Source organism: Lonchura striata, chromosome 2 (genome assembly GCF_050655825.1).
Source record: "Lonchura striata isolate lonStrDom1 chromosome 2, ASM5065582v1, whole genome shotgun sequence".
Classification (NCBI taxonomy): domain Eukaryota; kingdom Metazoa; phylum Chordata; class Aves; order Passeriformes; family Estrildidae; genus Lonchura; species Lonchura striata.
This window is the reverse complement of record NC_140704.1, coordinates 148,155,496-148,227,584: the sequence shown is the minus strand read 5'-3', so window position 1 is coordinate 148,227,584 and position 72,089 is coordinate 148,155,496.

The following is a 72,089-nucleotide window of genomic DNA, read 5'->3' as shown; positions in this document are numbered from 1 at the left end:
GGGAGTAGTGAAGTAATTTTGGACATTCTTGAGAAAGAAAATATATTAATAATATATGGTTTTGGAGCTGACAGGATTTTTTTCTTGAGCAAACCCACTCTTTGTTTCCTTTTTGTGTCATAAAGTAAGATTGGTCAAAGAAAGAGATGATCTTTTGGTGGAGATGACACAATATTGCTCATCGGTGTTTTTATTTCTTAAAATGGCTTTTTGTTTCAAAAGTGAATAAGAACCTGAAAAGGCTAATTAATCCCAAATAAAAATTATACCTTTTCTTGTGATCAATCTATCCCCTCAGTTAGTGAATGGAGTCAGTCCTCAAAGCTGAATTGCTCAGTCATGAAAAAAAAAATCTTTATCAGAAAATGTTTCCAGGTTCTATTTGCAGTGTAATTATTCACAGCTTTAAGATTGCTTTGATTTATTACTTGTAAACTTCATTGTTTTTCTACAACCTCATTACAAAATTATTTGTGAAATCAGGAAATAAGTCTTATTACTTCCTAATCATTTTAGATACAAACTGTCTGGATGTTTTCCAGCTAATATATCAAATGATCTCCCTCTCTGAAAGGGTCCATCCAAAATCTGGGCACACATAATGGTAGATAATTAATTATATTAATCACAGCTAGTAATTTCAGATGGCTGTCTGAATGTGACACATACTAATGCATGAGTTTAAAAAGATGCCAAGATCCATTGCTGGGATCTAACAGGAGACAGGTCATCTACAATATCACTCACACTTCGGAGTATAAATTATGTAGGTTCATAATTTCGCAAAGACAGAATTGCAATTATGTTCCCTGTGCAGTAATATCCTTCTAGAATTACTTTGTCAGTCTCGGGTTTTTTAATTTGGTTTTTAGTATGCGTGTGTAAACTGCTGTCCAGGGAATTTGGCAAGGCAAACAAACTTCCAGGGACCTGCCAGGCCATGTGAGTTGGTGAAAACAGGTGAGAGGAGCAGGAGAGGTGACACACTGCTCACCTGTAAGCTGGCACAGCTCCTGCACAGTCACACTGTAGTGCCTCTCCCCCCTTGCATCAGGGAGGTGTGATATTGGATGGCATCTGATTTGCCCCTCTCACAAATGCCACTGCACTTTACATGAATTCATATCTCCAAGCAATTTTCTCTCCCAAACGCTCCATGCCTCTGATTCCAGTGCCTGGGAAAATGTCATTAAAGTGTTGTCCCACACAGAGTGAAGGAACAACAGCCCATGGAGTTTAATCTGCCACCTCTTTCTATACTCAAGGAAGTCAAGTCTGAAACCATGTAATCATTCCCCCAAGGCATATTATCTACTCATAGTCATTAGACTCTCCTGCATAAAAAAGACATGTAAAGAGGGCAGCAATTAGATCTGAAGAGAAGTGCACATGAATAATATGGTAATTTAGTGACTTATTTTCTGGGTTTGGAATACAGAAAGAAAGATTCTCACTTTCTCCAATCTGAACTTGCTACCATAGCTTAATTAATGACTATTTTACCTGATATTTAATTTTACAGACTGATTTGTGATATTCAAAGGCTGAGTTGTGCTGCTATTTCAGGTAACTCACATTTCTTTCTCCTGAATGGACACAATCATTACCAGCACAAATACTATCATGTAAAAACTGCATCTCTAAATTCACTTTCCATGGACAATAAAAAGCAATTACTTGCATATATTTGCAGAAAGGAGAATGAAACTTGCATAAGCACAGATGAAACAAGTTAATTTCAAATTCTTATGGGAAATTTGCTGATAATTTGCTCTGTTATTCACCAAGGCCTTCATGAAAAGCAGAGAGAAACAATGTGAATCATCTAGCATGTTTTGCTATTGCTTTTCATATATACATTTTAAATGAAGAGAGACCTGATTGTAAATAAACATCCTCAGAGTATTAACAGCTATCTGCAAGTGGTCTAACTATTTAGCAAGTCAAATAGTGGTTTCAGAGAATGTATTTTACACAGTAGGTGGGATAGCATATGAAAATAAATACTGCATTTACTGTGATTTGGCAGGTGACTGGGTGCTCATTCAATAGCTGTAACACAATTACTTGTGATCCCCTGGCCTTTCCTGAGTTTACAGCACAATGTTACTCCAGGAGCAATCAGTTTTTGAGCTCTGAGCCATGAAAAGTTGTGGAAGGATTTTGGCATATTTTGTATGTGTGCGAGTGCTTGCTTTCTTGTTTGATTGTTTGTTTATTTGTTTGGGTTTTTGTTTATTATAAACCTGCAAATTTTATACTCACTTGAGAATTCACAGGCATAATGAGATTAATAATGTGTGTTGAATGAATGTTCAGTTTAAGAGAAATCTGGGCTGTGGCGTATTCAGTGCCCCATGGATAAATGAAGAGAAGACCTCAGATGAGAAAGTTTCAGACAGATGAGGACAGGAAGGTGATGGTGGTGTGAACAGAAGAAGGAGTAGTGATGACAGGGACTCAGATGGAGGTAAATTTAGTGAAAAAATACATTTTTGACTTGCTATTTTCCCAAAAATCAAGGTAAAAACAATTGCATTTTTTGGTTTGGATGTCTAAGCTGTGCAAAATGCCAAATCAGTCTGCCTTCCTAGTGAAACAATTTCTTTTTTTCAGCAGTTTTTCCTCTATGGTTTTGGCTGCTTACTGCCTGGCCATTGACAGCCTCGGAAAGAAAAATTATGCCTGGAGAGCTCTGGATTGTGCTGAGGAGGCATGTGTCCTGTGTGTCCTGTGTGTCCTGTGTGTCCTGTGTGCCCTGTGTCCCCTGTGTGTCCTGTGTCCTGTGTGTCCTGTGTCCTGTCCCCAGTGCCACCATGCTTACCACACATTTGCCAGACAGTTCCATCACATTTACCATACACTTACACCATGTTCACTCCACATTTACCATGCACTGCTGACCCCGTGCAGGCAGCAGAACCCTCGGGCAGCTGCCAGGTGACACAGCAGGTGACACAGCAGGTGACAGTGGGCTTTGGCAATGGCTTATTGGCAATGGGAGAGGAGTGGCTGGAGCTGAGCAGAGGAAACACCCCTGAGGCAGGGTTGATTGTAGAGGCCTCTGACAGGGCTTGGTGCAGAGCTTTCACCACCATAACCTGCCTCTGGACCATATCATGGATGTGTTTTTCAACAATCACATCTTCATCCAGGTCACGGAAACAGTGGCAAAGGATCAAATGTCATGTATAGAGAGAGCAGGCCATTTTCTAAAGGTGTAATCTTCTAGTAGGTACTCATCTGCTTTGTCTGTGCTCAATTTTAATCAGCAAGACATTTTCCTTTCTCTTCTTTACATAAAGCAGCTCCTTTTTGTTTCCTGCCTCAGAACACTTTAACTTCTGCCTTGTCCCTTCCATAAAGTTTCATGGAAGAGCTTTGGACAGATAGTCTGAGCACTCCTCCGTATATGTAGCTGCTCTGTGCTAAAACACGTGGCTGTGACAGGCTGCCTTCCTATTCAACACTTACATTTTTTATCTACCTAATAAGGTTTTCTCCTTTCTCCTGTTTTCTCCATTTAATCACAGCCTGCTGAAATCCATGGAAAAATCTCCTGTTGCTTCAAGAGGCTGCAGATTGCAGTGTAAATTTTATTCTTGGCTTTATTTAGGCTGAGAAGTCACCCCTAGGGTCGGAACTAGTTTGGAGTCTGATGTTGCCATAAGGAGTTTCAGTTCTGAGATGAAAGTGGTGTTTTTTTACTTTATGGTTGTGTACCTCCAAAAAGGAGAGATCCTGTTAGTCAGGGCTATTGCAGAACGAGCAGTCAGGTGATGAGGAGCTGCTCCTTAGGGATGTTCTTCTCTGATCTTCACATAACAACACCTGGTGGGAGGAAAGTGTTCCAGAAAAGTGCATCCTGATCTGTCAGCTGATGTTGATTATGTTGGGAGAAATACTACAGTCTCTTTTGATTAGGGAAATCATTCTTTTCATCTGAATTAAAACACCTTTGAAAAGTTTCCATCTGAGATCTGCAACTGTCTTACTGCTGAGTTCGTGTGATAAGGTCTCACTTGGTGATTAAACCTTACCCAGCCCTTGAAAATTGTAACTTCAAATCATAAAACCATGGTGGATCTCTTGCCCAGTATATTTTATTATATTTATTGCTTTGGGCAAAAGTGAAGCTAAAGTAGTTAGTGTGAAGTGCTCTGAATCCCTCGTCCAGGACAGAAAAGTTTTGAAGCTGCTGCACTAGTCTTCAACAGAAAAGCAATTAATATTTTATAAAAGGCATAGCTGGGTCTGATGGGAATCTCGTAAGTAGATTTGAAGCTGTTTTTCAAATTGACCATTTGAGACCTGTCAGTATGACTGTCTATTCTTGGGCTACTTGAGAGCCACAAACTTACAGAACTTCAGAAGGTATGTGTCAAAAGTGGAATTTGATGCTTCTTTTTTTTTCCTAAAACCTGTCTTCCACAGCCTTTTACATTGTCTGTTTCCACACATCCTTCCAAAATATGTCACCAGCTTCCTCAAGGACCTGTCACGGATCTCAACACTGTTTTTGTTTTATGCCCTCCTAAGGAAATAAGGCAGGGTTTTATTGCATTCAGTCTGTGTCCTACTTCTTTAAATTCATATATATATATTAATTTGGGTTTTTTTTTTTTTTTGTTTTCTTTTTCAGTCTGAAGGGTCTTTTTCTCAATGGAGGCATGCTCTGTTTCAGGTGAAGGCATGCTAGAAAGTAGACCCAGCTTGCATTTCTTTTTGCTCTTTAAGAAGTTTAAAATAATTTCTTCATATGCAATCTGCCAGGAAATACATGGGCAGAGACTTTTTTCACGTTCTTAGGTAGGAGAAATTATGGGTGGAAAATTGGGAGGAGCCTTCTGTAGGTACATGAGAGTTAGAGATATTGGGTTTGATCCCAAGTGTTCTCTTGTACACATAGCCAGATCCACAGCTGGTTTATTTACTTCTATCTTCCTCATAGACGTAAAGCACAGGAAAAGTATTGTGTTACAAAAGAAGCAGCCTCTAAAGAAGTAACACTGTTAAAGCTCAGCATAAATATTTCAAGATTAACAAATTCCTTTAACAGGGAAGCAAATGTAGAGTGACCTCATTCTAGTCAAAGGCTCGAAACCAAAATAACTTTTGGCCACCAATGCATTTAATGAATGTGTTTCTAAACCTCAAGGGCCTCACTTTTAAAAGAAGCATCATTTCACACTCCTGTGCTGTCCAATTGGGGTTTTGTAACTGCTGACATACCCACATAGCCTTTAGCTGAGTCACACTTGCTTTTCCTCAATGCCATTCAAGTCCAGCAAGATGCCATACCCAATTAGCCACTTCTGCATCCCTGGTTCCTGGAGGCTGGGAGACAGAGAGGGAAGGATTGCTGTGTTTGATGTTTGTTTGTGCTTAAAGGCAGGGAAGTGACCTGAAAGAGAGGTGGATTAGGGCAGAGGTGAGCAGGAAGGGGCTCTGGTGAGGAGGGTGCTGCACCAGGAAGGGCAATCTGATAACAGATGGCAACTCAGAAGCTTCCAAGGAGACGCAAAGAGTCAGACACTGACTCTGAGGTGGAGCAGCATGCTCAGAGGGAAAACAGGCTGAAATGCTAGCTGAGATATACCTTCTCCAGGGGCTGTTAGTTGAAAGAAGATAAATATATCCCTATAAAAAGTTTACCGTTCCACCGGAAATCAATGTCAACTGTTTGTCAAACTTACACTAATGTCTGTGAAAACCTGTGTGCAAAAAAGTCTAAGTGAGCAAACTACTTCAGTCAATTATTCCTACTTACAGACAGAATGTACTCATGACATATTTTTCCGTGTGTTATAGGAAAAGCATCTGGGTAACAACTGAAGGGATGCTCCAAACACAAGCTAATCCAACCCCCCCTTGTTACTGCATTTCACGTAACGAGGCTGTCTCTGACAACCTCCACATTACCTCCCCTACGAACGGGGCAATAGGAGAGTTTTCAAATTATATGCTCTCTCCACACAGAACAAAGAGAATATATTTGGTGAACAGAGATGTAACTGCTGCATCCTTCAGTGACTGTTCAGACAATCTTGTTTAGATATTCTGATGCATTTGTCTGATGAATTTTTAGAGACATCCAGTGATCAAGACAGCAGCTTTGTCACTCCATGTCACTATTCTCATACATGCCATTCTGTAGCTAGTCATTCTTCCTACAAATTATTACTGATTTCCTCTTGTTCTTTCACAGAGAACACGAAATATGAGTTTTTTGCATATTTGAGGACTATTGTATACTTTCCCATAACCTCACTTCTTTCTGATTCTCTCATTCTTACCACATTCTTGCTACCCTGTTTTGGTGGGGGGGGGCTTGTCTCTCTTGCACTCTCCCAAATTTTTCAGAAATATTTGTAACATGGTGCTTAGAGCCAGTGACTGATTTCTAGCTCAGACTCCCCTATATTAATTATAGTGGAATAATTATGACTGATGTTTTCAATATGTTATACATGGAAGATAATTTCAAAATAGAAATTGCATTTTGTGGCAGGAATCAATGTTAGAATCACAGAATGATCTCAATTAAAAGAGACCTTCAAAAAGCACCAATCCTACTTGTCAGGGACATCAAGGTCCTCAAATCCCCATTCAACATGACCTTGAACCATTCCAATGGTGGAACATCCACAATTTTCCTGGACAACCTCTTCCAGTGTCTTGTCATCCTGATAATAAAAAAAGTTCTTCCTTATGTCCAATCTAAACCTGCCCTCTTTCAGTTTAAAACTGTTTCTTCTTGTCCTGTAACTAGAGGTCTTGGTAAAAGTCTCTCTTGACCTTTCTTACAAGCCCCTTTGGTGTACTGAAAAGTCAAAATAAGGCCACCAGTCTTCTCTCCTCCAGGCTGGGCAAACCCAGCTGTCTCAACCTGTCTTTTCCAGAGAGGTTGTCTACCCCTATGAGCATATTCATGGCTTCCTCTGAACTTTCTCCAACAGGATGTTGGGGGTCCTATATATAGCTGGACACATTACTCCAGGTGAGCTTTCCCAGAAGTTGAATAGAGAGGCAGAAGCACCTCTCTTGACCTGTTGTCCATGCTTTGTTTAATGCAGCCCAGGATGTGGTTGGTTTTCTGGTCAGTGAGTGCACCTTGCCAGTGCATCTCTAATTTTGCATCCAGCAGCATCCCCAAGTCCTCCTCTGCAGAGTTGGTCTCAGTTTCTTCAACCTCCAGTCTATTTCTGGATTGCTCCAACCCAGGTGCAGGACCTGGCACTTGGCCTTGTTGAACTTCATGAGGTTTGCATGGTGCCACTCCTCAGAGTTGTCCAGGTGCCTCTGGTGAATCCATTCCCTCAAGCAAGGATTGCTGCCCCTCTCAGCTTGGTGGTCTGTAAACTTGCTATGGTGCACTTGACCCCACTCACTATGTCACTGATCAATATATGAATGAGTACTGGTCCCAGTATGTACTTCTGAGGGATACCACTCTTTACTGGGTGCTGACTATACTGTTGTGTTGAACACACCTTTTTCCTGAAAAATTCCTTAGTTTATTTTTTTTTAATTCTATATTGGACTCCTATGCTCCTCTTAAAAACTAATAGCTTTAATAACCCAATGTTAAATTTTTTGTTCTTTTATAATTAGTTCTTTTCACATAAAAAATAGAAATGGACTTATATTTCCCTTTGCTTTTTTTTTTTTTTTTTTTTTTTATTCCTGATGTGTTTGTGCAATCCATTCTGAATGCCTTTCTTGATTCCATGAAAGCAGTATGTGGTTGTGCTGTTTAGCCTTTCTGTAGACTTTTCTGTGGAAAATTAGACTGTTATTTTCATGATTACTTCAGGGAGGAGAAGGGAAAATCAGACTGCAACTCAATAGATTAGATCTCTGTTGGCAGTTTTACTCTTCTAAAAGGATTATGCCTTTTCATCTTTTATATTCATAGCTATAATGTAAAGTTTTATCATTTGACTTTATCACCTCTGAGATTGTCTCATTTCTACAGTATCTTACCCTACCTCTAGGGACATGGCAATTTAACTGTTGCTGAACATTTTGCCAGGAGAATAAGAGAACAACTTTTGTGTCTTGATATCACAGATTTCAACTGTTACTGATATATCATACTTGGCTGCCTTGATGAAATACTGTAGCCAAGATTTAAGATATTTGTATAGCATATAGAGGGTAGCAATAATTCTGCACTGATTCATGCTTTTAACAACCACAATCAGTTATTCCTTCTGACATAGGAAAGCTATAAAGCAACAGCTGAAAATCTGATGAGTTATGAAACATACTGACTCATTAGATACAAGAACACTGCAGAAATTTTGGAACAAATTACCTTACTTGCAATGAAAGTTAATAATATTTATCTCTCTTTTTGAAGGCATTTCTTAGACTTTTGGTAGCCAACATAGAAATGTATTCCCTCAGGAGCAAACAAGGGAATCACAGGAAAACAGAGCAACAATATAGCTGACAATTAGCAGTTGTCACAGGAGCTATATACAAAAAAAATCACTATCCCAGCTCAGTTGCTAATGCTGTGCTTTACTCAAGGCAAGTTTTTCAACATATCTGCCCTAAAGTTCCTATTTACAAAATACCTAATATTGAAAGCCATGTAGAGACCCTGAAGGGCTGCCAGCACAACCAGAGCTTATGGCTCTCTTGCTGTCTCTGCGTAAACAGTATGTCTTCACCAGTATGGGTTAACACCCTATCGTTAAGGCACAGCTTGTTTGATATAATATTTCCTCAGCACTGTACAAACATGAACTCATTATCTTCATCTCTCGCAAATTGGGTGGCTGATTGTACAATCTCACTTTCACAAGTCAAGAAACCAAGGTAGGAGGCAAAGTGCACTAATTAAGCTACCATATGAGGCAATGTAAGGTGGCAGAAGCATATTTAAAAGTTGCCTTTGGGTTTCTAGATGATCAATGAAGAATAGGGTGTGATTTATGTCATCCTAAAGTCGATACCTATGTTTGGCTAAATGACTCACCCTATGCTTCACTGACTCTGTGGACTTGCTTCCTATTAACTATAATAGGAACACAAGAAACTTGCTCAGATGTCAATGTTTGCATTGCTGGATTGCTAATTTAGTTAGGTAAGTTTTGGGAAGCTAAGAAATACAAACCCTGCCCTAAAAGCCACAGTGAAATGCAAATAATACACTGAAATGTGTTATTTGTGAATAACAGTGTTATTTGTGAACACACAGTGAAATGCAAATAGGGGAAGCAGTAACAGCACCAAACCTGACAGAGTGCAAGGAGCATTGGGACAATGTTCTCAGGTACGTGATGTCATTTTGGGGTCTGTCCGGTGCAGGGCCAGGAGCTGTCCTTGATGACATTTGTGGGTGCCTTCCACCTCAGGGTATTCTATGATTTAGGATACTTTTTGAATCCCCATTAAGTTGATGAAAACCAGACTGCTCTAACCCTTTTGTTAGAATCAAATTACCAATAAAGCCTGCATAAAATGGCTTTTTGTCCTGCCATGACCAACTGTCTCTTCCCTCTAAGAGTTACCTATAGTCACAAACCCCAGAAACAATTCCTCTGCCATGAGTGTCACCTCTCTGCTTTGAGTACATGTGAGAGAAAACAGTGAGTGAGACCATGGGGCAAATCCGGAAACCTGCTACCTAAGGCTGCCAGATGAAAGCCGTCTGCATGAATGATGGAAAAGCACAACTAGGATGGCATGTTTAGGCATTTACTGTGGATTCCAGATTTCAGGGATGTGACTGGCTTCTTTTTATTGACTGCACAGAGAATCAGTATGTGCCACTCTGTGTGCTGCACTGCTTTCACAAACATCTAAGGAGTGTCAGGAGTCTTAGGAGACTGAACAATGAAAGTGAAGCTAACTGGTTATATTGATAATTATTCTAGTGTTAGGATTAAAGCCTTTAGAGACTGTGCAGCTTAGACACAGATGGCTCTTCATTAGAAAGCAGTTGGGGAAAAAACAGAAATAGAAACTCAGGAGAGAAAGTAGTTCAGTTTCTTTTCATACATTTCCTTTTTTGTAAAAAAAAGGGGTTATGTTTGAAAATGCTGTCCATTTTTAAGGTGCAATGCAGGTGTATTTTGGGGATCCACGTGAAATGCTTTCACGGTTTCCTAGGGAGCATATGGTTAATTGAAAAAAAAAAATAAACCTCAACAAACAATGACACAAAACAGAATACCAGTGACTAGCACTTATCCCATCCATCAGACACGTGCTGAAGCATAAACATGGGGGTATATTAGCAGTTATTGATGCCATCTGGTCTTTTTTCTATTGTGATTTTATAACAGTTTCTGCATTTTAACAGAGCCACGTTGGAGGGAATTGCTAGAGAGACGTAACAGCCGTCCAAGCACAGGAAATTTAAACAGTTAATGATGCAGAAAATGCATGAGAAATGAGGTTGGAAGTTTGGCATCCCAACTCATAAACAAAAGGTAACAGCAGCCACAAGAGCAACAAACAACACATCTGTTGATTTAAGCACTGAAGTTTTTCCATCTAGGAAAGGAAATTACCATCTAGAGATTAGAAACGATGTAAACCACCATGACCCAGGAGCACACTTAAGAGGAAAGGCAATTTATTCAATCTTTCAGCTCTTCTGAAGTTTCTTCAGGAGCAGGGAAGATGCAGAGACTGTGTTTGCTGAGGGCTGAGGGGTGAGAAGCTGTACACAGCAAGTAGACCTGCAAAACGGGCTGCCTGAAGTGAGCTGGAAGGACAAGGGGCAAAGGCTGGATATTGGGAAGAAATTCTTTACTCTGAGGGTGGTGAGGCACTGGCACAGGTTGCCCAGAGAAACTGTGGATATGCCATCCCTGGAGGTGGTCAAGGCGAGGTTGGATGGGGCTCTGAGCAACCTGGTCTAGTGGAAGGTGTCTCTGCCCATGGCAGGGGGGGTGGATTCGATGATCTTTAAGGTCCCTTCCAACCCAAACCATTCCACAATTCCATGATTCCATGACATTTTTACTGTGTTCTACAGGGCTTGATTGTAAGACACAGGAAGCTGAACTTGTAAATCCATGCACAGTTTTTGTGCCTAATGAAAGTATTTTCTAGTAGGATTTAAGAATATTGTTAAAACTAAACCTGGGAAGAAATGTAGGATACAGGTATCTGTGCCTGCAGAAATACTTTTAGAATTCAAAATACAACTGTTCTATTTTATTTCAGGATGACAGTATTTTTTTTGTTCTCATTTAAACAACAATATTAAGGCAAAGCCACAAAAAAATCCAACTAACTGATCAGCTACAGCAACCAACATGAACCCATCAAGTGGGTCTACAGCTGATGGCTGAATGCAAGAATCTGTGATATGAAAATCTACACTCACACCAAATACCATACGAGGCTGCCCTAGACTCTCCTATTACAGCTGTCTCATGCTAAACAGCAGTAGAATATTAACTGAATTAGCTATTTGGTCTGATTTTGCCATATCTGAAAACATTCTGAGACTCTGACTAGGATTTCTATCTTGCTTCTAAAGAATCTCTTTTGGCTAAAATTAATGAAAACTCTTGTAGTCATATGAAAAGTTGCAGCAAATTGTAATTTTACAATAATGAAAAATAGCACATTGCCAGAACATTTCCAAACAGGAAATGTGCAGTACCCTGCTTGGCTGCCTAACATTTCTGCTCTGATATGAACAGGATAGAGCTTGGGAACCTCACAGCATCTCTGTCAGATTTCCTGTGCAATCTTGCATGAGTCACTTAATCCATTGTGCTTTGCTTTTATCCCCTCTCTCATCTCGGATTTCTGCTATTCTTTCTCAGTTGTATGGCAAATGTAGAATCATTTTGGGAGGGTGTTGGATGATGATATTTACTGTAGTTAAAGACTATGAAAGAAAGCCCTTTGTCTTTTTAACTGCTCTATAAACTTTGATTGCTCTGAAAGTTTTGTTGCTTCCATTACTCTTCACCAGCTTATCACAAGATAGACTTGTCATGTCTAAAGAATTTATCTTTTCATTATTTTCTCATTATTTCTACACATATTTCTTCCTAAATTATACATCAGATGGAAGAAGAAAAATAAACACCTGCTGTTCCTGTCTATGTTCTGCAGCTAGAGAAAATTAGTCATTAGTTCAGTGGCAGCTCCCAGCCCACTTACAGAATCTGTGAAAGCTGACCTTACCCTACTGTGTTTTAGGAAAATGTCCAGCCACAGAGGGTAAGAAAAATAACATATATTTCACTAAAGGGAAAAACTTAGGTTCAATTCTGCTGTTAGTGAAGGTGGGAGTGTATGCAGATCATGCAAGAGTGTTTACAGATCATTACAGATCACTTGGTTTTCACTCATAAAACTACAGCAGTGTTTCAGTGCAGAGCTCCACATAAGGAAGTTGATCCAAATTACATAAATTTGATTTTATCAGTTATTTTATATGAACCCTGTGAAGGGATGCCATAGGCTGTTGTGTCCCCAGTTTATGGGGACCACACAATTGTGGTCACTGGTACCAAAGAGGATTGGTAGGAGCCTTTACCTTGTGAACACAAAGGGCTGTGGACAGAGGGGCTCCTGCACTTTTATCACCTCCTTGCTGGTCAAGCCAGAACAGCCCTGAGTGCAGCCATGTAACCCTGGGATTCCCCAATGCCCTATAGTCACACCTCATAGGGGTTATCAAGCACATCAGGGTAATCAGATGCTTGGTACCAATCTCTTTAGGAGCAGAAGTACTTTAGGATGTGTATTCTGAAATGTTTTACATCTCCAGTGGCTGAAGTGTTCTTTTTTGTAGGTGAGATATTGCTGTAATGGTGTTGCTCGCTGTTAACCAATCTCAGTACCTGATTTTTTTTTTTCTTTTTGCATATTTTCTTGTGAATTTTTATTTGTTTATTTTTGTTTGTGTTTTTGTTTTGATTATGGGGTTTTTTTTTTGAAGAATGACCAAGAATTACCTGGACACAAATTCCACCCTAGCTCTGGAGGCAGACACTGAGTAATACAACCAGTGCTGTACCTGACCTTATGTTAAAAGCCCAACCAAAGCCCATTAGGCCAAGAAAACCTTGCAGCAGTTTGCTTCAGACCTTAAGGAAAAAGTGGCCTACAGAAATAAAAATTGCATTTATTCAAAGCATGAAAATGGAGGAAGAGAAGCAAACATGCTAATTTCCATTTAATCATTTCACAGTATATCATTACACTGTGAGATCCAACACAGCAAAATGTCAGTACCAAAGAAATAAACTCTCTTTCCAAGCCATCTTCTCTCCTGAATTTTAAGAAGGGCTCAGCATACCTGTTTGCCTAGGAGAAAAGCTGCAATTAGTGCTAAATGACTGTTTCTGCAGCTGAGTGGATGAGGTAGACACCAGCACTTGCTCACCACAGTCAGTAAATGTCTGCACCATTCACAAACTGCACATTTCTTCACACTTAACATTCTTTTCATATCACTCCACTGAGAGTTTGACTGTAACAGCAAAAGTATTTTGCAATTTTAAGAGATGTCTCCCCACAGTGCTTCACAGTGCTCCACAGACACAAATTAATTCAGCTTCACAGAGCTCCTGGTGTAAGACTTTATTCCGTCAGTTAAATGGAGGGGAAAATGTTTTCTGCTATATATTAAAAAAAAAAAAAAAAAAAAAAGAACAGGTTTGGGACCATGGAGACTTAGTGACACAGGACTGATATGATACTTCAAACAGCAAAAATTGCAGAAGCCATCTGTAGCACAAAATGCAGATTCCTGCCCATGCTTATATTTGCTGGGAATCACTCAGCTCTGTACATGAATAAGATTCTTGCTTAACTTAAAATTGTGGGGGAAAATGACTATAAGTGTGCTTTTTCAATTGCTCCATCTGTTTCTCAGTTTTCTCTGCTTGTTTTCTGTTAGTATGAGAACTATACAGCCTGTTCAGATGTGGAATGGTTAGGGAGGTTTGATCCTTCTTTTATTCCAAAATGTTTTCATTGATCTTCAGAATTTTCATTTCAGTCCTTATTCCTACTGAGTGAAATGACTCAAGAAAAGAACCACTGGCCTGTTTTAGAAAAATGGTCTGGCAAAAGTCATTAACGAGACCTAAATCTGTCCTACAGCTGCAAGATTTTTTTTAAGGTCCAGGTGTGGTATCTTACTATTTATCATTTGCTGAGATGTGCATGCTGGGGATACTTACATTCCACAATAGTAGGTCAGAATTCCATTCTAAATCCCCCCTGTGAGGGATTGAGGCAAAGCCATATGAAACAATAATAACATAGCCCAGGTAGGGAGAGACCTTGAAAGATCACCTCATCCAATCAAAGGGAGCCTAGGTGAGATCATCTAGCACACCATACCACCTCATCTTGAAAACCCCCAGTGATATGAACTCAGCCACATTCCTGGGGAGGTTGTTCCAGTGATTCATTGTTCTCACTGCAAAATCTTCACTTCCTATGTTAAGATTAAACCTCTCTTTATGCAACTTGTCCTCGTTGCTCCTTCCCTTCTCCTTGTGACTCCCTGTGAACACAGAGCCTTCATCCTTTTTCTAGGTACCTTTCTAAGTACTGGAATACTGTGATGATGTCATCCCCGAGCCAGCTCTTCTCATCCATCAGTCTTTCCTCACAGAGGAGGCTCTCCAGCCCTCTGATCACCTTCATGGACTGCCTTTGGATTTTCTCAAGTCTGTCTGTGTCTTTTGTGAATTGTGGGGACAAGAGCTGGACACTTTACTCCAGGCCTAACAAGTAAATTTTTATCCCTGTGGATGTAGTCCAGGGTCCCACTTATCTTCATTAACTTCATTTACTTTAATTTATCTTCTTTTACCTTCAATTACCTTCATTTACCTCAATTTATCTTCTTTTACCTTCATTTACCTTCATTGCTGCAGCAGCTTCACTGCTGATGTGTTCATCCACTCATCCAGCCCGCCCCAGGGCCCCTTTCAGCACAGCTGCTCCCCATCCTCCCAGAGCCCAGCCTGTAAAGGGCTCTTTGGTTATGTCACCCCAGGGGCAGGAATCTGCCCTTGTCTTTGTTAACCTTCATACAGTTTTCACTAACTCACTGGGGTACAATCAGGAGCTCAGGAGGCAGCTGGGGTCTGCAGTGCTGTCGGAGTCCAGGACATCCCTCTGGCTGCCCTGGCTGTCTCGAGACCCTGGCAGGGGACTCAGAGACCCTGGCAAGAAGTGAAAAACACCTGTGGCTTTCATTTTAGCCTGTGGAAAAGGCTGTCAATTTTGTATGAGGAATTACAAGCCACAAGGGTTTGAGCAGTGGGATATTTGAACTAACACAAGGTAGAGAAGTAGAATTTTGGGATTTTTAGAATGGGGTTCAAGGGGAGACAAGATGGAGGAATTTGGGTGTGGCCTAGCCTTCTTCTCCTTTGTCTTGTCCTCCATATCTTGGTGTGATGGTGACACTTTTCTATTGGTTTAAGGTAGAGATTCACTGTCTAACATAGATGACAGGAATTGGTAAAGAAACTGTAAACATACATATGTAACTTTTGATACAAAAGGAAAACACGGCCTGAGAGGGCAGAGCAGAATGCCATGGCCTCCTTGCTAGCTAGAGCTCGGCAGGTCAGAGAAAGAATGTTTAGATAAGAAGAAATAAACAACCTTGAAAGTGCAATCAGAAGCATTCCAGACTCCTTCTTTGGCTGTGTCTGGCTAGGGAAGCAAAGACTCTTTATGATCTCTTGGGGCAAACCTGACCTTCTGAACCCTGAGAGAAATCAACAGAAGGTGACCAGGTTACTATGGCATAACTCTTCTTTGGTAAATCTGAGGTGGCTGATCAAGCTATACTGCAATGGGCTGGATGAAAGCAGCCATGGTGGAATTCATCTCACATTATTTTAAGTGTTGTTAAGTCAAGCAAAAATTGTTCCCCTTACTGAAGATTTTTCCTCCATGTGGGTCTATGTGAACAGTTATTTTTGTCTTTCCTTATGTAGATGACCATAAAAGCTATATTCTCCCCTTTCTGAAGATAACAGAAGGTTTATAAATGGAAGATGACACAGGAATGGTATTTCCCTATTAGATGAAAACTGTAAGATTTAAAATAAAATCTAAGTGTTGTTTAGAAAAAAATAAAATAATATCCTTTTATAGTGCTAAAAGTTATGAAATTCAGTGGGCAGAAAACCTTTCATTATTCAGAATGTAAGGGAAATACCTTGTTTTCTTAAAGCCACTCATATATGTCACTTTTTAACAGAGATGAAATTAACATAGCCTGAATAAACGCAGAGAGCTGGACAAATCCAGGCAGAAAATGACATGTGATTATCTCAGTGTGACCAGTCAGAAAATAAGAATATTACATTTCTCTTTGGTACTCACCAAAGTAGAAGTATGCAAAAGTCTTAGTGCTTCTACCAAACTTTTTTTCTTTTGTCTACACATAAAAGTTGATAATTTTTTTGAACTCCCAAGGCAAGTCAACACAACAACTGAATTAAAGCACAGCTTCCAGAAGCCTGGTCTAATTGCTCAGCTAGGAATGCAAAGTGTCTCTGAATAAGTTATTATTTTAATAGCAAAGCCCTGTTAATGGGACCGGCATATTTTTTAGTTCTTTAATAATATAAACAACATTTCCCTTTTCTATTTCCCAGAACATCTTAACTCATTGGGCTCTTTCTGGTCAAAATAAGTCAATTCATATTATTTTAAAAATTGCTGGTGGCTTCTGTCATAGAGGCTTATAAATTAAGCGAGCCAAAATATGTACTCAGATAAAATTCATTTTACAAAACCATTTAAGGCTCTGTCAGCATTGATGCATTACAGATTCAGGATGTCAAATGGAATTGCTACTACACACATGACTTCAGGATTCCTAAGCTTTAGAAGGATAATCCAGCATGTGCAGTCACTCACTGTAAGGTGAGGGCTCTCCTCCAGGAGCTCCTCTTGGGCAATGTCCTCACCCACAGGGAGAGTCAGGAGAGATTGAAGGTTTATCAGTCAATAAAGTGCTTATTTCACTACAAAACAAGAACAGAATAAATCAGTGAAAACTGTAAAGTCAAGAAATACAAGGAGTACATAATGGGGAGAATTAAATCTTGATTTGAACGGTGTTGTCAATGGCTCAGTCAGGAAGTAGAGGTATTGTGGTTTACAGATGTTTGTTGATATTTTCTTATGCTGTATTGTGCATGATATAAAATCAGTGTTGTTTTTCCGGGTGCACAATTGAAAAAATAACCATTAAAAGAAATGTACTCTTGAGAGGCTTTCTCTCAAGAGACTTTAAAGACTATGCCTTCATCAATTAGACAAATTCTTCTTACCAAGCCTTTAACTCCCAGGATTCAGAATTAGCTTCCATGTGAAGGATAAGGCTGCACTCCTTCCAAAAGAAATACAGAAACCTGAATAGCATAAACGTAATAATATGTAGCTAAATCTGCTCTTCCTCAAGGAGTGCTTTCATCAAAACTGATGTTCCTTATTCTGCACATCTCAACAGCCAGACCCCTCTTAACAACTGGAGCTCTGATTGGGTCTTAGGCTCCACATATTATTATTCAATTAATAAAAAAACCCCACAGAACCATATTTTAAATTGTATGGGGTTAGTTTGTCCCAAAGGGGCCTTCAGATGACACCATGCAATAGCAAACGTAAGTCAGCACCCAAATATCTGCAGGGATGGTTCATCCTTCTCTGTGGTTTCCAGGGGGTCACTAGTTTGCTTTGCAAGAAGGACCAAAGAAACAGATGAAATATTGAATTTATTTTCTCTCCACCTTATAGTGTATTCAATGTCCTTGCATATGTATGCACTGAATTGTCCTTTTATTCTTATATTTATAAGGTGACTGCATCTTTTAATTGGATTGTCCTGAAAATGTGTTTAGGTTTTCTATTCCTCTCTTCTTCAGGAGCTGTTTAAGGGTAACTGCCACAAAACTAAGGTGATAATATGGACAATCATATGATAGTTTAAGGAAAATTACTCAATATGGCCATAAATACATTTGAAAATAGTTGCTTTATAGTTTAGCTAATATCAACTTGTTTATTTTCCCCCCAGAGACATACATATTAATGTATATAGTAATAGGTCTTAACTACTGTAAGTTTCCTGACAAGTTTGTCTGGGGTTCAGTTTTACTCATTTACCACAGAAAGACAAAGCTTCCTTGTGCTGGCACAAGTAGTCCCTCCTGGACTCTTCCATCTGCTCAGGTTTCAGGGAACAGATGCTAGGATGGATTTCAGACCTGAGATATGCAACTGAATGAAAGAATGGCTTGTGACAGCAGCAGCTTCCAAATTTAGAAGAAAATGCTTTAAAAATGGGAAGAAAAATTACCCTCAATCCCAGATACTGTAAAGTGCACTGGAAACAGAATGATGGGCAGATAATGAATCTGTAAAAAGTCTCTTGCAAGGGCAAAAGAAGAGGCCATTGACACACAGGGGAATGACATCTCTCCTGATAATGGGTTGTGGTTATGTTGGGCAAATTGATATATTGAAAGGAAACATTTTAAAGAGGAAAAAATATTAAAAGCAGATGTGATTTTTTTTTAATTTAGAAAATCATTGTAAGGTTAAAATGTTGGGGATCAATTAAGGGCTGTAAATATTTTGATAACAGTCCTTAAAAGCTTGAAATAGTTTGTTTGTTCATCTAATAACCAGCTCTGTGAATCACATACGAAATCTTGAGGCAATGAAGCTTCCAGGCTGGAAATACTTCAAAGCTAACTTTTTAAAATAGCATCCTAGTCTTCCACTAAAATTTAAAGCAGATTCCTAAAGGATGGTAAATCACTCATTTATTACCCTTTAGTATGCATCCCAGAGGATCCCAACCTGGAGCAGCAAGACTCGTCTGAAAACTTGCAGGAGTCACTGGATTATTTCCTCAGACTTCAAATCAAGTTCCATGATGGTTTGGTTTTTAGTTTTTTTGGTGTTTTTTTTTTTTTATTTTTTTTTTTAACTCAAGGCTGGAAATATTAATGAAATTATCCAGAAATATTTTAATGGAAACATCTCTTAATTTAAATTTATAATCAGCAAGGTAAATTAGCCACTTTTCAAAGTCAATTGTTATTTACTTGACATAGCATAATTTCTCAATTACATTAAAATTTGGTCTTTTCAAATAACCCAATTCAAATATTTTTTAATGCTTTTTATTTTCACTAAGAAATTAATGAGTGATTTTTGCCCTTTCATTGAAGAGTTTATGGCTGATTTATTTTTTCTGTAAGCATTGCTATTGCTCAGCATTAGTAGTATATTAAATGTATTAAATTGGAGGTATATGAAATATAGATTAAACATATTTGACTGTCATCATGGAATAGGTTAATTTTATGGTGTTAAGAGGATTTCCACATGTGGCATCATGGAGCATTGACTATCTAATGTGAATGTCACAGTGTTTTATTGCTTAAACATTGTGGGCTTGATACATAGCTCACTGAAAGTCACTGAAAGACTTTTACTGACATCTTTGAGATTTGAGTTGAACTCAGTATTTCCACAATTTGGTTTTTCACTACTCTCAATGAAGCTCCAGGTCAGTCGGAGCCAGTGAAAAGTTCATCCGTCACGAAGAACACTTTCCCAATGGACAGAAGTTCTATCACTGTCATTGGATTGAAGAGGAAAGAAACACAGTTAGGAAAGGGACAGAGCAGTTGTTGGACATCAGAGGAGAGCCAGGAGGATGCTCAGGAGGCTGGAACACTTCTCCTATGAAGAGAGGTTGAGAGAGATGAAGTTCAGCTTGGAGAAGAGGAGATCAGGAAGATCTTATTGTAGCTTTCCAGTACTTATAGGGGGATTATAAAGAAGAGAAATACTGTCTTTTTACATGGGCAGATAGTGACAAAACAAAGAGTAATGGTTTCAAACTAAAAGAGAACGTATTTAAATTAGATATTAGGAAGCATTTTTTTTACTCAGAGGATGGTGAGGCAATGGCACATGTTGACCAGAGAAGTTGTGGTTGTCCCATCCCTGGAAGTGCTGAAGACCAGATTGGATGGGGTCCTGAGCAACCTGGTCTAGAGGGTGGACCATGGCAGGAGGCTGGAACTAGATGGTTTTTAAGGTCCCTTCCAACTCAAACCATTTGGTTCTATGATTCTATGGCATCTATAGGCTCCCAGAGAATTAATTCAGATCTCTGAATTACTATGTAACCTTAAACAAGTAATTCATTGTCATATTAGCAGATCAGTTGTTTCTTTTAAACTTCCAATGTCATGAACCAAGGCAGGAAAACCTTATCAAACCTGCTTAGGTTCCAGGTTGCCAAAAATGTTCAAGGTTACCCCCATCTGGAGCCATTGCAACATTTTTTTTTTTTTAAGAACAGAAAACAGAGCATTCTCTATGTCCCCATCTCTAGCTAGAATGGCATCTCATTTTTTTTTTTAATTAGTACAGTGAAAAAATTTTTACTACATCTCTTTGACAGGAGTGTTTGGGACTCTCTTATTACACTTGCTGGAGATACATTGAGTTGGTGAAATCACGAATGTGATTTCTTTGACTAGCTGTATGCACCTGTTTTAAGATTAATGATCCACCTTGTAAAGACCTTGAATGAGAGTTTAAAGTGATTTGGTGTGGATGCCTGCATTGGAAGAATCCACATTTAATCAGAGAACCCAATTTCTAAGATATTCTAATATTATACAGCAACAGGGAAAGGGTTTTTTGCTGTGCTTATTTGTGTGGGACCCTTGTTTACCAAGCAGAAAATAGGAGCCTTAATGCCTAGATGCTCAGGAGTACCCATAACTCTCACAAACTCCATTTTATTCATTCCAGAGCAGGTGGTGATTACACAGTGCTTGCTTTGCTCACCTGTGTAACGTCAGCAGAAATGAGGATTTAACTTGCTAAGTGCTACAGCTCAGGTAGGTTGAATACAAAGCATTGCCATGTATGGCCTGTGCCAGTGGGGTGTGAGAAGAAACAGAAGGCAACTTGGAGCTCAGATTTCCACTCTGTAATGGCACTCAGCTGTGAAACACAAAAAAGCATTACCTGGTTTCATCCAAAGAATATTCATGAACTTCACGCACATCCATCCATCCATTGGTGGTCAAGCAGAGAGGATCAACCTGTCCCAGTTTAGTGTTTGCATAAATCCAAAGTGCAGAAGCATATGACTGATGATGACTGAGTGAGAAATATTCACCTCAGTATTTCTGCATTGCACAGTGATACCCTCTAATGATTTACCAATGTTGTGTTCTCAAGGATTCGTGAAGAGAATCAGGAAGATTTCAGGTGAAGTATCAGGCAGTTATCTAGCATTAAGAAGTCTCTTCAAAAGTGCTTTAACTTACCATTTAATGCAATTAAAATATTCAAATAAACTTGAGTTCAAAGACCCCAAAATCAGACCTTTTCTGAGTGAGTGAACCTCAGGAGTGAGGCATTACCAGTTTTTTTAATTTACCACTCAGGAGAGTTTTGCTCAGGAACCACTGTAGTGGCTCATGTGCACTAAGGGCTGAATCACAAGGCTGAGGCTAGAAAATGTGAGCTCTGCTGCTGGACCATGGTGGTGGCCATGAAGCCTGAAGTCACTGACCCACTGGTCTGCAGGGTATTTAGACCTCTCCTCTGTCAGAAACCTTGTCCCTTGGTTACATGGGAACATGAATGTGAACAGAAAAAAACCCACTGCTGTAAGATGATACTGGAAAAAGTTGATTTTTCAAACTGACTTCCCATACTCAGGTTCTGCTTCAGATATAGTTTCCATACTTAAGATAGCATAAGTACTGGAAAAATTATGCAAACTATGCTTTAGAGGAAATAATACAGCAAACAGATCATGGCTGCAGGAAATTTAAAGAGAGGAGTGGCACAATTATTTGATCTGATCTGCAAATTTTCTTTTTTGTATTAAACAATAAAGAGTGTTTTTCTGCATCACATGTGTTCAGGTCAACTTCTCTTTCATTTGACCCTTTCAGCAGCTACCCTTTCAGAGCTGGCCAGTATAGCCTTAATTTAGAAATGCCATCCACCATTTGCTCTGGACCAGCAAGGAGAAGCTGTGTCCCCAGCAGACAAGGTGAACTTCAGCAGGCCAGCAGCTTGCTTTAACTCATTGATAACATAATCACACTAAGCCCTGCCAAGGTTTTATGGTTGATTATTATTCCATCTCTTTCTCTGTTTTCACCTCACATGCCGTTCACTCCTGGTTGCCATGGGGATGCTACACAGTATTAGTCTAACTTTATATTAGCCTTGTAACCTTGCATACTTTAAAATTCCTTAGGTTTCTTAGCAACTCGACTGAGTATCTGGATCTCTCAGCTATTCTCTTAGACAGGGATAGAATGGGTTTGCCACTCCTGGACATCCTCAATGCCTGTTAACCTGTGAAAGGCAGCAGATGATGCCTTGCCCACCTGTGCCCATCCATACCCTTTTCTACAGACCTGTGGATGTTCACTGAAGTTACTTCAGCATAAAGAGAGTTCTCACACAAGTAAGCATTTCTAGGCTGAACTCCTGCAAGGATTTGCACTGTAGTAGAATATTATTATTTTTTAACAGGAACAAAACTAGAAGATGGAGAGAATATGAATAGATGAAATGTTAAGAATTCTGAAAAAAAAGACCCCTTGAAAAAATGGAGGTTGGACAAAAAGATGATATGGATATCCATTCCCATATGAAAGCAATATTGTGCAACTGAATCTTAAAACATCTTTCAACTATTTTCTAACCAAGAAACCTGCAAATGTTGTTAGATAGGACACTGACTGTAAGCCATTCTTGATACAACTCCATAGCAGAAAACAGAAGACTCAACTGCAATGATTCAGTGTCACAAAAGTTCCCCATGCCAGGGGAGGAAAGGAGGGAAAATCTCTAGTCAGCAGCATTCATACATTCATCTCTTGCTGTACAAATTCCAGCACTCCTGAGTGCCACAAAAGAGACCTTTGGAATGGACAGAACTGCAATAAAAAAACTTAATAAAATTCCCAAACAAGATGTGCCTACACTAATGATTCTGGAGACAATCTCTCACTACTTTCCAGCTACCCATTTCCAGAAGATGGATATGAGGCTATGTCCATTTAGATCAGGCTATTTAGGGATGAATGAAACCTCAGATATTTACAGAAATAGTTGGCAGTCACAGAGTAATGGATGTATAAAATGGAAACCACGAGGGAGTGTTACTTATTTTAACTGTTTACATTACCACACTAGAGGATGCCTCAGGGCAAGTATCAGTTCTGCTCCTCTCCTCCTCCTTGCTTGAGGAACAGTTGTGATAATTTCTTTGGTAACGCTGCTTCTGTAGTCAACACACTGTGAACTTATCTGGGTTTCACATACATCACAAAGGTGGAATCAGGCCAGTTTCAGTTTCTCTTTCTAGGCTGCCATATAGCATTAGATGGTAAGAAATTCTAAATTAAACAGAGATTGAAAAAAACACAGTCCTTAACTCCTCACCATGCTTTGCTCTGTTTTTTGGAGTAGTTAATTTCTTGTAGCTCCAACCTGTGTCTTTCCTCTTTGGACTACAGCAAGATATTTATGTCTATGTACCCTTTTTACCTTACCAAAAAGTCAACCCCAAATATTCTGACAATCAACTCATTCATAATTGTCATTGAGAATGGTGAAACTCAGAGTATAATTTTCTCTGATTAAAGGAAAATTTAAAAAAAGAAAAAAAAAGTTATGACCAGAGCAGCTCTCAAGAACTCAGAGGAGATGCACCAGATATGGTATTACTCTGTATATTTTGTCCTTTTATCAGAATCTGAGCTTGCTAAATAAAAATGCTATACTATTTAATATTTACTATTTCATATTTTATATTATATTATTATACTATTTCATATTTAAATTATTAGTCTGCATGTCTTGGGAAAGCAAATGCTATTCAAGGGGATCTTCAGAAATGGGCTGAATTTATTAACAGTTTGCAATGACATTAAGTTTCAGTCCACTGTGCATAAAATGAAAGGAGCTATCTCATTTCTAGAATTATCCCTACTCTTTACATGAGCACTGAAATGCTCCTAGTGAAACCAGTGGATTTTTAGTTAAAAGTCTACATTAAAAAGAGGATGAAATATAGCTATGTGGGATCATGATTGCTAATACCAAATCTGAATATTGAACAATATATCACTGAACCATAGAAGGGTTTGGGTCAAAAGGCACTTAAGATCATCCTGTTCCAACTCCCTGCAAGGACACCTTCCACTAGATCAGGTTCCTCAGAGCCCCAACTGGATTTGAACACTTCTAAGGGACAGGGCATTCACAGCTTCTCTGGGCAGCCTGTCCCAGTGCCTCGCCACTGTCACAGCAAAGAATTTCTTCTAACATCTATTCTAAAGCTGCTGTCTTTCAGTTAAAAACCATTTACCCTTTTCTATCACTACATGCCCTTGGCCAAAGTCCCTCTCCAGTTTTCCTGTAGCCCTTTCAGGTTTCTGTAACCTGCAAAGTACTTTAAGTTATCCCTGGAGCCTTCTCCAGGCTGAACATCCCCAACTCTCTCAGTCTGTCTTTACAGGAAAGATGCCCCAACAGGTCCAGGTGCTTCTCATATTGAGGGCCCAGAGATGGACACAGCACTCTATGAGGTGTCTCATAAAATCAGAGGGGGAGAATCACCTCTCTTGACCTGCTGCCCATGTTGTGTTTGCTGCAGCCCAGGACACACTTGGCTTTCTAGGCTGCAAAAGCACATTGCTGGATCATTTTGCATTTTTCATCCACCGATATCTCCAGGTCCTTCTCCTCAGTGCTGCTCTCAATCCTCTGTATTTGTGCTTGGGATTGCCCTGACACAGGTGCAGGACCTTACATTTGGCCTTGCTGAACTTCCTGAAGTTCACAAGATCCCACCTCTTAAGTGTGTCAAAATTCCTCTGGATGGGATCCCTTTCCTCCAGGGTGTCAGTTGAACCACACAACTCTTGTATATGTGTATCCATACAGAAAGATTGGCAATTATTCTTCTTCTCATTCCACTGATTTCCACAGAGTGAAGCTCAGGGCAAATCTACCTTCAAATTGTGTTACAGGAACATAGACAAAAGGGGAAATAAAGACAAAGCAAAGTCTGTATTAGCCAAAAGTAACCGTACTTGTATAATTAACCAGTAATCCGACATTTAAGAAATTATAACTATACTTCAGAACAGCAAAATCTCATATGTTTTTCTTATAAATCAAAGTACAGGGGAGTGATTATCAATAGGTTGATTCAAATGCAATATTATTCATTTCATGCTGATAAATCTGAATGTTACCAAACAAGACTTTGAGCTTGTCTAAACCCTCTTGCAGCTAATAGTGCTGTTAGTATGACCCCAGCTGGCTTAAGCTCATTTTCGCTTGATTATTGTCTGCATCTCAGAGATTGAAAACATCCATGTGTTCAAACAGTTTGTGTTGGTCTTTAAAACTTTAGACAAAGCAGAGAAAGTAGAGCAAAGCAAAGCAGAGTTGTTTAATATCTGGGCTTTTTAGTATTCAGTACTGAGTTGCTGTCAGCGCTCGTGCTGCAGGATGATGACCATCAGAACTGGTGAAAATTCAGAGCAAACCCATGGAAATCATCACAAATAGGTGCACAGGATAACAAGAAGTGGAACAGGTCCTGCTTGTTCTGTGTCTGGCCCAGTTTTACAATACCAGAGAACATCTGGACCATTGTCCATTTTAGAATCTTTTTTCCACATGGATTAGGCTACGGCAAATAGACATCACTTCAGAAAACAGCTTTCCTTAGTAACATTTGCCCTTTGTTATAAGTTAAATAAATGAAGTACTTTTCCTTGAACTGTACTCCTGCTGTCAGGAACACAAACAGCTATTTATCTTCCAAGGAGACCACCTCCTTTTTGCTGACTGCTATTCTACTTATCTAGAGTCTGCTGGGTAAACAAAAGATTTATTCTTTTCTCAGGAAAGGGTCGGCACTTCTTCTAGGCACAAATTCCATCTGCTGTCAGATCCATTACATGAACTAATAATCAAAGACAGATGGGGGATGATTTTCTTCAGGAAACCAAGTCTGCCTCAGTAGAGGAGAAGAGAATAAATAGTTTATTAATTTGCAGGAAAATTAGCAACTTGTTTCAGATCTTTTTTGAAGGGTTCTAGTTCCTAGATGGGCTTTGTTTTGTAATAGTTTTAGCTTGGAGTATATTTCAGGTTTTGATCCAAGTCCTGCAAGTCATGACTCTTGGGAGCATGTATGGACAGAAGTCCTTGTCCAGTTACATCAGGTTCCAGTGGAAGAGTACAACAGCTTGGATTTCCTTACAAACTGAAAATACACCCAACAAGATGGGTAAATGCTGTAGCCCCTCACTGCCTGGGGCTCCACAGAGCCTGAAGTTCTCTGCTGTCAGTTCTTAAGCCTGAGGTTAGCTCATGGAGCTGTTGTTGTGCCAGTCATATCTGGCACAGCACAGATATCCTGGGGTGCTGCTGCCCGACTCCCCGAGCTGCTGCTGGGGAAATAGAGCTCAAACTGTCCTGGCTGACGTGCTAGAGCAGCAACAAATACAGACAGATGCTGGTTTGATCCATTCATTGCACAGGCTGTAAATTTTAATGAGAGTTCTTGTTGTATCCTAAGGTGAACAGCCTTGGTTCAGCTTGTTTACCTTGAGCGGAGTCATTAGAGGCAATGTCTTCGTGCAAGGAAAATGATGTGGAGATGCCAGCAACACCTTTAGGCCAGGAAGCTGTAGAAACTAAGCAGCCAGTCTGTGTCTAAAGTAATTTGTTCTGCTGAAGGATGGGACCTGCTGCTTTGTCTATACCACTACTACCCTGATTTGCTCTTAGACCTGAGCCAGTGTTTCCTGCACTGCTTGTATATGCCTCAGTCTTCTAGGATAATATCTTTTATTAGCAACCACCTTGAAGACAATCTCAATTTTGCCTTTGTCTTGAGCTGTAACAAATTTCTGACCAACTGCACTTGCCCCCTGCAGATGCAGTGATATAGAGCAAGGATTGCACTGGGCACTGACTTTAGGCTGCCTCGAGTGAGGGGCAGAGGATTTAGCATTTCACCAGGCACAGCCTTAGTCAGAGGTGTGCGTGCTCACAAACACACACACACAAACTGTGCCACACTCATGTGAGCACAGAGGATTCTCCTTTCTGACAGAGTGGCTGCACTCCTCTGCTGCCACATTCTGAAATTCCTGTTAAAATTCTGCATGAATTACTCTCAATCAATTTTACTGTACATTTCTTATTAAGATGCTTTTATATTGTTCTCATTTTGTTTTGGGTGTCACATCCATTGAACTCCTCACTCTCCTCAGTAAACACTTTGTTATTGCAGACAGGTCAGGACACCTTAATTGGATATAGTTTTCAACCATTCATTCAGACTCCCTAGAAATCATTCTACTTAACTTGGTACCAAATTCCATGTATGTCTTTACCATATATTAATGCTTAACAAGTAACCTCAAGGTTCTCAGCATTTATAAATATATTTTGTTTTATCTTCTTTAGTCCACTACATCATTGCTATTTATCTTCACATCTCAATGCTTGACTTCCATTTTATTCTTCATACTGGTAGATTCAAGGTATTTTTTTCCTTTGTTGTGGTGATGGCAGTTTAAAAAAACATGCACTTCATATTTAATTTGTTTCTACACATGATAATGAAGATGATAGGATAAAATGTCCAATCTGTAATGTCCACTTGTGTTCTGGGGATGGTGTTTTGAGGGTAGAATTTTTGCCAGCTGATGGGTCCAGAAGAATTTGTATTGTTACATAAGGTAAATTGTTTCTAAACTATAGCTGATCATTAGAGTCAGATCCAGTGTGGCCTTGAAACTGAATTTCTAATCTTTACCATACATAGAGATTAATTATTTCAGTGAGACAGGTTGGTGCTGCCCATGGCAAGACTACACATTTTTCTTGTCCCGGGTACCTTAGAAATAGACACAAAACTTCATAATCATAAAACCAGAAATGTTTGGGGTGGAAGGGAACTGAAGAATGATCTTGCTCCAACCCCCCTGCCATGGGGAGGGATACCCACGAGACCAGGTTGCTCAATGCCACATCCAGCCTGATCTTGAACACTGCAAGGGATGGGGCATCCACAGCCCCTCTGGGCAACCTGTGCCAGTGCCTCACCACTCTCACAATAAAGAACTTTTTCCCTAATAATGATCATGTAAATATATGATCTGTCTCTTGCACACACACTTTGCTTTTTAAGTCCTAACACTACCCAATCCACAGAGAACAGATGCAGTTCTTGGTGATCTTTTTTTGCCTTAGTCACCAGGTCAGGTATATATAGTGCATATTTTCTAAAAATCATCAATATTAAATCTCTAATGCTCATAGCCTATCCAAAGTCAAAAAACCAGCTATTTTGAAAGTTGGTAAAAATGCTTTTTACAACTGCCTTTATCTCTGTTTTGATCTCTAAATCACAGATGCAGTAACAAGAAACATGGAGATTTTTTATAAGTGTTTATACAACACTAAACCACCTAACAGAATGGGTCAATATGGATCAATAATGGAAAAAAGTGTAAGTAACACTGCAAATAAAAGGAAAACAAAACAAAACAAAACAAAACACACTTGTCCAGAAGATAAATGAGAGGTTGCCACCATTAATTTATTTTTCTTTTTACTTTAAATTTCTTTTTTCCAGAGTAGATCTAGAACATATCATTGCTACAAGTCAGGAAAATAGTGGAGGGCAATTGTTAGAATTATTACTAGTCTCCAAACAGGACACAAAAGAGCTCGATATGTTTAAGGCTTCAAGACTAACAGTTACCTAATTGATGTAATATACAGAAATTTCATTTCACTTACATTAATGATTTAACTTCTGTCTCATCTTCTTCAGCTAAATTTAAGAAGTTTTTAGTACTCCCTATAAACTGCAAAAGGAAAACGGAGAAACTAAAACTGCTTGTCTGAAGTCTTACAGACCTGTAATACAGATGGGAACACATTGGTCTTCTCTTGTTCCAGCTCAAACATCTCATTGTAGGCGATCATAAGGACATTTAACTGGGTTGTCTAAATATGACCTTGTGTCCTTTGGGATTCTGTGGGCTGTCCCAGCTCCAAGAAAGCATAAGTCACCAACAGGCTTTAGGTTCTAATAAAGTTCTAATTCCCATGGGATGGGATGTCTTGGCTACCTGGGAGTGGTTTTGATATCACGCAGTGTTTATTCCTTTAAAGGAAAAAAAAAAAAACTAACAAAAAAACCTAGTATGTGCCTGTCTGCGGTCTAGAGTTCAGGCTCCCATGGAGATCCAGACCGTAAAGCTGGTGGAGCCCAGGAATATATTGAGGTCACCTTCAGGTAGATTTTTGGTGCAGAGTGGCAAATGTCTGCTGGCAGCTGGAATGCCCAAGGATGCCAGGCACATCCACAGGGAGATGACAGATCCATTAGTGAATCTACAGGAGATTTCCTCTGCATGTGTTTGAGTGTTGGATGAGACTGTTCCATGGTGCTGTGTTTGGTTTGAGGTTTGGGCTTGTTGGTAACATGGGCAATGAGTTGTTCTGAAGCTCTACAGAGCCTGAGTCTTTTCCATCTTCTGTTTATATAAGCCAATACCTCAGTTTTAGTATTTGTGCACTGAATTATATGGCACACCTCCAAATCTCATTGCCTGCAGCAGAAAAACAACTAAAATTGAGATTTCACTTCAGTGCACTTTGTACTTTCTATTTTTGAACAGCTCTTGATGCATCAAGGAGTGTGTGTGTGTACTCTGCATCTACAGTCTTATTTAACTGAAGGGAGAATGTATCATTTTGATTTTCCCATGCCTTTTTTTATCCTTTGGCTTAGATGGACAATTTATTTTTCTTTTCCTGACTTTTGGTTCCCACTGGAAATCAAAACTGTTTTAAAAGACCCAGTCTACTAAACCAGGCCAACTTTGTCCCCAGAAATATTAATTAAATGGCACCACAGTTTATTTTGGCCTATTACATCAAGTTCTGACCAGAATTTCTGCGTAATAGTGTGGCAGTCCTTGTACCCAGCACATTGTTCAGAGATTGAATGTTGGGATATTTGGTGCACACTCCATCTTCTCTCCACGGTGTCCCTCAGTCTGTGCCAAAGAAGGCCAGAGGAAACAAGGCAGACACAAATGAAATGGGCAGATCAGGGCTCTGTTTCCTTCCCAGTGCAGGGAACAGATGCCACACTGCTCAACATGGTGTTCCCAAGTAACCACGACCTCATCACTTTCTCCACTTTATATTCCACATTTCCCACCTTTTCCTCTCTCAGCTCACTGCTGTGTTCCTCTTTCTTATGGGGCCTGGCTTTCCTGATTTAACACTCCTATGACAATTTTGGCCTTCATAAGTCACTCTGGTAAGCCAGTGTACTCAGTTTAATAGCTTTTGGTATTTTTCACTCACTGAAATTTCTAATACTCATTTAATACATTTTACCTCCTAGCTTCTCCATTATTGTTTTATTTGCTTAACTCCAGTTTGGCATAGGCCACCTGTTTTTCCTCTTCCATCACTTGCAGAGATGAATTATTTCTCACACTTCTACCTTGTAGGATTAACCTCAGGCATGGCCTGGCTATCTGCATGCCAACTTTAACTTAATTTTTATATGTTTTGCAGTTTCTTTCCTTAGAAATAATTAGGGAGTAAATAAGTAAAGGAAAGAGAAAGGATGCTATATTTAACTGAGAAATCTACTGGCATGCAAAAGTAATTGATAATAGCACAGATTCACAAATTAGATTTAATTGCCAGTATGAATGAGAAGTTTCTGCTTCTGTTTCCTTAAAGTTGTTTCTCTCATGCGAAGCACTACAATTTGTTGAACATTGCAGCCCCTGTGAAAACACAGATATTTGCTTTTCCAGTTGTCATCAGATAGTTACCTTACAGTGGCCAACTCACATTGACACCACTGAACACCAACAAAGCTTCAGTTTGGGTTGGTGGCACTGAGACTTCACCTGCCTTGATGCTCAGGTGCTGGCAGAGGAAGTTGTAAATCCAGCCCACCTTATTTATATGTGACATGTTGACCATTGTTGAATATCAATAGTTGAAGGCACTTAATGGTCCTGTTTGCATTGGTGTCTGTGACCAATCATTTTTGGAGAATTTTCACAACTGTAAGGAGGCTTTGCAAAGTCTGATAGGGATCTTGGTGTTGGGCAGGACACTCCCCAAAGGAACAGTAAACACAGAAAGTCTGATTCCTCTGAGCCCTGGGTAGGGTGGCCAACTGAATGAGGCACAGAAAGTCCTGAGCTGTAGTCATGTCCTTTGTAGTTAATTGGTGAGTGCTGAGGGGACCCTATGGCAATGTTCACACTTAGGGATGAATGTACCTAGGAATATTTCTAGGCACTGAAGCCAACTGGCATGTTTTTAATCAACCCTCTCATCCTCCAAAGCAGAGTGGCTCCATACACATCATGTCCTGGGAATGGCCCCTAGACTGCTTTGATGTACAGGAAGTGCTCTGGAGATTTTGGGGGACTGTTAATAAGAGGCTGAAATTGCAGCAGGGACCATTCAAGCAGCCTCACAGTACAATCGGTCACATTTCCATGACCAAGAACATTCCCCAACTCTATCTAATTTACTGGTGTAATCAGGGTGCCTATGCAGCCTGTGCAGGAGTCACCCTCCAGCACTCTGAGTGCATATACACACCTGAGCCAAGGCATGGCTGGAAATGGATCCACAAAAGCCAGAGCTTAAAAGGTGCAACCTGGCCATTGTACTCCCTTGGACTTCATGCTTGACAGGTAATGTGGGCATTGCTCTCACAGACTGGAAACAGAGAGTGAAAACTTTATCCTCGGTACAGAGCAAAGAAAACACTCAGTCATTACTCATAAATCTGGGACACATTCTCAGCATTATGTAGGAATTGGGAGATTTCTTTCAGTGCCATGGAACACTTAAAAAGTAGCAGGCTGTGACAGTACTGCATATATTTAAAAAAACTCAGGTTAGAACTATCAAGGAGAACTCTGTTAGGCTGGTGGTAAAGAAACAGCCTCACAGAGTTGCACATGCCATTAAATAAATGAAGTATCTGGGTATTATTTTGTCAGTGAATTATATCTGGGTATTACTTTGTTCAAAATATTGTTACTTCTGTGACTTGTGAATTATAATTGGCTCAATTCTGAGTTATAAAAATAATACATTAATCCAGGTCTGTGGGAGTTAAAATGACATCAAAAGCAGTGAAGACATTAAATTCAACTTTACTACTGTAAGGGGAAATATATTTGTAATTGAAAGAAGACCTGCAGAAAGGAGCTGTTGAGCTCAGTGATCTGATAACGGCAGAATTTTAACATGAAATTCTCTGTGACCAACAGAGAGCAGCTTGTGAAAATACAGTTCATTCTTCAATTTATTTTGTTCAGCTTCTTTTTCTGTCAATACAACCCCCAGGCTAAATCTTTGCTGACAACAATAAGTCCCCAGAAAAACATTCCTGCAGACTCTCCTTGCCCTGCTGCCACCCACATAGCAACCTGCTGTGTTCCGGGGAAAACACTGAAGTTTTGATTACAGTCATTGCTCAGTTTACACTACAATGATATCAACAGCAAGCAGGAGCTGAAAGCAGGTCTGCTACAGAGAAGTCATGAGAGAATTGATCTCTCAAAAGTCTGAAAGGCATTAGAGAGATGCTGGAACTTTTGGTCAAGCAGGAATTTGATTTTGCAGGAATATTTGGCTTTACAAAAAGAAAATAAAACTTCATTAAATATTCCACAGAAAGTTTGTCTAATTAAGAAAACATCAGGATATGGATAGCAAAACACTTAACTGTCATCCTTAAGGAGGAAGAATATTTATGACAAACACAACTGCTACAAGAAGGAAAGAAACTGTTTTAACAGCACTGTCATAATTTAATTTATGGGAGCATGAATGTGTCCCTATGAAATACTAAAGACAGGATCAGAAAGACACCTAGTAACAAAAAGAATTATAACAAATACCATGTTCCTCCATTCACATCTCTGTTTTTCCATTGCCATGTGTTTGCTTTTGTCTCAGGTTACATGACTGAGTTTAGGTACCTAACTGTTCTAAACAGCAGAAGAAGAACTGGCAGTTCTTACCAGAACCCATGAAACACTCTCTCAAAAGCTTAATCACCAGTGCATTCAAAAGTACCTCCATGTTTTTAAAAGTCTGCCAACAGCACAAAACAAGGCTGATTCCTAGGAAGGACCCATGAGGGTACCTGGTCAACTCTGGGCACTACTGAGATGCAAAAATATTCATAGTGTTTATTTAAACTGGAAATAAAATTTGGACTTGGGAGTTTTAAGTCCAGGGTGACTCCATTATTAAGACAGAGATCCATTATTCCTCTCTTATCTATGCTTGGCAGTCACATGATGGCATAGACATCATCAGCAAAAGACAATGACTCTGCAATTAACAAGCTTAGAATTTTATATCCCTAGTTCATAGATCAGCTCTTGCATGGAAAAAATAAAGTAGATCTCTCAAAGGATGACATTTTGACTATTGCAATTACTACTACCATCCAGCCCTGACAGTCCCAGGAATCAGAAAAACAGATTATTCTGCCTCACTGGATTCAGTAGAGCAAAGAATAGTTACACTGGGAGACACTGGAGTGGGATGGAGCAGTTCTGGATCCCATCTAGCTCTGCCCCAAAATTTTATGTGATCAAATCAAACTTTGTGAGGTTTTAAATACAATTTTCTCTTAATTTCCTTATGCTATGACTCTGCTGGTTCTCTGGGCTTAGACTCCCACCAGCAGCTTGCAGCAAGCCCAGGTCAGAGTGGCTCTGCTGTAAACATGATCACCATCAAACTCAGGGCACAGGTGAAACAGTCCCAGCTGAGGAGCCCAGGGACCTGGAACAGAATATCTGCATTTGCCCTCCTGATTTGGCTGAATAAGGGTCACAATTTAATATATGCACATTTCTCAGAGATGCCAAGAAGCACCCAGAGAGTGATAATTAGCAAGCGACACTAAAATGTTGTGGCTAGGACAGAAAATGCCATCTTCAAGCAGTAACTGACTCTAAGGAACACAATTTTCAGGAGCTGCCTGATCTCATTCTTCATGTCATGTTGGAAAGGTACGTGGAGGGAATCCTGGTAGTGTTCTCCCATCCTGGTAGTGTTCTCCCATCCTGGTAGTGTTCTCCCATCCCAGAGAGGTCCTATTAGAAGCTGAGAGAATTTTCTGGCTAATCAGAGCTCAGTCTACATTGGTCTTTCCTTCCAGCTGATCTTCCTCTCTCTGCAAAGCTCAGCCCTTCTCTATGTGTCAATTTGTGTGACAATTTGTAAGATCACAGCAGCAGAGCACACAGCTTTGTCTGAGCTGTGAAACAGCAGCTCACAAGAGTTCACAACATGGTCAGTCAACCTTCACAAGGGCTGCCAGGCAGAGCAAGAGCTGCAAAGGGATGTTTAGGATTTTATCCAGCTGGGAGCTGAGCTCTTCTGCTGCTGCCCTTGGACTTCCAGGACTGTGCTGGGTTACAACTGGAATTGTATGCAGAGGAATAGAGGTGACACAAAGGTGAATAAACACAGCAATGGACTGAACAGAATGGCCAAACAGGGCTCCCTCTTGGCTTTGATTTATAATGAGCAGAAAAGCAGTGACCTGCGCAATTCTCCATCTCTTTGACTGCACTATGGTCTTTCTGCCACAGTGGGTTTTTTTGCTAGAAGACACATGGTTATTTTTACCCTTGGCTTTTTTATGCAGGCATAATTTTGCTATGATGGGTTAAGCAGACAGCTGTGCCTTCCAGTAAAGCTGGCAACTATGACTTGCAAATATTTCCTATTTATGCAGTTAAGCTGCACATTTCAAGGCTGAGCAATGAAAATTTCTTGTGTTTCTTTCTACGGTTCCTACTGGGATTTGAGGTAATTCAAGACATGAGAGTATCCAAGGCAGAACTGAGGAGGCCTAAGAGGTTTCAACATACTCATAGATATCATAATATATTTGTAAAGAGGACAGCTGCTTCCTCTATCTGTAGTACAGGACTCCTAGTAGACAAATATTCTTCCTGTCCTTCCAAAAACGTAAAAAAAAAAAAAACAAAAAAACAAAAAAAAACCCAAAAATCAGTATCTGAGGTGGCTCTAATTTTAGTTGTGAATGTACAAGCATTTATTCCAGTCTATGTAGGCACTAGAAACACAAATTGAAAGTTAATGCTTGATAGTATTCTAAGCACACTTGTGTGCCACTGAGCAGTGTTTGCATACATGGAAAATGCAAGTCTCATCATCCAATTAAGTTGTGCACTGTGTTAGGTCTTACTCCACTGATGTCACCAATAATTATGGTCATTTATGCCCATGCTGAATTGGGTCTGTAAAATCATAAAGTAAAACCCAGATATCATTACACAAGCAAGATTTCCATGGACAACAGCATGGCATTTACTTTAAAAGATACCAAGCCTATAGAAAAAAAAAGAGCTAAGAGCCCTCTTACCATATGAGGTGGTTTTCCACAGTTTCATTATTTAATTTTTCCTCTTTTCACCAGGTTTTATAATGAAGTTTTCACTATTTCCCTGCTGTTTATTCACAGCTCCCTATTCACCCTCATTGACAGGGAGAGTTCCCTGGTAGTCATTTTGATTTTATTCCACGTGGTTTCCTTAACATAATTTCCACTCAGTTTTAACATCTGAATGTATCTTTCTACAAAATTTCCCCACCAGAGTAGTGTGGAGGCCCAGGGGCCCACCACCAGAGTCTCAATTCCCCACCCATGGAAGAAGAGACTTTAAGAACTTGCCTCTCCCATAGATCTTTGCAGGCAAATGCTGATATACATAAAGTTCTGTTACCCCATTGGCCTGTTGGCCTAATTACCCCAGTTCAACCCCTATTCCCATGTTTGGATATTCCCTAGAATGTTCTTCTTTTTTTGTCCTTTCATTGGCCCTTGTTTACCGCATTCCTCCACCCATTTCCCTATTGGCTGACCCAACCATTGACTCCTCCTCTGCACCATTTTTTCCCATATCCATTGGATCCTGACCCTCAACTACACCCTCGCCTTCTCAAAGAAAACCCAGTGCCGTCTGCCTCCACCCTGTCTTTGTCCCTGGACTCTTCAGATTTGTAGTCTGATCCTGTGTACCAATAAACCAGGTTTGCTGGAGATTGTGCAAAGGCCCATCCTGCCTGCTTTGTCAGCTTTCCTGAGTACCACTGAGCTCCAAGCTTGTGAGTGCTGGATGCTCCAAGGGCCTCGGAAGTGCCACAACTGCTACAGGCAGAAAAGGATTTCAAAATGTTAGTATTAATACAAGATTGTCGAAGGGACATTCTTTCTTTCAGGGTTTTTTCATAGAGCAGCACAGAGGAAAGAAAGAGAAAACAATTTTTTATTTCTGCTCCTTGTTTTCCCATGTGGAATGTGTTTGAAGAATTGTTTACCTCTGGGGATTCCTTGATTAGATTCTAGTGAAGATTGTTTGAGCCTGATGGCCAATCCAATCCACCTGTGTCTAGACTCTCAGGAGAAGGGTCACAAGTTGTGAGATAGGGTAGTTAGAACAAGTAAGTTTTTAGTTTTATTATCTCTTTTAAATAGTATGTTAATGTATTATAATAAAGAAATAATTCAGCCTTCTGAGTTGGAGTCAGACGTAATTTCTTCCCACTGGTTTTGCCTACATTTACAATACACAATTTCAAATAAAAATGAGAGGACCTGAAAGTTTTGTGTTTCAAAAAATTAATAACAATAACCATTGATCAACAATCTTAATTTCCAAATATTACAGACCTCATAAAGTAGAAATCACTGATGGGCATAATCTGTAACTCTGCCTAACTGTTAATGAGCCTGGTCTTCTCAGGACCCATCTGTGCTCTTCCCCTTTGCAAGCAGTAAATGAAGAAATGATCCTTCGGAAAGTTGGTGGGGTGACATAGAGCAGTACTTCAGTTTTCAGTCTTTACCTAAAATATGTTATAAAAGAATTCAGGCTGCTCTAGAAACCTCTGACAATCAATTAGGGACAGGTTTCACCTGAGGCACTTGCCTCACCTCAAGTGCAATGTGCAGTTGAGGGAGCCACAATAAAATAAATTAACAGTAACGTAAATTATTAGAGAGCACCCAAAGATAAAGGGCCGGAGCAGCTGAAGTCACTTGGTCTGTCCAGCCTGGAGAAGAGGAAAGTGAGGAAAGACCTCCAACATCCTCATGGGGGGAAGTGGAGGGGCAGGCATTGATCTGTCTCCTGAACAGTGAAAGGACTAGAGGGAATGGCCTGAAACTGTGTCAGGGGAGGATCAGGTTGGGTATTAGGAAAAGATTCTTTCCCCAGAGTGGTTGGGTACTGGAACAAGCTCCCCAGGGCAGTGGTCACAGCACCAAGCCTGACAGAGTTCAAGAAGTGTTTGGACTGCTCTCAGGCCCATGGTGAGATTCTTGAGATTCTTGTACATGGCCAGGACTTGGACTTGATATGTGGGTCCCTTCCAACTCAGAATATCCTCTGATACGAATTATAATTGCATTGCATATTTGTTGACAGTACTTCAGGAGACTATATAAGATCCCTTGTACTTGTTGAGCCTTAGAAGTATTTTTATCTCATTTACAGAGCAGCAATCTGAAAATTAAACTGACCTTTATGAAACCGATGTTCATTTCTTAACTGTATAAAAGTTGTGTGCAAAGTAAACAAAAAAAGTGTTTTGGAATGGAGATACCATGCTACCAAGCAATTTCACTTTCTTTCAAAAAATTTTCTGATTTGCAGAATCACAGAATCAAATAGGTTGGAAAAGATCTCTGAGATCATCAAGTGATTCCCTTGACTGAACACCACCTTGACAGATGTCAAGTGCCATGTCTAGCTGTTTCTTGAACATCTCTGGGGATGGTGACTTCACCCTTTTTCTTGACAGCCAGTTCCAATGGTTGAGAACCCTCTCCATAAATAAATTTTTCCTAGTGTCCAATCTAAACTTTCCCTGTGAAGCCATTTCCTCTTGTCCTGTTTCTGGTTTCCTGTGAGAAGAGACTGACCCCCATCTGGCTACAGCCTCCTGTCAGGGAGCTGTAGAGAGTAGTAAGATTTCCCCTGATTCTCCTTTTCTGCAGGCTGAACACCCCAAGCTCCCTCAGCTGTTTCTCATCAGATCCGTGCTCCAGACTCTTCCCCAGCTCCATGGCCTTGGGCACACTGCTGCCCCATGATGTCTCTCTGGTCATGAAGAGCCCAAAACTGGACACAGCACTTGAGATGGGGTGTCACCAGCGCCCACCAAAGAGAGATGATCCCTGCCCTGGCCCTGCTGGCCACATTCTGGTTGATACAGACCAGGTGCCATTGGCCTTCTTGGCCACAAGGACACACTCTGGCTCATGTTCAGGTGGCTGTGGACCAGTACCCCCATGTCGTTTTCCTCTGGACAGTTTTCCAGCCCCTCTGCCCCCAGCTTGGAGTGCTGCCTGGGTTCTTCTGACGCAGGTGCAGGACCTGGTACTCTTAGCCTTGTTGAACCTCACACCGTTGGTCTGGAGCAACAGATTTGCATGGTGGGACTTGGTACAACACATCAGCAATTTTAAGAAGATCTTGACTTAAGCAGTGTGCTTCAATGGGTTTCTCTGCAAGCAGTTAGCACTTTTGGGGCCAGAGCACGCTAGCTATGGTAGCTGACAGTAGAGGCGAAGAACAGGTCTTTGTATGGAAATCTGGTGATGTTTTATCAAGTCTCAAAAGAAGACCAGGAACAAAGACAAACTTGGACTCAGGACACAGGGTTTTATATAGGGAAAAAGCTGTTTCTGAGGTTCAAGGGCCAATAGGAACAGGTGAAAGTGGTGCAGAGGTGGGACAGCCAACCAGGGGAACCAATAGGGTAATGGGGGTGGAACACTGCAGCAAACTGAGACCAATGGGGATCAGGAGAGGGGAGACCATTCTAGGGAATATACAAATATGTGAGTGGGGCTGAACTGGAGTGGACCAACTGTACAAACCAGTAGAATTTAAGATATTAACATGTGCCTGCAAAGGCCTATGGGAGTGAGGCATTTCTCCCCCTAACATTAGAGTGATGTTTCTCCTTGCCTGCTTCTGCCTCTTTGGGGCTGAAGTACTACAGTCCTAGTGGCAGGTCTATTGTTCTTCCACACTTGATTTTCTTAGTTTATGTTTGTGCTTGTCTCCTTTTTGGAGTCAGAAAATCATCAGCAACTGCCAGATGATGGCCAGAGAAAGAAAACTGTGTGGAGCGTTTGGTTTGTTTTCTTCAGAAAACAATAGATCTATACTAAGAAAAAGTAGCCACTTGCATCATGTTAAGTGGATGACAGTATGTAACTGAGATCAACAGAGGTAAAATAAAAAGAAGAGTTTACCTCATTTTAAGGGACAATATAAGCCAGTATGTACAAAATAGAGAATAGTAAAGGAAACTATAAGCAACTTTGGTACAGTTTTAAGGGAAACATTGCCTTGTCTGCATGTAATGAGATGGATTTGATAATAAAAAAGTGTTGATAAGCTTTAAAAAAGTGCAATGTTGAATGTCAGTGTAGACATTTTGCTTTGATCATTAAAAAATGCAAACCGAATTACATCTCTGCAGTGCAAGAATCTACCACATAATTAAAATATAAAGTGTTTTGCTGAAGAAGGAACTGAGAAGCCTGACAGTACTTTTGCTACCTGTGCCTGTAGTTGCAATGAGTATTGAAAAATCAGTCAGTTTTTTTATTTCTTAATTTTTTGGACAAGAATGAACTGGTATTCTTACTGGTATCTTCGGTAAATGAATTAATTTTGCCTTACTGAAGACAACAGAGACAAAACCTGGAAAGCACAAAAGTAGTGTCTCCCAGGATCACAAAGATGATGTGGCTGCTGATGATTGATTCTGGAAGAGAGAACATGATATACATACATCTCAGTATTCTTGTAATTACTTAACAATTTCACAGACTTATTTAGAATTCAAATTATTAAAATATACATAAATATATGGGAAGGTTTTAATTCTATTTCTGTGCAAGTCTGGAAATTGGATCTCAGTGTAAGTAGTTGCATAATGCCCAAGTGCAAACATCTAAATATCTAATCCAGTGTACTAAAAAAGAAAATAAATTATTAAATGCATTTTTCTTCTGAACTATAATTTATGTTACATATTAGATGAAAAATAGAGAATGTTTTTATCATGTAGCCTTGAGATTTTGTAAATGTATACAATTTTGAGAAAATTATAAGATGTGAGAATTATATTGATAAATATTGGACTACAATGATAGTAACATTGTGTACTCAAACATATATTTATTTTTGTCTTTGGATTCCAGTAAGAATTACTGTTGAGCTCTACCAATCTGAAGATATAGAAAAATAATTGGATTTTTTTTATTATAATTGTTAGAAAATATGAGAAAATGTCAGCTAATATAATTATATTGTTCCATTTGAATTACTACTATTTCTCTTACTCCCAAATTTTTTCACTTAATACAATTTATACTCACCTAGTGAGTAAAAACTCATTTACTTTAGAGCCATGTCTGAAGTTCAGGCTTTGAGAATACTTCTGTCTAACATTAGTTTGGATGTCACTGCTTTCAGCTGAGAATAAGGAACTCTGGCAGTAGAACTAATGTAAAGCATATTTGGCTCATTAGAGGAAGCATGAATAATAGATCTGTTACCAATTAGCTGGTTTAATGAACTACTCCATATGTCAAGGAACTGGAGAGTTTTCTGTATTTGTAGATTTCTACATCTACCTTCATGTTTGGGCTCAGAGTCCAGAGTATTTTTAACCTGGCCTTTTATTTTTCCTTCAGCCAATCTGAGAAATTCTATATTTTTTTTTTTTAATCACGGATATATCTGTAGTCCTTTAGAGTGCAAAAGGAAGTGGAGATTTTGTTTTCAATTATTTGAGAGGAATTAATTTTTAGTAGGAATCCAAAGCCTTGAAAAAGACACAATAATTTCTGAAGACATAGAAGTCATAGACAAAAATCTCAAATAGTGTTTTAATTCTAAGGAATTTACATTTTAAAAATTAGGAAATGAGGTACTTAGGGGGCATGAAACCTACTGAAATAAAATAATTTCAGTAAAAGATTGGCTGTTTGAGGGAAAAGTCGTTTCAGAGTGTGAAAACTGAATCTTTTAATAATAAAATTAAAATCGTGATTACCACATATAGTCTCAATTCATCATGGCAAACAAACTATTTTGAGGAGGTATTGTCTGAAATATCTCCTTTAGGTGGCAGAATACTTTCACAAAATATACCAGAGCTGAAGCAACAGTTCATGGATCTGGGGCAGCAGGTACCAATATACAGCAGGATTCACTTTGTTGGTACAGTGTGCACATCAGTCCTGTGACTAAGGACATCATAAGTGAGTAATAGTGAGCACCTCTTTAAACTTCATTCATGGATTTGATACCTCTTTGAATAAATCTTATTTGTGCTTATTAATAAACTGAGACTGAAAGGAAACCTTATTTCTTTCTACAGCTGCCTGTTGGGCTGTTACACATAAGGTGGAGCCATATTCTTGTAGGTGCACAGTGATAAGCACGAGAAGCAAGGCAAAGAAATTGCATTTTAGGTGTAAGGAAAAAGGAACCCTCATGAAAGGAGTGTCCAGACACTGAAACAGTGCTGACCAGAGAGGCTGAGGAACTTCCTTCTGTGGAGACTCTGGGCACACATAGGCTACCTGAAAATAGGGTTTTCTTTTCCATCTTCTGTGGACTTCTGAAAAGCAGTCAGTGAATTTCCAGGGAAGTGAAGATTGCAGATTGAAAACAAGTGGAATAGACGGAGAGAGATTGGCCTTTCAGTTCTGTACCATAGCTTGTAGCTGCCTCTGTCTAGATAACACAGCTATAAAAGATTGATTGCTTCTGAAATAATAGATTTATTTTACTGTGACATATTTAGGAAACCATCTCCTAAAGACAATGCAAAAAAGTATCCTTTATATAATCAATAAGACATGAATTCTACAGAGGCATACTCAAAAGGAAGTTGCTTACAGGTTTATTTATTTTCACTACTCCATGAAGAAACTGTTAAAGCATCCCTGTCTTGAGCAGCCTCCAGTGGTAGCACATGGCTTCATGGACAGATTCAAAAATGCCTCCCTCAGTGCTCACACTGCTGCTGGTACAAGTTGTACATACAGAAGGTTTCAGTCACTCTGGAACTCCACAAGTTCAGACAAATCTCACACCCCCAGATGGCTGCAAATTTTGCTTTAAGGTAATTATGAGTATTTCCAGAAGGAGGGAAAGCTGCATGTGTCATAGGATCCTAAGAGTCATTGGTGTGTTGGATGTTTAAAAATGCTCAGGGGGATTTGTTCATCCAATCTGAGCCAGAAGACTTCTGCAACTTATGCAAAGTATTACAGAATTTGAAAATTAATTCTGAACTGACAAATTTTGTCACTTCTCTGAAGCAGGACTAAGATCTTACTGGTGGAAATCCCCACTCTTTGGTTCGCCATCTGTATCATTCTGACATCTCTGATTATTTTTTAGAATGTTACTGCTGCCTCCCTCCCTCCATCCCTGTTCTTCCTTCTCATAATAAGGGAGGTAAAAGGCGTGTATGGCCAAAAACTGCATTACTTAAAGCAACTCTGGCAATCAGTGTGATCACTGTTACTGGAATACAAGCATAAAGCCTTTCTGGTATGTGTTTGAAAGTTAGTATTAGCAAAGAAATCACTCATTTTTTGAACATTTTCAATCATACAGGAAGGTGAATTTCTTTTGATAGACAAGCTTATTAAAAAGGAAGTGTTCTCTGTTATATTCTGAGGAAACCACTTTTTTTTTTTTTTTTTTTTTTTGGTCATTAAAGTTCTTCATAAGTCAAGACAGATCCAGATATTAAAGATTAAGATGGATGATGGCATATCTTAATTAAAAAGCTTTCTATGCAACAGTAAAGTCTTCCCCTAGTGCTCAAGAGGCTGAGGATAAGCCAACCAGCTGCCAAGTGGAAGGATCATCAGCCTGTGGAGGTCAGACCCACCTCTGAACATATTTGAAATACACTGTAGAAAACAACTTCAGGGAATTTTACTGGAAGCCATAAGTCTTTATAAAGCTCCAACTAAAACATGTCCTTTCCTTGCTCTTTTGCTTGACTGATAGACCCAGCTCAGTGTGATCTGAATGTTTAGTACATCTGCTAACACTCTCTAACAAAAAAAACGTTGATGGGTTCCTTGATTGTGTGATATTTTATAGTCTTAAATGTGTGACATGTAATGAAACAGATATTTCAGATGAAGATAGTAGAAGAAATGTAAAACATTATCATGTTAAGTCTGCTGCTATAAAATACGTATTATTTTTTTTCTTCTTGGTAATTTTTATCTAACCTTGTTTAGCTTGTAGTTGCAGATTTAAGAGTCCTCAATTAGCACATCTTGCATTTGTTACTATTGAACTTGATCCAATTTCTATTACACTATTACTTTAGATCATCTCATTTAATGAAATTCTTAACTTACTCTGCTGACAGTGTCTTGCATTTTGACCTTCTCAGCATTGCCTACACTCTTCTATTTACTAAATTATAAATGAAGGTGTTGTTGATGTACTCTGGTGGTGTTGATTCTGTGCTCAGACTTGCTTTATCCTGATGCTTCAACATGACCCTCTATCACCTTCCTTTAAGTTATTAACATTTAGATCCCTGTCTTTTCCAATGTAGCTAAATCTTTTTGCAATAATACATTAAAAGCTTTTCTTACAGAAGCTGCAGCTATTCCAAGTGATACATATAATTTTATTATTATTTTAGATCTCTGTAAGTTTCCCAGAAATTCTGAAATTTGTGTTTTCTTATACAAGCACATATTACCAATGTGGTGTTTCCTCACCCAGTTTAGGATTCTGGGATCTCCCTGTAGTTAGTAGATTAGGAGGGGATATAAATAAAATTTAAAAATCCTTTTAGTCTTTCAGGACTAGAAAAATACATCTCTGTTTCTATCAGGGGAGCCTGTGTTGGTTTAGATGCCTACTGTTAAAGATAAAAATTTATTATGATGATTCTTATTGCAGCTTCCCTAAGAATAAACCTTATTTATTTAGTATTTCATAATAGAAAAGTAATATATATTTAAATGTTATTGGCATTCATTATCGAAAAGGAAGTGCTTCAGTCCACTCCCCACAACCTGTGCATTGTACAGACCCCTTATTAAACTGTTTTTCCCCTTGATTGTTTGTTCAGACACTGGGGGTTTAGAGTCTATGAGCATAAGAATGCAACAGCTTATCTTTGAACAGAGGATTGATTGAAAGAAAGAGCAATGATCTGCTTGATTCAGTTAGCAGCATTTTGGTGTTAGGTAATTTGGATATTGTAGGTTAGTTGCATAAATCAGAGTGGTGCCTCTTCAGGGGTATACAAGAATTCTTTTTAAAAAGATCCAAAGATAGTTGAAGTTCTGTCACCTTGATTATGACTCGAATCCTCAGCTATTAGAAGAGGCCTCATTCTCTGTCTTTGCTGTCCCTGCTCTGTGTAGAATCAGAACAGTTCTAGAAGTGGCACTTGATCTTGAGGAAGATTTCCAGCAGAGGTAACTCCTATTATGTTCTTGTGCTCTTGGCTTTGGTGTAAACAGGAGTCTTGAGAAATCACAGACTGGAGGAGGCAGGGATGTGCTCCCCAGTAAAGTCACAGAGGTAGGAAAGTTACCACTTGTAGCTTCCCTTTGGGCATTTTCAAATAAAGACTAGTCTGCAGGTAAGGGAGAAGCTGTCATTGTTTGAACAAGACAAATAATAGAAACAGTAATAAAGTTGGAGGATGCCATCTGAAAAAAAAATGTTCTTTGAAAAGCACACATGCCTCAGTTGCATTCTGCTGTCTGTTGAAACCTGGCAGACAGAAGTTTTGATAAACTAAGGCTATGTGCTGGCTTTAGGCTGAAGTTCAGGACTATTCTCTGTATTTTGTACCTGTTTCCCTTTTTCCATAGCAAACATATGTGAGGGTGTTAAATGAAGCTGAAATGTGAGGAACTGAAAATTGCAAAGAGGGAATAAGTTCCATCTCACACTGTAATTATCTGATAGAATCCTTTGCTGCAGGAGGCTGGTTTAGGCTGGAAGTAAAGAGGATTTAGAAAAGGACTGGTAAACATTTTGTCTATAAAACCCATCATTCGTTACAATTACAGCACAGACTTAGAAGGAAGTAAATCTCCTACTTCCAGCCTTGAGTTACATTTTGAATGGTAATCTGATCATTGGTTTATTTTGCTGTACATTCAGATGCTGCAAATTTCTCATAAACTTCCCCAAATTTGTGCAGCTTGACACAAGATATCAGAGCAGTGCAATCCTAGTACAATTCAGTATGGCATTTATCATGCTTTTAATACCAGTAATGTCTTGTGAATCTGAAAACCAAATCTAGGAAATAAGTAGGGAATCTGGGGATAATGATTTTTCATTGCAATTCTCAGCCAAGCCAATTTTTTATACTGAGTTTATAAATGTTTAGATAGTAAAGTATCTCAGTGTACCTATCTGGTTTCTGAAGTATTCAGAATAGTGCTGTATTTTCATTTAAACTCTAGCCTACACCATCTACATACAATCCGTAGCTGCTCAGCTATTAAAAAAAAATCATTGCTTTATTGCTTAGGCTATGCAGTGAATTCTGGTATATCTATATCTGTATCTCTATATATATCTTTATCTTTTATATATCCTTGAGAACATTTAATTTTAACACAGCAAAAGCCAGTATGAGCATAATCACATACATAACGACAGTGTTTTTCTAGATGGGTTTGATGGACTGTGCTGTTTGAACAAATACAAACAAATTTGATAAAGAATTTTTCAGTGCTGTCCCACAATTGACAGGCATGACATCACAAGTCTTCTTACAGTATGAATTAATTAGAATCTGTATCTTTGCCATCTTAATGTCTTGTCTCTCAGCCTGTTTCCATAGGAGAAGTGCTCCAGTCTTGTCATCTCCATGGTCCTCTGGACACACTCCAACAGGCTCATGTTCTTTTTATGTTGTGAGCCCTAGAATAGAATGCAGGATTCTAGGTGGGGTCTCATAAGAGCAGAATTTAGGGGGAGAATATATATTTTATATTCCTCAGCCTGCTGTCCCTGGAGCTTTTGAAGCAGCCCAGAACACAGCTGGTTTCCTGGGCTGCAAGACCACACTGGCAGATCATGTTGATCTATTACCTAACAGCTTTTCATAATTATGTTTTCCATATACATAGATGGGTTGAATTAAATAATACTTCTTACTGCAGTTAAGTGATCACGTAAGTGTATGTTTGGGTCCACTATGTTACTATCACGGCAGTGTAAAATCTATTGATACAATACTAATTTCTTATATTTTTGTCATTTTTGCATTTATTTTAAAATCTCAAGCCTATGTGATTAAAACACCTTGATTGTCTACTGTTCTCTTGGAAGGCATTTTAGAGAGGACAGCTGATAGCAAAGACATTTCAGAGTCTCAAGAGTACCTGAATTTGTCTTGCATATCCAAGTCAACGGAGATACAGAAGTCCCTCCAAAATCTGTGTGCTGCAAGAGCCTGGACTCTTCAGATAATGAGAACAAACTCTTTTTGTCATTCTGTTCAGTTACCAGCATTTCACTTTGTTTGTTTGTTTTGTAAATAAACTAAAATTGCGTTTGTCTTATGTTTTGGAATGTCTAATCCACATTTACCCACCAGCACAGAGGATTAAGCAGCTGTATTTCTGGAGTAGACCTGAATTAGACACTCATTGATCCATATGGTTGATTTACAATAGATATTAATAGGAGCATTTTCCTGAATCAAATTATTTCTTGATAAGAGTTCTTAGTCAATAAGTGACTCTTGCAATATCCCTGTGTAATGACAAACACAAAAGTCACTTTTCCTTAAAGCCCTAAGTGTCAGCCAATAGCAGAAACCCTTGAAATATCTTACATTGTGATAAGTGTTATTTACTTCACTTCAGGATTTAAAATGCTGCTTCTTTCAAGTGGAGGTCTAGTCTGACTAGTCAACTTGCAAAAGTGACAACACAGGTTTTAATGAGATGACTCAGTGAGTTCCAGATTGTGTTCATTGCATCACTAAATAAGTGCCCCTGTGCAAGTGGGATGTGTTACAACTCACACATTGGTGCCTTGAGATATTCCTGCTGGAGAAGGGCAGCTAGTTGTGGGAATTTTCTTACGCAGGAAGGTTTCTTGCTGTAGTTCAAGAATACAAATATCAACTTTGTTTCTTTGCCAAAGGTTTCCTGGGGTGCGTCAGGAAGAGCATTGCCAGCATGTTTAGGGAGGTGATCCTGCCCTTCTACCCAGCCCTGGCAAGGCATCACCTGGAGTGATGTCTCCAGTTCTGGGCTCCTCAGTACAAGGCAGACACTCCTGGACTGAGTCCAGTGGAGGAAAAAAAGATGATGAAGGGACTGGAGAATCTCTGAGGAAAGGCTGAGGGAGCTGGGCCTGTTCAGCCTCAGAAAGAGAAAACTGAGAGGGGACCACATCAATGTCTGTCAGTGCTTGCAGGGAGGTGTCAGAGGATGGACCAGGCTCTGCTCAGTGGTGCTCAGCAACAGGACAAGAGACAATGGGCTGAAACTGATGCACAGGAAGTTCCACTGAATATGGAAGATCCACTTGAATATGAGGAAGTGCAGCACCTTCTGTGTGGCCACAGGGTGTCAAAGTGCCAGCTAGCAGTTCCCCGGTGTGGGCTATGAGTGGCTGCCCCGGGTCTCTGCCAAGATCCCCAGGTGCCAGCATGTGCAGCGGCGTGGGCAGCGCTCGCACTGAGGTGCTACGAGGATCCCAGGTGAAGGGACAAAGGAGGACACCTGTGTGAAGTCCAAGGAGGTTTTATTCCACAAACCAGTCAGGGACAAGTGTCAAATAAAACAGGGTCCAACTACAACTTCTAAAGGGTGTGGGTGTGAAAGGGGTGGTAACATGGGACAACCAGTGGGGCGGATTACAGTAGAATTACATCATGGGTTACAACCAATGGGGAAAAGATAGGGGAGAGGAGAAGCCTCAGGGACTAACCAACTATGAGAGCATGGGTATTTGACAGGGAGTTTTTGAGAAGCAAATGGGGGTGGCTACAGTGACAGACAGGGGAGGTGGGCAGCACAACTTGGACTGACAGAACTATTTAAAGGGAAAACGGGAGGAACAAGGAGATTGACACTTTGAGGGACAGCTAAGTGCCGGGAAAACTGTGTGGTAAACAACCTGGGAGAAAACATTGTGAGGGGAAGAAATAAAGGGTACAAGGAAAATACCATTATAAACTTACAATGAGAATATTTAAAACAAGCCAACAGATTGAACTGTAAGAAACCAACCACCACAAGGAAGAACTTCTTTACTGTGCAGTGACCAAGCACTGGGACAGATTTCCCAGAGGGGGTGTGGAATTTCCTCACTGGATGTATCCAAGAAGTGTCTGGACAAGATGCTGTGCCATGTGCTCTGAGATGATCTTGCTTGAGCAGGGAAGGTTGGCTCAGGCAATCTACTCTGTTCCCTTCCAACCTGACCCAGTCTGTGATGCTATGGTTCTGTGACTCCTATTTAATGAAGACTATTCCTTCAAGAGATAGCTATAAATTTTATAAAGTTTCATAAATTAGTTGAGAATTTATGGATAAGGATTAAGGGGCAGGCTAACATGGGTGAAACTGGGTGTTTATTGCAGGTTACCTGATTAGGAAAAGAAAGTGGGTGAGGTCTTCTACAAACAGCTGGGAATAGCCAAGATCACAGGCCCTGGACTCATGGAAAATTCCAATCATTGATATCTGCAGGGCACACACAGCCCAGGGAGCTCCTGAAGACCATCAATAATAACTTTTTGTCACAGGTAGTGGAGGACCCAACAAGGAAAGGAAAAGCTTTTGTACTTTAGTGGTGGCAAAGTGCTGCAATGGTGGCAGAGTGCTGAAACAGGCTGCCCAGAGAGTTTATGGAGTCTCCTTTTTTTGAAGACACTCAAAACCGTCCATGATATGATCCTGTGCAGGAGGTTGATCAGGGTGACTGGGCTAGATGATCTCTAGAGGTCCCTTTTAACCCAAATCATTCTATGGTGTTGTAAGCACAATTGCCCCATTGATCTAAGTATGGAAAGATCCAGGGCAGTTGTCTTCCTTTAAAAAAAAAATAAATTATCAAAATCACAGGGGTTCATTCATTTTTTCAATTGGCTTCAGTGATAAAGATTATTCAAATGGAAGTAAATAATTGTATCTATGACAACTGAGCCAGACAAGTAACTCCTTCTCTTAGAGCTCTAGTAGTGCCAAAATCAAGACTACTGAAAACTGCTTGTTTTAATAAAATAAGAATTTATGGCTTTGAGCATACAGAAAAAACAGATTAGTGCATTGTGTTTCTGGCCTGCTTTTAAACTGTTTGCCATTTTTAGGATTTTTCCCCTTAAATACAATGTAACCACAGCATAGAAGACTGTCTGCTCTCTGCCTTAAGCAAATTTCCTTCATTTAGGTTGTATATTTTCTGTTCCTTCATTTTGACATTTCCATTCATGTACTAGCAACTGTTCCTTATATTTAATATTCCTTGCACGTAGTTTAAACCCCTTGTTATGTATTTTTGGAGCTATTTATTGCTTAGCAAGACTAGTCTTTTTTATTTCACTCAAGAACATCACTGTTTATTGATTCTGTATTTTGAGGTTCTCACAGTTTGGATTCTATGGCTGCTATGCATTGCAGGAGTGCTGCTTAAACCACATCACTGAAGGTTTTTAATGCTGCTCAGCTCTGTGTATCCTGTATCAAAATTTAAATTATGGATACCTGAAGAATACAGCCTTGCTAACACTCACATAACACCTGACTTCAATAAAGTAACTTTTTCTGAGTAGGGAGAAGAATCCTTTAACATTAGAAGGGTCAATTGGAGTGTTGAGAAGAGTCACTATTGGTTATAAAGAAGAACATGGAAAGGGCATGTACAAGATATTTAAATGTACTTCACTTTAAAGGAAAAAAATAATAGTAATCAATTAATATTAATAATTAATCAAGTTAGAGAATCAAGTATACTCATGTTCATAAAAACATATTTTAATGTACTTATTCCAGATACCTCTTGAGGAGAGATAAAGTGATCCTATTGTATTTCCAATATTTCTTTTTTATGTAAGAGAATACTTAGTCCATGGAGGGTCCTGTGCCTATGAACTTGTAGGATAAAGAAAACAGATTTGTGTTATTTGACTGTAAGAAAAAAACTTTACTTCTTTAAGTTTCTGGAAAGAAAAAAATCTATTATCAAAATCCACAGAGAATATAAGAAAAAATAAAATGCCTTTAAAAGAAATATTCTGTGTTGTACACTCAGAAAAAGTCTGTATCATCTGAATTTTGCAATGCTGTGACCTAGAAAATGAAGCCTGTTGCAAATTCGAGAGGATAATACAATTAAAATTTGTAGATTGGTCAATTATTAGGAACAGTTAATTTTTAATAGGATTTGAGGATAACAAGCTTACATCTAGAAATATTTAGGCATCTTCAGCAAAGATTTTTTTTTAGTGAAATGAAAACCATTGTTGTCTCCAAAATACGAAAATAACTTCATAACCAATTGGAAATAAATATTTTCTTAACAAAATTTCTGAAAAAAAAATTTCTTGTATTCAAACATGACTAGCTTTTCAAACCCAGGTTGTTTTATTCACAGCCCTTTTCCAGGAAGATGCAAAAAACTGAATCACTGACAGAGAAGCTTTTACCTACTTGCTTTGCCTATCCTTTTCCTGGGTGGCATCAGAGATGCTATTGTGCTGTAAAGTGGAAAAATTCTTTCTGAATAGACTGCAGAACTACCAGTGGTGAGAAGAAAACTTTCATCCTCACCAACTTCAAGCAAGCATGACTTAAGGAACCAATGTGTTTCCCCAATTCCTAATTTACGGAATGTGTACAGGTTTCTCCTAATAAGAAAAAGACTCTTTTTTAAGTTGGTATGTTACTATTACATCTTACACGGGAAAATAAGTTCTCTCTTATTCTTTGACATTTAAATTTAAGAGGAAAAACCCAAAGGAAAACTTAGTGTTTTTTGCAGTAAGCATTTTTTTTATTCTACATTTCTTGTTTAGCTTTGAAGGCCAGCACAAGGGAAATCTATTACCCTTTTCCTAGGCAAAGAAGGTCACCCTGACATTATGAAAAATTGTTTTAATCCAGAAACTTTGTTTCTGTAAAACACAGTTTGAAGAACTGAAAGCAGCATCTGTCAATGGACCATGTAGGGAGGGGAAACAAGTAACAACTTCACCTCGCACAGCTGTTCAGGGCTGGTCTAAAGGCATTGCAAAAGTTACACTACAGACTCACAGCTGAACATGAAAAGATGACATTTAATAGCTCAATACAAAAATCTTAAGCATTTCACTCCAAGGCGCAATACATGTGTCAATACTGAGAGCCTGTCAAAATCAGAACACAATTTCCTTATCATAAAACACGTAGTACTCACTGAATTACCATGTGATGCAATATGCCTAAAACAAAATTAATTCCATTTATACAGTCTGTTTCTACTAGAAGAACAGCTATGAAAAATATATCAGCACTAGAGATATAGTAAATTGAATGAGATTAATAGTTCTCTAATGAAATATGGTAAATAATTGCTGGGATTTGTTTCTGAACTGGAAATGCAATAATAGTAATAGGGGAAAAATCAATAAAAATTATGAGTATTAGACAGGGTAAATAGCTATTGAATCAGGTTATACAACCATTTTGCTAGAACAGGAGAACTCCTTATAGCCTTCTTATTTGATGTTTGCTTTTTTAAATTATAGTTGTGCTTTTGTATCAGCACTTGAGATACTAGCTCGGCATTTAATAATCTCCTTGTTAAGATTCTTGATGGATGTTAAGTTGGGTCAAAATGACAGAATATAGCTCCAGTCTATAATAAACTGAATCTTATGCATACCCATGGGTATCTACACATTGATTTTCATCATCTGCACTTTAGTTCTTCATCTCCACATTTGCTGGGTTTGATAGTGGTGTTGTGGGTTGGGGTTTGTTTGTTTGCCTTTCTTTGATTGCTGTGCCCTTAAATAGTTACAGAAGAATAGAGACTATTTAAACAAGAATCCGTTAATTGAAATTTTATCCCGGAGTGACTGATGATTTGGGGGGTTTTGTGTTGGTTTTTTTGGGGGTTTTTTTGGGTTGGTTTTTTTTTTTTTTGGTGGTGTTTGTTCGCTTATTTGGTTTTTGGTGGTTTTTGTTTTCTGCTGTGAAATATATTAATTAATAACCTACTTAATAAAAATGCATAAATGGACTTATACGTCTTCAAGGAAATAAAATCAAGAGCAGAATCAATAGAGAAATACCTGAATGCAGGTTTGGTGGGGGTTTTTTTCTCCTTTCACAATTATTTTGTACATATTTCTTCAGTCCTACAAAAAATGTTACATTTCAGCTAACATCTTTGAGGTTTATGAGTTATCACTAAAGAAGGGAAGAAAGAGTGAGTATGTTTCAGTTCATTTATTTTGCTAAATTGCTGTTAAATGGTTTACTCTGTTATCCATCCCATGCTTTCCATAAGTTGGTTTACCCTGAGTTGTGCCCTCCCTTCAAGCTGTCTCTAAAGGTGTTCCCCTCCCTTTATTCCAGTCCTTTCCCTGCCTATCAAGGCAACCCCGCCGCTTTTTCCTGAACCTCCCCTGCCGCCCTGTTCCTGGGCCAATCCCCGATTGACACACCCCTTTGGAAATCCCCTAATCCAGGCTGTCCCCATTGGCCCATGTGACCGTTTTCCTCTCCTCCCCATATCCCAATTGGTCCCACGCTGTTGATGTAATCCCCTTGCCCCAGCCTTGACATTTCCTTGTTGGTTGATTTTGAGATGCCATGAGGTTTCTAGCGCTGCCCTTAGACACCTGTCATCTGATCAGCAGTCTGGTCTCTGATCTCAAAAGCATCCAAAAAAACATCTTTTTTTAGCTTGAAAACCAGTCTGTCTAACCACCATGGCCCTTTAATGCCTGTCACATTTCCTATAGCCTGCTGCATTGAGATTTCCTAGCTGTAATTCCTTTCTAACAGTCTCCTCCTTGCTTTGAAACTCTTGTCTTCATTGACTTCTGTTTATTTAATTAATCTTTTAGGAATTCATTTCTGTCTTTGGTGTTTGTAGCATCTTCTACTTTGGAAAAATGTTCAAAATGTAATTTAGTAACTTTTTGCTTCTTATCAGATCAAATAAATTTCATTTTATCCAAAACAAGACTGCCTAATGTGACTAATAATATCTGCTATGACACACTGAGGACTTTAATTAATTGCTAATGCTCAGTGTAAAGATCACATTCTACACTCTCATCCAGTTTGTGAAGATGTTTTTGATCCCCCTTGAAATGTTCATCTTCTATTACGCTGCAACAGATCACTTCAAATTATCTGTGGCAATGATGACATGTGCTGTATTAGCAAAGAGGAAATAAGTACTTTCAGTTAATATTAAGTTTTTAATCAGATAGTTTGGGTTGGCATAGGTTGGAATCTATTTCCAAGTAGATTACTGTGTACAACTTGCTGTAGAACTGCAAAAATGCAATATAAATATGAAATGTCATAAATAAAATATCAACAGTGGAGAAAACCAGAAGAAAATTTCCACTCACTATCTACACAGCTGTCTTCTATTCAGCGAGAAAAGGGAGGAGAGGTAGAATATGAAAGTGTATTTTGAACTAAGTATTTCTGTTCTGTTTACTGCAAATACCACTAATATTAACTGAAAATGCTGTCATCTCTGTTCTTTAATTTAATCTAGCTGCAATTCTAAAAGAACTCTAACCTATCTAATTGTTTCATTAAATCTCTGCCTGACTTTATAAATGCAAATATTTTCAGTTTTTGCTTAAGTGCGTCAAATTTCAAGCAATAGATGCATTCAGGGTCACAATCAACTCAGACTTATTCAGTAAACACAAAAGAAACTACATATTTATCCTGAGACTTTTCTTTGTCACATTATTCTTTGATTTTATTCTGAATGACACTTTATTCTTAGAGCTGTTTAAGAGGTAGGTATTCTCACCAGGAACTCTTAGACCTTTTTGGTATGCACAAAGTCACCAGCTGTGCTTGAAATGGGATTTCACCAGACTTTGGAGAGCCTCCACAACCATCAGAAGTCTTCATGCTTTATTATTCCCGTATTCTCCCGGAACATGTTATGTAACTACAGAGATTACCTTCTCAAGTTACCTTTCTGTCACAAGCTGTGATACCAATTTGAATATATTTCTTCAGCAGGCCAACATTTTTGCTAAGGATTAGAAGGTAAGTGCATGCTCTGTGTGATATATATGCATATGGTTATTAACCCCTCTGTTCTTATGTGGAGGACACCCACAAATTTGAATTTCCAAGATTTCTGCCATGCATTGCATACCACACTACAGGTCTGTAACAGTTTCCAGTGTCTAAGCCACTCTTGGTCATTTGAAGCTCTCTATCATGTAGGGAAGGCAGGATTGTCTCATTTTGTCTTTTGATATTGATATTCACCTTCTCAGAAATAAAAGCCATGACATGCTTTCTTTCTTTTCTTAAAAAAACACCAAACAGACAAAAAAACCCCCAACCTATCAAACAAAACCTCCCTGAAAAAACTGAAACAGCCTTACCTGGTGTGACAAAAACCACTTTGCTTACTATGTCAAGTCTGGGTTAAAGCATCTTTTAACCAAAGGCTTTTTTATTACCCTTTGAGAACAATTCCACAAATCATACCGTTTTCCAGATGATGTGTCTGAAGAAAATGAGACAGGTGTCTGGAACCATTTCTTCCTAGCTTCATTAGCATTCTATTTAGTGCACACATTATTCCACGTAACCAACAAGATGATTTGAATGTTGGCTCCAAAAAGCAAAGGGCTGGATAGAAAAATACATTTACATTGGGAAGCCAGTGTTTTGGCCCTTATTTATGTGAAAAGGCTTAAAACCACTTTGCAGCTCTTGGGAAAAAACATTGAATTTTTCTCATTCTTTCTCCTAAAGTATTGTTAGAGAAGTGGTCGTATTTTCTTTTCAAGCATATATAATCAATGCTTTTATCATCATCTGTCTCTAGGAATTCTATTAGAAGTGGCTTCCTAATGGTGGAATTCATTCTTATGGAAGGACAAGTTCAATCATGCCCTTTAAAACATTGCAGTAAAATAGGATTAATTCTGCTGAAATTGATCTTAATATTCTATAACCAACAGACATAAACAGAATATTGTTGAACATTAGTATACATCTGAAATGCATTCGTACCATGTGCCCATATACTTATATGCCTGTATTATATGTGGGTTTATATTACTGCATTAAAATAGAGAGAAAAGTAAAGTAGCAAAAAAATGCTAAGAGCAAAAGGGCTAAAGATGTGAGTCCAAAAGGACCATGTTTCAGAGACAAATTTCAAATTGCAGTAGAGCTGGAAGAGCAGCCAGTGGCCGAAAGCAGAACCCCTGCCCAGTGGACCATAATTCAGCTCATGATAATTTCCATTACCCAAAGGGTTGTTAGCAAAACTGCTTTATTTTGTAGACAAGCAAATAAAACAAATATTGTTAAAAGTAACTAAAAATAAAAAGGTTGAAAGCATAATTTTTCTATTTGCTATTCAGGTTTTATAATCAAGAGTTGTGATTATTAGTTTGAAAATCCATCTGATAGTGGAGACTGACATCAAAGGACTTGAGGAAAAATGGTGAAAGAAAGGGCTACTAAGTAAAATTGAATCTCCTGACAGGGTCCTACTTCTTTAGTGGATTGATTTTTATAAGTCCAGAAGCTGGGAAAAAACCCTAAAAAAACCCACTGTTTTTTACAATACATGTTTACTTTGCAGATCGGTTCAAAATGTTTTGGTATCTCTATATTTTTACTACACAAAGGGTGAAGAAGAATAGGACATCATGTAACCTGAGTCTCATTTGCTAAACCTGACACAAAACACTGACCTGTATTTGTGACCTGTGCCAATGAGAAAGTACAAGAGGAAAGAATAAGGCTTTATCTCTAACCTTGTCATATATTCACAACAGTCTAACAACTCTTTGTTCTCAGGTCTTAGAACTCTTTTCCCAACATATTGAAACTGAAATTCCAAATCAGCCCAAGAACTGTTTTCTTCAGCCATTTTTATTTAACCATAAACTTTGAGAGGTTTGTACATTCTATCCAAGTACAATGCTGATCTTGCCTTCTAGAGTTATTTATTAACAGCAGGATGTTCTCTTACGTGGTGTTTCTGTGCAGATTTCTGCTTTCTGCGGAAGGTACTTCTTATATTATGAGCTCAAACTCAATCAGGATCATGTGAATAGTCTAAGGAACATTTTATTTGGTGTGTTGACATTTCACATTTTCTTTATTACCCTTTGTGAAATCTCTTTATCACAACAGTGAAATCTCATTTAAATGTTAAAGGGTTCTTTTTTCTTTCAATAATTTTTTGTTGAAGAGGCAATGCCTTCTATTTTTAGGTAGGCTACTTATTTTTTTGAGATGGCATGACATGAATCATTAATTATATCTATATTTACAGCACTCTGAAATGGTCTCTAAGACCTTTGTGTAGCTCTGTGTTCATATGCCACCTCAATATTAATCTTTCAAATAGATGACTGCCAACAGACATTTCTCTAGGCCATTTTAAAAAACCTCTTAGTGAAGGATATTCCACAAATTCCATCCCTATATTTCATCTGTCTTAGAGTAAAAAAAAAATTCTAATAAGTATTGTGTCTGTTGCTAAAATGGTGATCCAAATAGGGGGGCATGCAGGAAGGCTGGAGAGGGACTATTCATAGGGGCATGTAGTGATAGGACAAAAGGAATGGCTTTAAGCTGAAGGTGGGGAGGTGGGGTTGGATATTAGGAAGAAATTCTTTACTGTGAGGGTGGTGAGGCACAGGATACCCAGGAAGCTGTGGATGTCCCATCCCTGGAAGTGTTCAAGGCCAGGATGAGGCTTTGAGCCACAAGGTCTAGTGGAAGACATCCCTGCCCATGGCCATAGGGTAGGAACAAGAAGATTTTTAAGGTTGCTTCCAAACATTCTATGATTTTATGATTTTTTTTTTGTCCTCTTCTCCTAAAAACATAGAATAATTTATTGCTGTCCTTCTTATACAAGAAGTTGGCAGATATTTCTGCTCCTTCAAGCCCCAGATTTCCTGTAAACTTTTTAATTAAAAGGAAGTATGTCATGTGGATGAAAGGCAGAAAGAAAGGAGGTCAGCTCTGGTTGCTAAAACTTGGAAAGGGTTTTGAAATTGGATGTTCTGATATGAAATACTGTAGATATGTGTGGACATAACAAATTCAAAGGTTAATAAGAGAAAATGGTTCTGTGATTGACAGAATAGAAACTAAGGAAAAAGTGGAGATACTTTATTCACAGTCACTCATCCAAGCTAAAACTGTGTCATATTTCCAAATCTTACGCATTTGAGGAGACACAATTCTTATGTTCTAGTTACACTTTTGTGTATTTGGAACTATATAATAGAAATCTAGTGGGTTAAAACTGCTGAAAATGTCTGAGTGTTTAAGAAAGAAAGAGAATATTGTGGCTGTCATAAGGGAAATCTTGTACAGGACATCAAACTGAAATCTAAGTGGATCAAACTCTTGGTGAGAAACTGCTGAAGTTCTCCAGAAAATAGGGCTTGAAAGTATTAAAATCATCAAAATGTCACTCACTCAGGTGCTTTTGGAGAAAGAAGTCTGTCCATTTAATCCTTGGAATACACTGAGAAATTCTTTGTTTGGTGAGGTGTATTTTGTTGTTTGGGTTTGTTTGGTTTGTTTGTTTGTCTTGGTTTGTTTTGAGGGAAATTTAAAATAGTAGATACCTAGAGGTTTTATGAGATATTTTTTCTAATTAAGGAGGAATAATGATTGGAAAAAGAACAGTATTTAGTACAGCCAGTGAACTGACAGGTTTTGCAACCCTGAGACCATAAAGACCAATAAAAGAGATAAAAGAATAGAGTGCAAGACTGCACTTCAATCCAGTCACAACAGGAACAAATAAAGCTTATGAGAGGCCAATGCACACAGAAAGTGTTACAGAGAACTGGCAGTTCCTTAAAGAGATATGTTAAGGAGGATAATCAGGGTTGGGCAATGTGCTTAGGGAAGTTGCACAGAAGTCAAAGAAGGAAAATAAAATGTATTATAAGAGATTTTAAAAAAGCCTACAAGAGAGGAGAAAAAAAAAAGGGTTTAATCTAAAAAGAAGGGAATTGAGGAAAAATGCAATATTTAAAAAATAATGGAGAGCTGCAATAAATGGGAAAACAGTGGTATACTTATGAATTTAACCTTTAAGAAACAAAAGGATACAGTCTGCCTTAGGCAAAGAAAGGTGGGTGGCTTCAGCTCTGCAGCTTTGCATCACTTCTTTTCCTGGAAAAACAGGCCCAGGTTTGTTAACCTTCTCTCAATAAACATACTTCTCTTTCCTTTTCTCCCCTGAGGCTTCCCATTGCTACAGTTGGGACCTCATAAGCATTGAGTCACAGGGACTGTATACCCCATTTTCTTTCTTCACATGAAGCACAGCTGTGAGTGCCACACCAACATGCACTCAGCCTTTTTGCACCAGTGTGACTTCATTGGCTCATGTCAAATTTGCAATGTAAGGGGATGTGCACAGTCTGACTTCATTCCACTGGGAGGCCACCCTGATATTTTATCACTACGTGCTTGATTCCAGCATTTATTAATTGAAATTTCACACACAGAAAGAAATGGACTGCAGTTCCTGCCAGTAAAATATTCTACATGCATTTTTCACCAATGACTTTTGCAAATACAATTATTTTATCTAGATTTTTTTTTTTCCCATGCTGTTTTATAGGAATATAAAGGGAGGCAGTGTCAAACCCTTGAAAATTCAAACTTATAACTTATCCACAATGCAAATTGAATAGACTATCTGCACCTCCTTTGTCTTCCTTCCACAACAACAAATTAGAATAATTTGATTTGACTTGTTTTGAAAATCCCATGCTGGCTGTTCTTTTGCCTCATTATTATTATAATAGTTTATGTAATAAAGATGTGTTAAAATCTCATTCCAACAGTCCAAGAGAGGCTGAGCCACCTGAATTTCTTTGTGAGATCCCTCTTTCTTTTTAGAGATGATTAGAAGTTTTTCTTTCCTCAGTTCTCACTACCACCCTTCCCTTATGTGGTACCAAAGATAACAACAAATGATGAGGTGACTAATCCAGTAACTCCTGTAAGCACCACAGAATGAATTGCAGATGAACTATTGATCTGTTTATTCCTTAAATAATCCTTAATGCTTTTTGTCTGTTTCTTCACTCTTGTCTTTATTGAACCTCATTCTGACTTTGTGTTATATGCCACTTTTATAATGAAACCTTTCTGAGAAGGCAGACTGCACTGTAGCCTACTGCATGTCACTAGCTTTTTGCCAGGATTTGCTTTCCCATCTGGTAATGAATTTCTGTTTTCCTTGTTGTTTTTGGTTTTTTTGTCTCTTGCTTGAGAAGTATTCATATGGATTTTTCTTTCCTTCACTAAGAATAACTTTGTATATTTTTCTGGTTGTTTTTTTTTCTCTTCTCACAATATGTTATTCATCTATGCTCATTCTTAGTCCTTTGTACAAATTTTTAATAATGTTACTTTCAAACCTTTTAAGGGTTCTTAATTCAACCACAACCACTGCGCTTTGCTTCCTACCTGTCTTTTTCACCTGAGGAGTTTATTTCTGGATATGTAATACACTCCCTATCAGATCACCTGCCTGCTTTGAATTGGATTGTGTTCCTCAGACATCCTGCCCACATCTTTGCATACTAAGCATTCAAGATCCTTTCTAGATTTACCCTACAGAGCCTTTTCACACATCCTAAAATGTAGTGAATTCTGTTCTTCATTTTCTTAAAAATTACCACTTACCTTTGCACTCTTTCTCAGTTCCTCCCAATTAGCTTGAAAGAAAGCTGAAGCAGTCATTCTTCTAGTTGATTCTACAGCTCCCAAGGAGAGGGAAAAAAAGAGGAAAAAACCCAACAGCAAAACCAGTACATTTCGACACTTGATGGATGATTATACTGCTGTAAAATTTTTCTAAACAAAGCTGAGGTTCTCCATCACCATCAGAATTTTATTTTGGATGCCTCTGTTTATTGTTTAAAACCTCTTAATTAAGCAGTCTGGAATATACCATCTCACACTTTGTTTCAAGAAGCCTTTTATTGAAAAGGTCTTGCTTTTTATTCATGATGTACAGACCTGACTGTGTATTCTTCCTTGCATGAATACATGGTTTGTTGTCTCAGTGATACTCAATTCGTGGTGGTTTTTGCCCAGCAATTCTCCCTATAGCCTGAAAGAGGAGCAGCTGGCTCAAGCACTTGGCAGAGGCCAGGTAACTGTTGAGATTATATGGCTCTGTGTGAATTTGAGATGAGACAATGGCTGGGTACCAGCCTGGGAAAGAAGAGCTCTAGAGTCTCACCTCTGAACAGAACTTGTGAATGTTTTGCAGTAAAGAGTTGTTGAAGATTTAAAAAAAATATTAATTATCTTTACAGAAATATGAGAGCCCACAATTTATCCTATGGGTTAACATCCCCTGCCAGGGCATCTCAACAGTTCAGGTCTTGTTTTAACTACTCTCTTATTACATCCTGAGAAAACCTGAGTCATTCCTAGAATTGCAAAGGGATCTGATGTTCTTAAGTGCTACTGAGAATCCCACCAGTTACCTTAGACCAAATCTGTAGCCACTAACTCTAAGACACCTTCATTTTTCATTGGAGCTGCTCCAGCATTCAAATTACATTCAATCTTTTCAAAGCTCTTAGCTGCCTGAGATATTGTTCAGAGCCTGTGTCAGTGCAGGTGAGAAAGAGAAAGGAGGGGGAAAATGAGATGTTTTCCTATTTTAGTGGTGTCATTACTACCTCTCAGGATCTTCCACTTGCATCCAATGCCACATATTAATCTGGGATGAAACAGTTCTTTTAATTTCAAATCTAACATCTGCTCTTCCTTGACTGAAGACCTGCTCAGTGACTACAAAACAGTTTTGTTGCCTTGTGAGACAAAAGATAAGGCTGTCCTTTACTTATGCTACAAGGAAAATTTTTCACCCTGCTTCTTGCAACAATTTTATTTGGGACAGATTGGACTCTTCTGTGCTAAAAAGCAAAACCTATTCCTTTTCCAAGCCAAAAAGTATGAAAGTGCCATTCATATTATTTACATTTTCAACAGTCTCATTATTCTAGATATTGCCTTAGAAGATTAAAAAAAAACAACAGAATGCAGATTTAAAGATTAAATCAGGAAGCAATTTTAGAGTCCCTCTAAAGTCATGGCTTGAATTTTAATTCCTACAAAAGGAAAATTAATCAGATGTGAAATCTTTTAGTCTTGTGACTGGAAGGGAACACATATTAAAACAATGAAGATAAAGCATATCTGAACAACTGTGATTCAGGCATGGTAAGGAAATGCAACTAATTTCATAGTATGCATGAGGCTTCATATAACATCAGTAAATCTGGCTGAAGGTTTTTTATTTCTTGGCAGGAACAGTAATGGTTATAAGCAATTCAGCTTTATAGCACCACAATGTGTTTTAGAGAAATGGGAAGGAGACTGTAAATTGCTATGTGTAAATGTTGGTGCATTTGGAATAGGAAGCATGAATCGGACACTTTGGATTTCATAGTGAGATGCTAAACCATCCCTTCAAGCAATTATTCCTATACTCCTTGCTTTATATGGCTGACACAACACAAGAACAGCCTAGGAACTGTCAATTTTATGAAATTTTGTTCATTCCCGTCCTGGACTCCTGCACTCCCAACTTTTAATATGGTCATGTGAAGAAAGGAATTTAGGGACAAAAAAAATAAGGTGGAGCATTAATGGCAGAGACCATATTCAATGTTGTTTTGACATTGAAAAAAAATAATTTCAATGCAGAAGATGGTGAAAAGGGACTGAGTAACAGCCTTGTTACATCGGTTCTCTGAAAGCAGGGAGGGGTCAGATGATTGTGGAACAAAGAGGAAGTTGTTCAAAATCAAGTTGCAGGTAATGGAAAAGAAAGGAATAACTGTGACCAGGCCAGATGATTATTTTAAGATGCTGTTGAGTGGAGCAGAAGTGGTGTTTGATCTGCTGTCCTGAGCAGGAGCAGGGTCCTTGTGGAATTCTGTTCCACTCACCATTGCTACCTCTGATGAGAATGCAGCAGTGTTGGTGTTCATAGATAGGATCATAGTCATGGAATGGTTCAGGTTGGAAGGGACCTTAAAGATGATATAGTTCCAACCCTCCTGCCATGGGGAGTGATGCCTTCCATGAGACCAGGTTTCTCAAAGCCCCATCTAGCCTGGTCTTGAACACTTCCAGGAACAAGGCATCCACAACTTCTCTGTGCAACCTGTTTCAGTAAAGAAGTAGTAAAGAATATTAGAGAACTTCTCATAGTGAAGAATTTCTTCCTAACATCTAATCTAAACCTACCTTCCTTCATGTTAAAGCCATTCTCTCGCCCTGTCACTGCATGCCCTTGTTAAAAGCCCTCTTCATCATTCTTGTAGCTCCCTTTAGTTACTGGCCCTCTGCAGTAAGGTCTCCCTGAAGTCTTCTCCAGGCTGAGCAGCTGGGCCGTGATTTCTGGATGTGTTTGTGAACAAGTGAGCCAAAAGCAGTGGAGCATCACCTCCTCCAGCACCCACAGGGAGCAGCTGAGCTCTGAGCTGACCTCAGCTTTCATTCCCTGCTGGTGGCATTCATGACCTACAAGGCCAAACACTGGGGCTGCTTCTCCCTTTCTCCAGCTCCCTGCCTCTTGGGGCACCAGGGCTTTGCAGTGCCCCACTGCTGAGCAGGCACACAGCAGCAGCTCCCAGCACTGGGTGCTATCTGCCCTGTTGGATAATAGCCAGATGGGGATGCTCTCCATTTGACCCACCCTTATCCAAACCAAGCTTTTCCAAAGGATGTGGCTATTTTCAGCACATAACCGGAGTTCCAGTTAAGCAAAACTTGAACAGGACTCACCCTCAAGAGACTAATTTTTTTTGAAAAATGAAGGGCATTTATTGTTAATTATTTTTCTTGAACACACAGTGATCAGTAAACAAGGCATCCAAAATAATTTACAATAATTGTTGGAAATACATACTGTGGGCTTGTGAATTCTTAAGAATGTTTTACTTTCCCAGTGATGGAGGTGCTGTCTTGTTCTTCTCTCTGTCACCATGTTAGTGTTGTTTAGCTGAATTATATTCAGTACAAACATGAATGACAGCCTTTAGCTATGTGAAAACAGACTGTCATTCAGAAAGATGAAGTTCTCTTTGCTCTGAGCCAGATTTAAAACTACTCAGAGAGTATATTTTTGTTTCACTTGAGTGGCTGCACAGTTATACCCTTGGTGAGACTTAATTTTCACAAACATCTCCAAGAATAGTAAATTATTCATTAGTAAGACCTTTTCATTAGACAGCTGACATATTATCAGCTCTTCTCTCTGCTCTGATGAGAGATAAATAGAAGTTTATTACACCAGGAATGAGAAAAGAATAGTTGTTTGGCACCTAAATTCCACTTAATTCTATAAATGCTAAGCATCATTCATAACCTATTATTAGAAACCCGAGTTCGAAATTCAGGGCTATACATTCAGCTCAAGTGATTTGCAGTTTCCTTCCCAGCTTTTGTCATCATAGTAACTGTTAATTCCACCTAAATTAACAGTACTACAGCAAAGCAAAACATATTCTATCAGAACAAACCTGACTTTCTTCCTCTATGAACTATTATAAATCAGGAAAAATTTGCTAAAAGCACCAGAATTGTCATCATGTGAATTAGTCCACATGTGTTCCAGGTATTACCTTCCTGGAAATAGGTAATAAAGGTGGGAGTGTGCAACATTCAGCAGCACAGAATGACATTTATTAGTAAGAGGTTAATTTGTCAAGTGAATGTAAAAAGCTGAGAGAAATAAAGCTGTCTACAAACAAAATTAATTACTTTAAAATTAAATAATCATTTTTTCCTCTTTTTAACAATAATAACCTCCAAGAAACGAGTTTTGAACAAATTTAAAAGATGTCTTAATTTGTCAGTTTTTTAAATATACTTCTAAAAATAAAACCAAGCTGTATTTTAAAAATGCATGCTATTTCAAAGTAAAAAGTCTAAATGTTTCCACCACTATATGGAGAAATAAAATAAAAAAATATAAATACCTTTTTAGATAAAAAACTAATTTGAATAGAATTAATATTTATTCTCTGTTAATCTAAAACTGTCTTTTTCAGCATATATGCTATTCCTGACAAAGAATTCCAACCTGTATTTCTGTTGCCCTGCTGCATATTTCTGTCAAAATTAATGATCATATCCTACAGTCTGGTGCTCTCCCTAGATTATGGGCCTTTCCTAATGAGCTGATCTGATTTATACTGGGTTGATGATCAACAGCTCAGGGCAGAACATACCAAAAATCCCTTGGGGGTTTGCAAATTGTCAAACAGATGAAGAAGACTGCTTGTAAGGTACATTTATGACTTCTGTATTATTTTTAGGAACTGTTGCTGACAAACCCTCAAAGTCATTATGTCTTTTCCACGTTCATCTTTATGCAGGAATGTAATTACTGATTTACAAATGTGTATCTGCTGTAGCACCTTTTGTTAAAACATTGTTGGTACATTTTCAGTACTCATCTCTTTGCACCCTCATTATTCTTTCTTTCAGCAAGAGCTGGTTTCCTCTGAAGGACATACCCATTGTATGGGGGAAAAAAAAAAAGGAAAAAAAAAAAGCTACTAGCTACTTTCTGTAGATTATGGGCCCATTTCATTAAAAAAAAAAAAAAATAGTTGCATAAACTAGCAAATGTTCCAAAACACTGAAAAACTTCAGAGACTCTAGGAAAGATCCAAATTTTACTTTATATATTATATTTCTTCAAATAACCTTTCCATATTATTAAAAAACCCCAAAGCAATTAAAAAAAACCAAATCCATCAAAGTAACAAAGTAGGAATTTTAGATCCAGGTTAATCCAGAAGTTTTATCTTCGTTCACTTCATTTGATGATCTGAATGTGAACGAGCCCCTGAATAACTTTGCTGAGCAAGGCTTCCTCATTGACCTTCCAAAGATATTGAGCTTTTAAGGAACAGACATTCCAGAACAACAAAGGGTGGAGAATAGACATCCAATCCATTTCCAGAAGTGAGAACTGGTGAGGTATTTCTGATCTCATAGGATGGATTGAGGTAAAGACCTCAGAGAATCTGATCCTCACTGGAAACTTCTCTTTCAAAAATGAAAGCTATGCCATACTTTCATACCATACTTTCAACATTAAAAAATTATAACAAAACTAAAAATTATTCTCTTAAACAAAAGTCATTCAAAAGTCATTTGACACATGCAGTTTCCATCTCATGGTTAGCAGAGCTGCTAACAGCAATTTTAGTGGATTCTGGAAAGAACACAAAGAATATTTGGAAGCCCACAGCCCAGTTAATACTCTCACCAGGCTATCCAACCAAGAGAATCTACTAACTGTATCTTGTCTTTGAATCAGATCTCAAATACTTGCTTATATCAGCCAAAAGAAAAAAATAATTTTAGACTAAGAAATGGAAGTATAATATTTTCCTTTCAGTGACAAGAAAATACTACAGGAATCAAACACAGCTGTTGTCTAGGTGCACAGAAAAAGAGAAGACTTGAAGCATCCAATTTGTACTAAATAACAAATGACGTTCAAATCCTGGTAAGTCTTAATATGTCACCATGGTACCATTCATTGACTTGCCAATGTAAATATGCAGATGTAGGTCAGTGAATATGTGCTGGGGATGGAGATCACCATGGCTGGATTTTGTCTAAACTCTATGGCTGACCCTCTGGTATTTCTGAGGGGTTTTTGTGTGGAGGGGTGTGTGTGCATGTGTGTTTGTTTCATTTTGGGGTAATTTCTGGTTTTATTATCTTGTTGTCTTGGAGGGTTAGAGATTTTTTTCTAGTTCTTTATTATTAATTAAATATAGATCTTTAAAAACAGTTGGCTACACTAAGGAATTATATCCTTCTAGATGGTATGTAATTCAAAGTGTTTGGCAAATCTCAAAATAGACTAGAAGTAATTCACTTCCAAAAGATTTACAAAACCTTGAAATTCAGTTTAGTCAAGGAGACTTCCAAACCACATGTTCATTAGAACTGCAGCAAGAGTACATCTTACTGAATAAAGTAAACACAAGAGTTAATGAAGGCTCTTGAATATTGGTGAAATGTTTAAGTGTTTAAAGGAACATCAAATTTTGAATACTACTGGCAGACCAGCTATGTACTTCTGAAGTTTAAACAAGGAATACAATAAATTTTTCATTATTTTGTACACTGACAAAACTCTGCAAAAAATTTCTTCTGATTAAGTCTATTTTGTCTGAAACTTGTCCCAGAAATCTTTTATGTACTCAAGAGGTTCTCAAAATATTATTTCTACTTGGAAATTGAGATTAAAAATGTCACTCAAGGACAGCAACAACAGAAGCTATTGCATTGTATTGATGGTACAGATTATTGCTAATGGAATACAGCAGGTGAAGTTTCACAGTATGATCAGTGCATTTTATACAGTAGAAATGAAAAACAGCACTGCTCTTGTTCAATAGCTGTTTTTTTGGAAATACTCGTGTGTTTATAAAGCAGAAAATTGCCAAGTAGAAATACCAATAAGAGTGAGTTGATGACTTTTAAACTTTTATTCCACACATTTTTACAGACTTATCAGGTGCATAAGTATCCTTTTACACAGAAGAGAAATATAATTCTCTTCTGCTGAAATTACTGCTCCTTGCTGAACAGCAAGGGAGCAGGTATGATCACTGGTCACTCGGCTGGCAATTTGACAACTGAACAACACAAATGCCACATTCTATCACTTCCATAAAGAAGGTCAAGATGGTCCATGATTTTTTGTCTGCATGTCTTTATCCCAATGAAAGCAATTAGAGAGTACGGTTGCTAAGGTTGATTGGACTTGATCCTATTGCCACTACAATATAATAGACCTAACATATGTCCAGCAAGCCTGAAACTAATGCTGTGCAGGACTGTCTATTCTCACCAAACTCGGTGTATAGAAAAAGGGGAGAAAAAAATAAGACAGATTTAAAAAAACACATTGCTCAAAGACTGATATCAGTAATCATACAATATCTTACTCAAAAAATATTTCAAATTCACTGTAAGACAGAGTCCAAGAGCACAGCCTCAAGCATAGATGTCAGTGCCGAGGGAACCAATGCCATCCCAAAGGAGGAGATCTCAGCAAGCAAAGCATCCAAGTGTCCTGTCGGGCCATTTTACACTTGACAGGAGTTAAGGGACTTCTGCTGCTATGTGGAGGGAGTTCCTGGGGGCCCGTTTGTGCTTGGTGGGCCTGCTCGGTATGGCTGTGGGGGCTTTGTTTGCCTCCCACCACTCTGAGTGGCTGAGCCAGGGTGGGGATGAGGTGTGGGGCTGGCTGTCATGTGCTGTTGCACCAGGGACAGCCCCTCATTGGAGATCCTTGGGCAGGGCGTGCTGGAGCTGTTGCTGGGGCAGCAAGACAGGCTTTACTGAGAGCCGGCTCTCGGGGACCTGTGCTCCCTGCCCCCAGATCCCTGGCATTTGTGTCCCTGCTGCCCCCAGTGCCAGCTGCCCCCCTCCCAGTGCCACTCGAGGCCTTCTCTCCATCCTCCTGCAGACCATGGATTCCTGGGTACTCTGGTTCTTGCTCCTGCAAAGCCTTGTCCAGTACCCTGGACAGCCTGCAGGCGATGGTTTGGATGAGGTGATGTGCCTGCGAATGGAGTCGCATACGAAGCTCCAGGAACAGGAGAGGATTTGGCTGGAGCGGGAGCTGGAGCAGCTCATGCTGAAGCTGGGCAGCACATCCCGGGGAGACCCGCTCACATCTGCCTTGCAGCACTGGCAGGTCTGGGTATCTGCTGGGCTCTTGCTCCTTCTCTTGGCACTGTGGTTTATGTGGAGGAAAAGAAGCTTCAGGCACAGAGCAGTGGCCAGGAGGAGAATGAGGAAGATGACAAGACACAGGAATATGATCTGGGATGGCTTCTAGAGGAGCGCATCCAGTTGTCCCTACAGGACCTGCAGAGGATTGCAGCCCTGATGGACAACTTCACAAGTGTCCTCAGGTGTTTCTTGAGACATAGATATTTTAATAAAATATATATTATACACATATTTCACTAAAAAAAATTAAATTAATAAATCATATGGAAATGAAATAAATAACAATTCTATATAATTCCTATATAATTACACAGAATAATGTATTTATAACTAAAAGTTTATTAAATACACATACTTTTGTATAACAAAATCAGGTCATAATAATAAATATAATATTAAAACAATATAAATTTAGCGTGTATATCCTGTCATTATCAGTAGCAACATATATTAACACTCTGTAGTTACTGCATTTCTCATATTTTCATGTGGAAATATAGCCATAGACAGTGTCTCTCTCTGTTGAGACATCTGTTAATGGTGTGGATGAGGGAACGAAATGACTAGGGCTTCTCCCATCATAGTCATGGAATATGAATGTCAACCCCTCAAAGAATAATTCATAATAAAGATACAAAAATCATTGGCAATGAAGAAAACTTGGAAAACAAAATTTCAGTTTGCAATTTCAAGAAAGGCAGGATTTTGTCCTTAAGGATATTTTTAATTTATGTACTTGCTTTAAAAAGCACATACCCTGTAAAGGTGTTAATTCAATATAACACATTCTGTCTCATAGAATTTATTTAAGTTAAAATGTCATGCTGGTTACATTCAAAATAGGATTTAATTATAACTCCTTTTTTTTTTTTTTAAATTTGTTAGATCCTTTTGATGTTGTATCAAGTACAGACCTCGGTAAAATATGTTTGCTAGATATCTGTATTTCTGATTGTCACAGCCTATTAGGGCTTATGCATATGTGCAAACCTATTTCCTTATCATTGCACTGAGAAAAATGTGTGCAGTAAAGATCAAGAGAGAAACCAACCATGACCCATTTTGAATTTCAAAATGAAATCTATTTGTGCTCTGGAAAAAAGGAATGTCAATACTAGGATCATGAAAAAAAAACCTGGGATGTCTCCTTCTCATACCTGACCCACCAAAAACCCAACAAAAATAAGATTTTTTTTCCCTGAATAATTTATACTATTTTAGGTGGTGGAAGCAGGGAGCTGATGAAGGTTGCTCAGACTTAGCTCGGACTTTGGGCATTCAGTGAGAAACTTTTCCTTTCAGGAATAATCATCTTTCATTCCCCACACAATTAATGAAAAGAATATGTCAATTCATCCATCATAAAACATAAATCTGGGTGTGCCTATTTTAAGCTGAAAATACATCAAAAGCTTTTTGTTACTTTGCTGTGGCTAGCATGGATTTTGCAATAAATTATAGGAGAGAAAGGACTTTGCAAATTTGTCATGCATTTTGTTTTGCTTTAATTTTTTATCATATAATTAGGAAGTAAAAGTAAACTGAAGGTATTTGCTCCCTATCATTGTCAGTGGAAAACAGAGATGAATCCCTATATTCTACTTGTACAGGAGACTTTTTGTTTGGTATTGCCAAACAACTGGAAAAGCAGAATGATATCCTCTTCCTTTACTATTTTTCTGCTTTTTTAGATCCATCCAAGAGGCGATAATGATTTTTTAACAGGGAGAATAAGTTTTACCCATGATTTCAAGAGGAAATACTGTGAAGGAGGAATGAAGAAAAAATGCAATAAACCAAACACAAAAAAGCCCAAAACACCCACAAATCCATCATCTTCCATCATCAGGAGCTTAAGAAGCTCCTACCATTTGTCCTGTATGTGTCTGATAAATGTCCTGCTTTCCTGCAATGTAAGATGCAGAGTAGGGAGCATTTTTTTCTGTACAAAATTAACTTGAGCAGGTGAATAACTTTAGTCCACAGCTCTGGGTGAGACCATCAAGGACCTTGAGACATCTCCACATAGCTACATGTCACCTACTGTCCTCGTGATTCTGGTTACAAGAATTTTTTTTCTAACCTCAACATGAGAACACTTTTTAACCAGGAACATGTAGTGAGACAGCACTAATATTGGAAAGCTTCTGGCTGTCGCTAGTGCACCAAACTCTTCTGCCCAGGGGACTTTTTCCAGTGGCAGCTAATTGTTGACATTGCAGAAGAAAACCAATTTTCTCTGTCTCCCAGAAGCAAAGTTAGACAACAAGCAAGAAAATAATATTTCTTCCCACTGCCTACGGGCAACAGTAGAGCTTGGAAGTGTTCAGTGAACTAATTAAATACTGCTATGAACAGAGCATGACAAACTCACCATGTTTTGTCTCCTTTCATCCCCCTTTTTAGGAAGCCAAACAAATGATCTTATCCTGATAATGTATGGTTTAATTTCAAGCTCCTATCTCACCCTTTTCCTATCTTACAATCTCCCCTTGAACAAATCACACTCTGATTTTCCATGATTTAATCTCTCCTAGTGAAATAATTCAGTTTCATAATCTCAATGACTATCTGGGACCTTCTTACAGAATTTCCCTTGCTGTTAGAGTCCTTCTAATTTTCAGTTTAAAAAGTTTTATTCCTAGAACATAGGACTCTGAATTTACTATTTCCTACTATTAGCCCCCAGATTTAAGCATCTCCCTCTCAGTCATGTCCAGGTTCCCCAGACTGTCTTCTTTTAATCCATTATAAAATAGTTTCCTGACTTCCATAACTATTTGTCCCTGTTCAACTTGTTTTTCTCTTTTTTATTTTAGGTGAGGAAAAAGTGCAGGTTTAAAATTGGCAGATAAATTTTAGACAGTACTACCATATGGAATTAATTGAACTCTAGATGAGACACGTGATGCCAGAAAAAATGAAAATGCTGGTGGGTGTAGGAGTTTGAAACTTTGGGATATTATGGTCTGTGCTCTCTGTAAACCAGTACAAAATAATTATTTCAGCAGGATTTATCTGAAGATTTTCTGCTAAGAAACACATTCTAGAGAGACAGAAATATTGATGGATTCTAGCAGTAAATTCTAGTGACATCCCACAGGGCTATGTGGCTGTGCAGGTGGCAGCCAGTCTTCAGAGATCCTCTCACTTGCCCTCCATGGATTACAGTGTAAGAGATGAAGCTGCTGACATTTATCACTTTTGGTTACTTCTGCCATTAAGCTGCTTCTTCTTTTGTTTGCCCCTTAAAAAAAAGGGTCCTGGTCTATCCCAGTATAGAGTAAGTAAGTGAAACCAAAATCAGTACAGGTTTTTTCCACTTTCTCAAGCCTCACATTGGTTGACAAAAAGTATTTGTTCCTGGTTTAGGCTAAATTTGGGAGGAAACTTTCAAGGCATCTTTTTAGAAATCAAATTCAAGTGATCCCTCCCCTCACTGGTTCAGAAGACATAAATCTCCTCTGAGAAAAGTGGAAAAATTTATTTATTTAACAAGTAAGTACTCACAAACATGGAAAAATGAGTGATATTAAACAATGGAACCTCTTGTAGTTCTGAAGAGGTGGCAAATTCAGAAAGTCTTTTTTGTAGGCTGGAGCTGGGCTTGCTCAGTCTCTTATCAGTCCCTCCTGTGCTGGAAGATGCCACGTCCTGGGCCCCACTGGTGGGGGGCTCCCGGTGTTTTTCTGGGAGCTTTTCTGGGTTTTCAATCCAAAGCAAGGCTGATCAGTTCCCAGAAAACAAAAAGCCACAGTCCAGGGAACTTCTCTGCCTCAGCTGGCTAAAAACTGACTGAAAGCAGAGGTCACCTCTCCGC